Raw genomic sequence first — 72,089 nt, 5'->3', positions numbered from 1 at the left:
CCTTTTCCAGCACACCACAAATTGTCTCAGACACAATAGGCCCACTTGAAAAATTCTGAGCCTTGGAAGTGGGCTGTAATTTTGTGTCTGTTTTCAGGTGACCACACTCTTTCCTCTGGACAGAAACAGCCAGCAGTAGCAGCAGCGGTTTTCCTGTAAGTACAATACAACAATCCTGCAACACACAGCCACTACTATCATTGTTCTTGTGGTCTGGCCAGTGTTCAGATAAAGCAGACGTGGTTGTGTCAGTAGGAAAATCCACACGATAGAGTCGGGTTGACCAACACACATATACACACGCTCTTTTTCTGTCACCGTTATCAGATTGGCAACCTTTTCACCTCAGTGGCTCCATGTACTGAGGTTACTGTCACACCACAGCCAAGGAAAAATTCACCTCACCTAGCAGCTGCACTTAAAACAAAAGAGCTTAGGCAGCAACTTGAGGTATAAGTTGAGCCATAACGGTAATGCATTTTAATGAGGCTGGACCACGGTCCTGGAAATAGACGCAGTGTGGTCCATTTCCTCTGCAGATTTTTAGGACAGGGCCAGCGTGCATGAAAATGGGCTGCTGCTGGAGGAAATGGGCTTTTATGTAGAAGACATTATGCTGGAATATATAGTCCTGAATGGATCGCTGTGGACTGCTCTGCCTACTCCCACTCAGAATTTAATCTTAGCACACTGAAAGCACATTTAAGGGAAACCTTCCTCTGCTAATCTATTATGGCTGAGGGCTGGTCTGCTCTGCCGCCTGAAAGAGACACATAAATGTTGCACATTCAATGTAAGATATCAGTGGCTTTGAATACCAACCGTGGATTTCTTAATCTTGCATTTAGAGAGAAAACGCTTTCTTGTTCAACAAGTAAAATTTCAACACCCGTCTGAAACATTTAAAGCACTTCAAGTTCTGATCTTTTAAAGGCGTTTGACAGAGAACAGCTTGAGAGAGCAGCTTTTACAAAGATGAGACATAGCTCCGTTATCTGTGTCAACAAAGGCCAACACATCACTGACAGTGTTGGTATTGTGCATGCAGCAGCTGATTATGTTGTAAGACCCTTTTTTTACAATGTGGTAACACTCTCTTTCTTTCCTCTGTATCCCTCATCCACTGATGCGACCAGATACCGAACTGAACCGGAAAGATGGGTTTTTCAAGCCAAAGACAAAGGAACGGTAAGTTTGGTTCTGATATTTATTCTGTGTATTTACGTAATGAATATAGTACGTCAAACACTGCATTCCTCCTTTGGTTTTTAAGTTATTTCTGACCTTTTTAAAGATTCAGTGTGTAGGATTTAGGGGGACATATTGGCAGAAATGGAATATAATATAATTATGTATTCTTTAGTGTAGGGATGTCAGTTTCAGTTATTTTTGCATTTTTTAGGCTGACACCCATTAACAGTAAGTGCAGCAAAATTAACCTTTAAACTGACATGTGTAATCAGTCAGATATTTTCTCCATACCGTACATTACCCAGTGTATCATTACCCAAAAAATAAGAATTGTGTTTGTTACCTTAGAATGAGCTGTTTACAATCTATATAGGAGCCTCCACATCCACAGAGTCCACAGTGTTGCCCTGCTACGTCTCTACAGTGGCCCAGATTGAACAAACCAAACACTGGCTCTACGTAGGGCCATTCACATTTTTGCACCTGCCACCAGTTAGCTGCTCCTCCACCAAAAGAGCGTCCCAAAAACAGTGATTTTTTTTTAACATGCAGCTGCTTTATTCCGTATTTTTCCTGGTTTAAATCGACGGTTTAAGAGACCTCATCTTATAAATTGGCCTCTGGTTAAAACCTTATGAATGTCTGGCTCTTAAGTTATCAGCAAAAAAAGGGGAGCAGAATTTAGCAGATGTTAGGTTAGCGGTCCATCTGTGACGAAGCACAGTAGGAAGAACACTGATTTTTAATGTGAAACTGCTTTATTCTGTGTTTTTATCGATATTATTCACCTGGTCTGTTTGTTTTGGAGAGAAAGAGACCTGCTAAAAACCTCCTCAACAACCAACACTGAAGGAATTCTAACCAGGAGAGGTTTAAGCTGGTAGGAATCTGCAGTCCTCACAGCTTGATGCCTCTATTTCCTCTTAGATCTTATGTACTGCTCCTTTAAATCATTAGAGCAATATAAATATTTGATGCCAAGAAACTATTCTTAATGTTTTTTGGGGAGAGGACGACATTATGATCTAAACAACTTGATCACTTGGCCATATTCATCTGAGAAACCTCATATTTCAGCTTGGACCTCATGATGAAATTCCAGCGAAAAAAGGAGAAATGAATAAATGAAAAACTCCAGTGTCTGCACTTGAGCAGATCTGGGTGCTTTAGTCTAATTTCCTGAAATATCTAAATCATCCTGGTGTCAGGAGAGGTGGTGGTGGGTGGGAGCGCTCTGTAAGGAAATTCCTCGCAGCGAGAAAGCTGGCAGTCACTCTGTTTGGATAAGCACACTGGGATCTGGCAACAGAGAAAGAGGTGGTTGGCTCCAAAAGCGAGAGTGAACTTCATTAGATCTGATGAGTAAATGTAGTGTTGATGCCTTTGAGCAAATGGAAAAATCATTTTATCTGGAAGCAGTGTATTCAACACAGACATCAGTATTCAGCCTTGACATCTGTGAATGTGTGCAGCTTGTGTTGAGTGGAGGATATTTTATGATATTCCACCGGCAGCTTGTTTTGAGCCTCATTAGCTGCACTATATGGAACTGCAATACAGTGGATGTTCTGAATAAAGCCTACAATGGCTCTATTAGAGGCGAGATGTAATTTTCTTGTCATTTTGCATGCTGTGTTCATGCGCAGGCTACGAGGGAACATACAGAGATCCAATCTCGCTTTATGTCATGCACAGTTTGTTTAAAAGGAAGAAATTGCAAGCAGGTTTTCCATGATCAAAGTCATCCACGAGAGCTGAGCTTCGCCTCACTTTCCATGGAGTGGCTGAGAATAAATGCATGTTCACAGTCACGGTAAATTTACAAACCGGCGAGGGAAAATGACTGCTCCGGCCGAGGAAAAGCTTATGGAATGAGGCGTTAAATTAAATCCATTTGGACTATTGACGTCACAGCATTGCATTTCAACTGCATCTAAAAATGTTTGACATATTTCTCGCTGGACTGAAAGAGTGAACATCTTGGCTGAGTGCTTAGTTTTTGTTTGTGATATTAAACACATTGGGAGGACATTCACATGCATTGTGCATAAACACTGGAGTGTTAGGGACTTCAGCAACACTTCATTTTAACTCCCACTATATTCAAATTGATGCTTTACACTGTAATGTTGTAAGCAGGACATTTTTCAGTGTAGTTTGTTGCATTTGTCAATAACTCCTGCTTTCAACATTTACAATAAAACACAGTTGTAATGAATATTCAAATAAGTGCTTTTTATGGTTATCTTTTTTAATTAAGTATTTATTAAGTACTTCTTCACTCTATAAGAACTGAGTCAACCTCATTAGCTGATTAAATCCACAACGTGCGGCTGAAAGCTCTGTAAGAAGTCTAAGAAGTTCAGTTATTTTATTATTTCCAGTTAACCCAAAGGCTCAGTTTTTGTGGGTTTTAACACACGAATACTTTTTTTCAACCTGCATGTGATTGATTTGTCTATGTTACATTAAGGCAAAGGGCAGTCCATTCACTTTTAAACTTCGTTTTTGGGACAGGTTAAACAAACAAGATGAAACGGACTTTAGAGGTGCATGTAGGCATTTCTTTGGCAGATGCTATCAGCACCCTGGAGTATTTTCCCAGGCGTCCTAGCCATGTATGCTTAAAAAGATCTAGATACAGCATAGGAGGCGGGGTCACGTTTATTCCTTTGAAAGTTGCTCAGTGGTACATGAAGACAAAATGGTTCAATTGCAGTGTATAAAATCACCCAGCTGATTGGCGATGCTTCCACACTTTGCGGCCAATAGAGCAGTCACACTTGAGAAATACGCCTGCCGAGCCAGCTACTTGCGGTTTAGTGCTCTGTTAACTTGAATGGGGAAAAATGATTCAATCCTTCTAGACTCCAAGTGTTATTGAAAAGAATGGATTAAATCTCGATAATGAAACGAGTCATTGCTGGGGCGTTGTGACTCTGATTTCCAGACATCTCTTTCACTGTGTAAATAAGCAAGAGATAACATACGTAGTGTAAGGCTGCCTTCTATCAGCCTTAACTTTAAAGGTTAAATTACTCAAGGGCTGTGGGTAAGGAAAGCACAGGGACAATGTCTTCTCGGTTTATCTGTCTCTTTTTAATGTCCACTTCCTTGGAAGGACAACTCAAGTCAACTGAACACATGAGAAGCATCTGTCATATCACTCTGCTATTCAAACAATCCTTGCCCTTAAAGGGAAGGTGCACCACATTAAGTAGTTTCTTATTTTAACTTAAAGCAAAAGCAACTTAAAACAATATAGTATATGAATTTAGCATTAATGAAATTAACTTATTCTAAATAAATCAGAGAACAGAATTAAGTTATCTAACAAATAAAATAAAACTTCTCAAAAAAGATGTCTTTTTACAACAGGACTTTTTTGTGTTTTTTCTCATAAATTTACCACTTTAATCTCAGAAAATGTCTGATATTGGCTAGTTGTGGCCCTAACCATGATCTCTTTGCCCTAATCCTAACCACTCTCAACCTTTATGTGTCAAACTGATGAGCACTAGCCAAACCCAGCATGCAGTAGGATCCATAACGGATGGGTGTAAATAACCAAATAGTTGCAGGGTGACTATTCTCACCCAGATGCAAATAGACACTAATTAATAGATGCTGACTGCCTGCTGGCTTTAGCTTCATATTCACAGTACAGATAGGACAATGGTAACAATCTTCTTAGACAAATAAAAACAAAAGACAAATAAGCAGATTTCCTAAAATGTCAAAGTATTCCTTTAGTATTTTTAAAGTCCTTATGCGTACAGCATTATAGTGTATTATCAGTTTTTTAATGGTTCAAGATGAGGTGGAGTTGAAGTTAAGTGTAAGCAGGATTTCCACATTGAATGCATACTTTAACCTTGCATTTAAAGAAAAGAACTCATTTCTATTTCCCATCTCGGCCAATCTCTCCCTCTCCCTCTCTCTCTCTCTCATTCTTTCTCCCACACGTATATATAAATACAGAGTATATGGTTCCTCTATTGTCTGGCAGTGTTTACCACGTGGCCGAGGTTCAGCTCCTCGCCCTTATCAGTGTTGGGTCATGGTGGTATTTCCTGCCGGCAACAAGAGCAGAAGGTGGCACAGGATGAGTGCTGCTTCCTATGCTGGCACACCCAGCATGTACCCACTGGCCTCAACCACTGTGCTCTGCAGTCAGAGGAAGTGTCACAAGGGGGCTTGTAAAGTTGCCCCCTCGTATACGGTTCATGCTTTCAGCTAATAATTCACTGTACATCTGTTTCCCTTAGATCAAAGATAGCTGCATGATGCTGACAAGTGCTTAGCTGAGAGCTGTTCATTTGATCTTTACTGGGTTAACAGGTTATTTTAAAGGTGTGATGGACGATATGCAGTGCTGTGGGTTTGAGATAGACTATTTGCTTATTTGTTGTCTCTGGTGTGCTACTTGCTCCTGTCTGCTGTTGTTTTGTAGATGTTTGTGTGGTCTGTAGACTTTTGAAATTGAATTGCCCTTTGGGATAAATGAAGTTCTTATTTGAACTGTATTGAAACCCACAACAGTGTTGGAAAATGACACTCAAACGGAGGGAGTCTTTAGGCTGCCTCAGTCATTACAGGATGAGTTATATGATTTTTATGTTTATGGGCTGTCCGGCTATCCGTCGCATTCTTTCAACTACACTATTTTTCAGGAATGCCGTGATGGAATTTCTCAAAACTTGGCACAAATGTCTACTTGGATAAAATTGTGAAGTAATGACATGTTGGTGGTCATAGGTCAAAGGTCAGGGTCACTGTGACCTAGTTTGAGTCCTTCTTGTGGACGCAATATCTCAAAAACAACTGGAGGTCAACAGTCAACTTCACTGTGACATCACAATAGTGTGAAAAACACTTTTCTCGCCATTACACAATATCATACCTAGGAACCAAGGGGAGTCATTTGGTCAGACACTGAATTGGTGACTCTAATTTTGGGTTTCCACCTTGAAACTTTGCTGATTGTATAGCTCTTCTGTGTGTGAAGCATCCATGTTTTCACAGACATGGATGTAAACTAGAAACTTGAGAAACTTGACTGGTTTGCAGAGGCATACAGCCACAAGGCAGGAATTCTAGTTGTAAAGAGTCAATGATTTCTGCTGATAATATATCAACAGAACATCTTTAGATCCCTTAAAAATTCCATTTTATCACTTGGAGGGTAAAAAAAAACTAGTCAAACAGCATCTTAGATGTTGGATCACAGGAAACTTTACTTGAATCTATAATGATTTGGACACTGCTGTAGTTATAAGATCAAAAGAGTGAAAGAAATAATCAGTAAAATATCAATAAAAGTAGTATCCATCCAAAATACAAATTACATTTAAGGGCCTTCAGGAAGCCAGTGCATTCATAAGTTATGTTATAAATCAAAGCGCATCATGGCCATGCTGTCAGAGGGGGAACCTAACCGGACAGTATATAATTTTGAATAAAAGGATAATTTTGAGCAAACAAATTCATTAGTCTAACTTTGCAGATGATCTTTTTAAATCATGTTTTAATATCCTCCAATTAAGTTCTTTCATCTTTCTGTTCCAGTCTCTCTTGAGACCCCCTGACTCCAAAAAGGCCCCTCTGGGTAGAGATCTGACATTAATATATTGTCTGCTGCCATTTTTACTGCGGGAACCATGTTTGGCTTAAATGTTGTTTCATCTCAATGTCGGCGCAGCCTTTCCCATGGGAAGTACACAGAAGAATCTTTGGTCTCATCAGGGGGAATCTGCAGATGTTTGTAAATACGCACGCGGCTGCTGAGACCAGGGAGGACTTGCCCTTCAAACACTCTTATGTTGAATGTTTATTACAAGTGGGTTTCTTGGGAAACCATGATCACTGGGCTCGCTCCCTGAACGTATTTGGAGTGCGGCCTGTTGCATGTCGTCGAGAATCGGGTTTTCTTTGCTTACGTCCGTCCCCTCCATCTCCAGTTTGCATCCCACAATGAGCCAACTGTAAGCAGTGGGTGGTGTTTGTGTATTACAACCTTCAGTGAGGCATTGACATTTTTAAGCGCTTGATATTGGCAGCCCTTGTATTTACTGAGTAGAGGGCAGTGGTAGCTTTAGAAGTGTAACTTTATTAGTTAACAACAGTTGTAATGTACTTACTTTAAAGTTTCAAGCGCAACACGTTATCTTATAGCAACCTAAACCCATCTTGCAGGCAACCTGGGAAAAGATCTTTTGACTTGTCATGCAGGAAAAACACTAGTTATATTAACATAACTCATTTCTATTCAAGTGTCCAAGCTAATCATGAAAGTGTAACAGGAGCCAAGATGAACAATACCAGGATCCTGGGACTAAGGAAGTTGAAAGAATTCAGCCATCACTTTGTTACGTACACGTTTGGTTTTCCTATTGTGACATCTCAAAGTGACTTTATTGTAAAAGGCCTCTTACAGCAACAGAGGAAATATTCAACTCTGTTTAGGAAATACCCGGCTCTTTACCAACTAAATGCTCCTCTGTGTTTGTCATATTTTTGGCTCACTGCTGTTTGGTGCTGAGCAGGTAGCATGCATGTGGTTTATCTGAGATTTTGCGATTTTTGGGGGGAAAACAGAACAGCTTGCTGCAGCTGGAAATGACACCACTGAGCGAGACAAACATTAAAGCACAGTAAAGATGCAGGACATAAAACAGAAACCATGAAAGACCCAAAAACACACCACAGTTGAGTGAAACTAAAGAGTGAGATGATAGTTGACCCCTTCACTCCCCTTGGCTACTTTTGCCAAGCTTATGCACCCGGCATGTTAACATGGCATTTTTTCAGTATCAGTAAGAGATGTCAAAGTAAAGAGAAAAGACATTAATATGCATCTGAGCTACATTCACAACATAATTTAGTGGAATATTGTGAATGAAGAGGAAATTAAAATCAAGGTGAAAGCTCACAGGTTCCAATGCAAGCTTCAGGCACCCCAAGTCTTGACAATTAATAAGGATAAACATATACAGGAACAGCAATTTTCATGCACAGTAGTAGGGAAATTCAATGTATGGGTATGTAATTTCACAACCTTGATTTACATTTTGATTGAAGAATATTGAGGTCAAGGTGGCATTCAATTATTGTGAAGCCCTTTCCGCTTATTTTCTGAAACCTGATTTTAAACGTTTGCGTTTTCAGGCCCCCAAAATGCTATTGCCGTGTGAATGAAAGGCCAAACCACAACAAAAGTTTCATGCAAGAATTGTTGCCCTGTAAATGGCCCCTTAATTTACCACTTTTCCAAGCAGTACTTTGAATTGGTACAAATTGTACTGAAGTGGTCTTTCCTGCAAGCTATAGTCTCACAGCAATAACGGGCTAAAAGTTGACTTTGGGAATATGTTTTGCCTTTTGCTTGCAAATACATATATTTATTTATTATGCTTTTCCATTTATTTAAAGCACAAAAAGATTCAAATGGTATACAGCTATCTTACTTAAAGTTTACACATTTATCATTTACCTTTAATCAATTTTCAACCATCTTTTTTTGCTAACTTGCTCGTTCACACGGAGCAAACAAAGGCATGTTTGTTGATCTTTGATGGATTCATTTCGGATTGAGGTCTTTCACATTGTTGAATCCAAATTGGACATCTTCTTGCGCTTTTGGCTTCAGAAAAGCAAAAAATACCATATCTCCCTCTATATCTACCGTTGGACTTGCAGGTAACGATATATGTAGACACAACTTTGACATTACTCCTTGTTCTGGAAGCTTGACAACCTTCATGTCGTCATTTTAAATAATAATTTTTACTAATGCAGAAACATTTAAGCAGAGTTTTAGTGCTACAGGTGGAATTAACTTTAACCTTAATATACAGTAAAGGGTTGTCTAAACCAAAAATAACCACATCAAGACATTTTGTAAGCTTTGTTTTATGCTTCCTGAAATTTTTTTTCACAAAAGTTTAATATTTTTTACCCAAATGTAGTGAGGTAGTACAATAAGCATCAACGTATAATGCTTAAGTAAAGTACAGTATATACATATGTACTTAAGTTCTAGTTATTTGGCCAACTGTATGACTGTCAAAAATACTGTGATAAGATGCAGCTTGTTTCTATGCCGAACAGATCTGCAAAATAACAGTATTACAATTCACATGGCTTTCATTAATGCAGCAATTCCATGCAGTGCATATGTTTCCTTTTTAGTATGCATGAAATTCTTTGATATACTGCATTCACTCCCTCATACCAGAAGACACTTAGATTGTGTGTAACTGTATCTTCAGCCACATTAGGGACTTCATATTGAAACATTTAATCGGGGACAGGGCAACTTAATCTTCCCTCTCTTTGCTGAAATAGTCCGTTCCCTGTAATCAGGGTTTGGTGAAAGGCATGACCATCATCTTCATCATCTTCCCTCTGCTCTCACCACAGAAGTAGTTACAGGCTGGGGACTGATGGCAGGACTCAGGCTTCAGGCTTGTTCAACCCTACATGCAAAGATCACAGCATGATCCTCCTTGTAGCAATAAAATACTTTGGATGTGTTTATTGTAAAAGCCAGTGAAGTTGTTTATGTGTGGCATTGTGCTCTAAGGAGAGAGATGGTTTAACAGGGGAAGAAGAAAGCTTTTTTGCTAGCCTATTTGTTTCCTTTCCTCTTTTTCCTGCTTTGTAGTCTTAAAATTAGCAAAAGGGGGGACTTTCAGGTTCACAATGATGCCAACTATTAGCACTGCCTTGAATGTTTTACAGATAATAAGATATATTCTCAATCAGCTTCACAGATTGCCAAAATATTACATTTTAGGCAAGAGTTTGGTTTTTGAAAGACAGCATTTTATACAGTAACAGCATGGTCAGTATAAGGGATGTCCTTTTTTGCTAGTTTTGCTTTTGAAAACCTATTAAGACCATTAAGCAGTAACAAACTGAATTTTTAAGGGAAAAACACGCATAATGACTTCAAACACAAGGCCTGTCTTTTTAGTCCGTCACTGCATTGACTCATTGCGCTTTAGTGCCAAATTTCAAAGTGGAATTCATTTAGAGGTGGTGAAATTTTTAATGTTATGTGATTTAAATGTTCTGCCTTTAGTTTATTTTCTGTTGGCAGACAGCTAACATTAGCCTTAGCCAGCTGACTTGGTTGGTTCGGAGCTAGCTAGTCTTGGCTATTTCCGCTGGTTACAGGGAGGGCATGGTAACCAACAGGTTGCTAGGTTTAACTTTGAGCCGCAAACCCATTTATCTTTGTTAGCTATGTTAGCATCACTAACTTTGTTGACACTGCTAATGATGCTAATAGTGATAACATAAGTTAGTGATGCTAAAGTGGATTTTAAGCTCAAAATTGAGCTGCTTACTCACCTGGCAACCTGTGGGGGGCACTGGAGTATGGACACAGTGTTTCTACAGCAACACTGTTGGGTCAGGACTGTGTTACTAGAGGTAATCCTGATTGAGCGGAGCAGTGGATTCTTCCATTTAGTAAACTGAAGACTTGCAAAATGGTAAGGTAAAAATATTTTTAGCGGCTCATTGTTGAAATCCCTAGTTAATATGCAAAGCTTTAGTGCTGCCTCAAATACAAATACCTCCATTGTCACTATAAACGAGATTCAGCCATGATACAGGAATTTTTAGTTTTATACAATGCCTTGAAGAATATCTATTCAATATCATTTTCGATACCACAGGGAAAAATTGATTAAGGACATTTACGAAAAGATAAATAGAACAACAACTTGTATTGGACTGTGGCAAAGAACATATGAATGACTATTAAACATTAAATATAATACAAAATAAGAAAGAAAGGACAGCTGGTACTGGTGTAGCATACCGCAGAAAATGAGTATTGATACCTTTTCAAATATTTAGAATTGATATGTATTAATAAATCAAAAATTTTGACAGCATTACAAAGCTTATACAAGCCAAGCAGGTATCGTGTGTGCAGAGTACAAGAGTGGTCTTCTGACCTTACCTCGGTCACTTCATTTCAATACATAAACCAAACCAAGAAACAGGATGTTGTCTGTCACACACAGATAGTCACACGCTGCAGCATTTGCTCACATGCTTGCTTCCCTGCTGCAAAGAGTTCTCTTTCTAAAACCAGATTTGGCACAGTTTTGGCCACATATTGATGTTCTACCAGAGAACAATAGCCCTAAAAGTGTTGTGATACCAAAGGTTGTAACCTTTGGAGCTTTTAACATAAACTTTCCCTTCCTTCAAAGCATTTGACTAATGTTGAGAGACAAAGCCGGTTCACAGCGGTGGGAGAAGACAGAGAGAGGCTGTTGTTGTCAGAATGGGCCATTGCGACTTCCTTAGGTTTACCAATGGCACAGAGAAAACTGTGCCAATTCATTGTGTTGGAGTGTGCGTGTTATTGTGTGTGACTCTGTATGAGTGTGTACACAAACCCACATGTAAGCAGTGTTGAGTCGGATTTCCTGAGTTCCTTGCTCTTTGACAGAATTTGTGGCAAAGTGCGTGCACTGAACTTAAAAGCAAGAGGTTGTGTTCAATAGTACTATCTTTCCTGTAGGCGACATGGAGTGGGTTCCTGCATGTGTGTGTGTGTGGGTTTTTATGCATGCTATATTAGTCATATTCCTTTTATGAGTTGCCATTGTAAGATGAATGCTTGTGATAATTAAAAATTATGCTGACAGTGTGGCTCTAGGGTTGGCAGCATCAGTTGTTCCACCAATATGGTCCAGACCAAAATGTTTCAACAATTACTCCACTGGATGGATTTAATTTTTTACAGACATTTATGGTGTCCAGAGAATGAATCCTAATGACTTTGGTGATGCCCTGACTGTCGTCTAGCAACATAATTTGGTCAAAATTTCAATTTTTCCGATATGTTGCTTGATGACCACACTCTGTAAAACTAGACATTCCCATCAGGCTCTTATGTACTCTCTGTTTAGTGTTAATTAGCAACTGTTACAATGCTAACATGGTTAACATTACACCTACATAACTTCATGGATGTATTAAGAGACCAGGATACAGCATTGGAGGCAAAACCCATTTATTCCTTTGACAGTTGTTCAGTGGCGCCAGAACCAGAAAACATGCAATTTCTGTAGTATGAAATTAACCACATGATTGGTGCTTCTGCATCATTGGGCCCATAGAGCAAGTGCACTAGAGACTTCTGCCAAGGTGGCTATCTTCCGGTTTAGCGATTTGCTAACTGAAATGGGAATAAAATGATTTAATCATGCAGCTCTCCTAGATTTTCCAAGGGATATTGGACCAAATGGACTGAATTCTGTTCGCAAAACGAATCGTTTGGCTTGTAAAAAAAAGTCCACTGATATTCAGACTTTAAAAAAAAAGGGAAAAAAATGAATCACATAATAAATGTTAGACATTTCAACAAAATCCACAAGCAAGATTGCATAATTTACATCACTTCAATTCATTTACTGTTTGCTCATACAGTAAATTACATTGAGTACTATGATTTCTTGAAAGTGCGTACTGTTTTTCCAAAATCTTTCGCAAAAGTTCTTTTTTTTAGCGTTCTAAAGACAAATTCTGTACAGCAAAAACAAAATGGGGGGAAAAGTTCACAAACACATTGAAGACCACCGAGGTTCTCATAGGAATGACTGGACTTTTAGTTGGCTCGTATACATACGCAGAGCTAAGGTGAAACAAGGCATTAGCATTGTTTTTGTGAGCATGTTAGCATGCTAATGTTTAGCTGAAAGCGCTGATGTGTCTACGTACAGAGCTGATACTGTAGACAGACAGGCAGACATACAGATGCACAGTTCTGTCTTTACCTTCTCTTACTATCTTAATTTCACCTTTCACTTTCCACACTGCACACCCCATCTTTTTATGATGGATGTGCATTCATCTTAAATCCTTAGAAGACACTTGAAAGCTGCACCACACTGTATTTTGTGCAGCGTTACTGTAATACTGTCAGAGATGATGTGAACTCTCTCAGGCGAAAGTGGATTGAAGAGGCACATCCTGAGGCACATTCACCTGACAGATTGACATCCAAAAGAAGCACTGTAGGCTAGAAAAGCTCAAATTCCAGCAGGCTTTTAATCATGTGCAATGTAACTGAGGAAGGCTCTGATTTAAAATTACCTGATTGTTTTGTGCCACTATTCTCACAAGCAATTTGCAAGTTGTATTTCACTGCAGTCCGCTGTGTAAATACACATGCCCGAGCTTGTGGGACTGAAGAGCAGTGTTTAAGATGTTTTTCCTTTGGAGTGAGCTGTATTTGTGCATGTTATCCTGTAACAGAGTTTACAAAGACTGAAAGTTAAGTGGCTGGCTGGCAGTGGATGCAGTTATCCACTGCCAGCTTACTATTTAACAGTGTTACAGTTTTTAAGTTACATAACATAGGCTTAACAGTATTATTGATCTTGAAACCTCTTTTTGTTATACTATACTGGAGAAGAGTTCACATAATGACAAATCTGCTACATTAAACCTTTAATAATCTGGGCTGCTTGAGATGAAATGAGATGAAAGTGATGTGACATAGCATAAATAGTGACATTGTTTGTATAATGTTACAATTATCTAAGAAGCCCAAATAGAGTGGCCGGAAGGGGTGTTAGATGGATCAAACAAGTACAGGACTTTCATACAGTAGACCAGGTGTTCATGTCCTGATGTTAACGTTAAATTATTTCAGAAACAAAGTAGCCTAGTATGCTGGTATGTGTAGCATGCTATGCTAGTGTCATATATGATGTGCCGTATGTGACGTAACATCACATTGGTCATAAAAGTACTTGTTTAATGCCGAACCATGACGTGTTTTGTAAACCTAACTTTGTGGTTTTGTCGCAGAAATTGCACCAGGTCATTTTTGGTGAAACTGTGACTGATGTTAAGGACGTTTTTAAAGCTGTGACTGTTAGAAGAGTAATATGTGTTGTTTTACGACCAGTCAGTTGTTTTGGAAGTCAGTGGAAATCTACCCATTCTGTTGTTTTGGTATGAGAGAGCATTGTCTTCTTGTAAATCAAGGATTCCCAACTAAAGTACTACTACTACTACTACTACCACATACTACTAAACTAAAGCCAACTAAATGCGGTCTTCAATTATGTGAATTAAATATTAGGCCAACAGAAGAACATTTACTGAATTGTATTAGATTTCTTTATGGAAAAGCAGATTTAGGGCTTTTTAGAAAACATTCTGGGCTGGAGCCCCAAACGCCAACCCGCTGCTCCGCCCCTGTAGTGGCATCCCTTCTGTAGTGTACTGACCTCTGTAATTTTAGGTATAAAGAACATAATGTGCAGTGTATGAACTTGGGAAACTAAACCTCAGAAAGTAGGAAGACTGTAGTCATATGCAACTTCAAACAAAAACAATGAACTATTTAATCAGAAAAACTAAGATACAAAATCTTAATTATACAGAAACACTTTCAAAGGGGTGAAATCTAACAAGGTCAAGTTATTGTCCAGGAAATAATCATTCAAAATCAGAGTCTAGCCTTAACTTAACTGTCAAACATCATTGTTACAGTAGCTGTCACAAATTCAGGTCCTAGCAGCAATTCAGCATATTTCTAACTTTGCAACACTTGCCATGCCTCAGCTTAGTACTTACTGATAATTCAATATTCCTGCATGCCCCCTCTCCTTTTGTGGCACACCTCCAGTTGGCACTCAGTGCGGGGGAGAGATCTTATAAGAAATGTGCATACAATATGCATATAACCCTGTGTGTGGGAGAGACGTTGCAGTTGTGTTACCACTTTTCTTCCAACAGAGACGTGGAGAAAGGTGTTAAGAGACTGACACCCCCTTTGTAAGGTGCTGCACACAGCGCTTGTTTGCCATCGGTGTTATCTCGAGGCATGCGTCCAGAGATTTGTCATCAGGTCGCTGTGTTTACCTTTCCACTCGACCCGAGCAGTTTACAGGAATGCCAAGCACCTGCTATTGAGCATAATACCACTCAGGATGTTTGCCTAGCGCTTGTTTATCTGTGTTTGTGCGATGAGGTGGGGGGGAGAAATCGTTCAAAGGCAAAGGAACACTTAGAAACTTGTGCAGAGGGAAAAGTAACAGTAAAAGAGGCACATGAAGTAGCACGAAAAAAGATCATGTTAAAATAAGCCTGGGAGCACTGGAGTGTGTTTCCTGTTGGAAAAAAGCAGATAGAGTCAAGTTATAAAAGAGTTTGTTTGGGTGTTGTGGTCAGTGAGCAGGATGTTGTGACCCTCTGGGCGCCCACATGTGCTGAGGTCAGTGGGGAATGGCTGTTTTGGGCTCACAGCGCTGTCGGATCTCCACCTTGTGGCTTGGACCCCATCTTGCAGTGCTGCCTGGCATGCAGGCTTGAACAAACAAAGACGCACCCACACACAGTCAGAAGTAAAATAGGGTCAGTGAAATGGATTGGACAAACTCTCCCAAACATGTAGACAAGGGGTTATTCAAAGGGATTTCTTAGCCTATATTTGTTTACATTTTGGCAAATTGGCACCATTAAAAGTATACTAAATTAGCTATTACCATGTTTAAAATGTACCCATGGATACAATCACTAGATGACTTTGACACTTGGGATGTCAATTTTGGTTAATGATAGCCCGACACCTGTTAAGCAGTAACTAACCAGATAATTTAAAAAAAAAAAGAAGTGAGGAAGTAAAAAAAAAAAGCACCAAACTATGACAAACACAAGAGGCCTTTTTTTAGTCCGGTGTTCCATTGACTCAATGATCTTTGGTACCCCATTTCAAAGTGCTAGAAAGGTGGTGAAATTTTACTATTTTTTAGTGTAAATATCTTGACCTTTATTTCAGTTTTTGTTGGCTTAATCGACAGATGGGAAACTAGCCGCATTAACCCTTTGAACCCTATTCAAATTGATGTGGTTACTTTCAGAAACATGGGGGAAAGACAAAGAGCAGTTTGGTAAGAAATGATCCGCAAACTGCAAGAAATTACTTTTTTTTTTAAAGCTAGGGAAAAATCCTAATTACATACTTGAAATGATGTTATAAAATTATTATAATCTTTAGGCAGCATTTCCAGGTTGTTGTTTTTTTTTTTTTTTTTACTTTTTCAGAGTTTTTTTCTTTTAGTTTTTTTGTAACCAAATTTTTCACTGAATTTTTTTGTAGTTTTTACTTTTTTTTTTGCTAATTTTTGGGTTATTTCTACTGTCCTTGCTCATTGCCCTCTTTACATGTTTTTTCAAAGAAATTAAGACAGTTCCTTCAGGTTTCACAGGGTTAACATGCAACAAATTGCTGCAAATACTAGGATAGCAAAGGAATGACCCGCCCTACTCTCCCTTTGATTGACCAGTAATTGTTTCGTTCGTTGGGTAAGAATGTCAGGGAAAGCCAGTCAGAGGTAGAGTATGGCTGATTTCTGGTTTAGCAATTTGCTAACTTCAATGGGAATAAAATGATTTAATCTTGTGGCTCTTCTAGACTTTTGAAATGTTATTAGACCAAATGGATAAAAATACTGATAGTTAAATGAATAATTTCACAGGGGTTTTGAAGCTAAAAAATGACTGTTGTGACAGACGACACGTTTCTATGTACCCCAACTTTACAATAATAAAGCCAAAATACTGCCGTCTTGCATTGGTTAAGTAATTTGGAGTTATTGCCCTTAATGCAGTCCGATTAATCGCAAGCAGCCCCATTGATTGCAAGCACACTGATTGGCACACACAGCTGTCAATCATGTGGCCGAATCACCTTTTTTTTAATAATATTAAATAACTAAGTAATACCAAACTTATCATAAAAACAGACTCTTGAACAAACATCAGGGTAATGAGAAATAGTGAAGAAGTGACAGAAACCATCTTTTGAAGAAACGATTTTGACATGAGATTTTAGTTTGACATGTGTCCCATTCACTAACACAGAGGGGTGGGGTTAATGTCTTGTACTGTAGCCAGCCACCAGAGGGCGATTGAGATTTTTTTTGGGAAGCTGTATACTTGTCCCTCTTTATATACAGTCTATGACAATAAACTGAAGAATAGCCAAATTAACTTCTAGGTCAACATGTGCATGCGTTCAAAAAATATTCTCAGCGGTTCACTGATTAACACTCAACTGCTGACATCACTATTTGATAGTGAAGACAACTCCAAAACATGATTGTGAGGCAAGCTCTGGAGATATAAGGAGTGTCTGTTTCTACCCTCCACCTACGCTAAACCAGTCTCACCCAAAAGCACCACGAGGACTGTTAATAAAGCTCAGTGAGCCGCTGGTGTAAGGAGGAGTGGGCGTCCTGTGTGGAGAGAGTTATAAGCGCCGGGGTCGCAGGGTCAGGACTGAAACCTGACATCATGGCTCGAGAATGCAGAGCAAAAACACATGTCTGCACTGCCCCGGCAATAGTGGTGTAATTTATGGGTGTTACAGCGGACCTAGCCTCTTTGTGTCTTCAATAAAAACCAACGGGAGAGATATGGAGCAACTCTCGCCACTTCTGATGTCATCTTTGATTAACTGTGAGCCTGGAAGCTCTTCACGAAAAAAAAAAAAACAGGAGAAATGTAATATCGTAACTTGGAGTGAACATTGAAATGAGAATAAAAATTAAAATTAAATATTCTTTTGAGAGCTCTAAATAAGACCTGAAAGGTGCTTTGAAGTAAATTGGGGAGTTTAGTATATATGCTTGTATAGGTGAAGCTGTCTGGTGAAGCTATTTCAGAGCATGTCATTTCAAGTCTCTGCTGTGTTTCAGTCTCTTAATGACATGGTGCTAGACTTTGTGAGCCACATGAGCATGACTGAGAAGAAGAAAAAAAAATCTGTCCAACCCCTCAGAAGATTTCCTGTTTCATGAAAAGTGCACATACTGTGTGAGTCATATAGGGCAAGTCCTGCCTGGTGTGTTTACTCTGCCTCTTGTACCCGGAGCTGTGAAGGCGTTTGGAGAGGAGCAACAGGCGGACCGAAGGAAAGTCGGCGGACATTCTGGATATTAAAACCCGGCTGTCACGGCGTCGGCTAATTAATGAGAAAGAGGGGAGTGTTTAGTCCGTTTCTGAATGGAGCTACTTCGGTTTTCCGCTTTTTGGTGTGGAGCGATACTGTTTGGTTGTATTCAGCTCGAGGAGGCGGGTGAGTTGAACTCTGTACTTCGAGAAAAGTTGTGAAAGTTTCGGCCGCGTTTCGTCGCAGCTGCCGGGTGATTTCAGGAGCATCTATGAAGCGCTTCTGATCGCCACAAAGTCACTAATTAGCTCTTTTAGGAAAATGCGATCAACTTTGTTTACGCAGGTGTTCAATGCGGGCCTGTAGTACATTATTACATCGTGTTTTATCACAAAAAGTCAAACTAGTGACTAACTCCACAAGTGCGCAGGTTATTATAAACGCCTCATTTATTTAACAAGCTTTTGTCTTTGTTGGTAACACTATTACTCTTTCTGAAATGTAATGCAATTTGTCTTTCTAGAGTAGCTGTTCATCAGCTTTTAGGATATCACATGCAGTGACTGCCCAAAAGGTGGCTAAGGGGGGCCATAACCCTCTAAATACAATCGCTTGCCCCCCACCAGGCATAAGTAATTGTCCAGTATTACTGTTTTCAAGAGGCTGTGGCAGACTAAATTTTCAAGCACGAAACCGTGTTGGGGAGTCCCTTTAACTCTCACCACAAGATATCAATCCCAATGAAACCAAGAGTCTCGTCCAAACTTAAGAAGGCTTGTTAATGGTAATTGTTTTGTTCCTTAAAATCAATGTAGTCCTTCGAACTGAAGCTGTATTTTTGTCATTTTATCCCATTGTAATCTGTGCAAATTGGCTATATTTCTTTCAAAAACATGGAAAGAAGGTAATGAGCAACTTAAGAAGAAATGACCCCAAAATTAGAAAGAAATTAAATAAAAGCACAAGAAAATGTTCTGAAAATTAGCACCAAAATAATAAAAAATAAAATAATAAGTGGAACAACCTGGGAAAAAAAATGCTTGAAAATTATAATAATTCTGTAAAATAATATAAAATATATGATTATTATATATATATAGTTCTCTGGACATTTTCCCCAGCTTTAAAAAAAAATAATTTTCTAAATCTATTTATTTTTTGCAATTTGTAGGACATTTCTTGCCAAGTTGCGTACTGCCTTTTTTCCCACACTTTGAAAAAATCAAACCAATTTGCTCAAGGTTAAAAGGTTTTAACACTTTTGAAAGACATCTGAATGCAGCACAAAAAAGTGATGTTGATCCAGTTTTCAAAGCATTGAATAAAAGAACGACCAGCCTAATTGAACAAAAATGAATTGCCTAACATTTATAGAAACAAAACAGATTAGGACAGGATAGTTGTAATGTACTGGTATTAGTCTATGCACATCAACAGCACAATAATCAAATCCCTAAAAAATCAGTAATGGCTTTCAGCTTTGTTTTGCCACCCCAAGATTTTCTTTTCTCCCATCAGGCCACCCCTTATGAAAAATTTCTCTGGGCGCCACTGATCACATGTTGTAAGTCACAGCCTTTAAAGCCCCCCTCAGATGGGTTATCTCCATCTTTGATGTGCAGCCACATCGCTAACAGGTCTAGCAGCCCCCCTGAGGAAGACAGTGTTTTACCTTCATCTGTCTCCGACTCAGTCCCAGCGGCACCAAGTGGCTTTGGCTGCTCCTAATCCTCTTTCCCCCTCTCTGCAATTATATGTAGCCCTGGGTGACAATTACTAGCATTCATCCCTTCCATAGCCCGCCTCCTGGGTTTAAATGACATGCTCTTTCAGAGGAGTTGCTCTAATGATATAATTACTCCGGCTCAACCACCTTCCCACCACCAGCACTCAGGCATGGACTATCCCCTCAGTGCTGATTTACTTCAAAACACCTCACCAGCCCGCCAGGCAGAGTTTTAAATTGCTCTGTCAAGTACTTTAGTCTGGAGTTCAAGTGTAATATTTTTTATGTTTTTATTTGTGTGGGAGTCTCTCAGTTAGGATAAGGCCAGAAAGCAATACCCATCCGCAATATCCTGCTAGCTTCCTGTGAAAGCATCTCAATTTGGCACAGGAACAGGATGCCATCGACATATACTGCACAGAATTCGCTGCTCTCTGACGCTGCGAGCTGCATGTCTAACCCCGCCCAGCAGATCGGGTGAAATGGCACAGTGGGCTTTTTGTGCGAGGTTCAGAGCACACACTCGCACAGCACCTTTTCCTCAAGTCAGTGTGAAGTCAGAGGCCAACGGAGACTGAACAGACTTCTTCACTGTGTCCTGCTGAGAATTCTGCTTTCACTTACACTTCCCTGCCGAAAAGATCTCACGTTGTGGTCATGTGATTGAAGTCTTGTCAGTGCAAACCTCAGACAAGTAGTCAATGCTTCAGATATATCACACGTTTGTTTACAGCGCTTCTCAAAATACTGTATAAAGATAGAAATTAACCCACTTTCACTCTTGGTTTGGCCACAAGCTGCATATTCTGATGCACAAAACAGGTTCATCTTCCTGTGCGCGTGGACTCAGCATGCAGTCGCAGTGTGGTTATGTGGTTTTGCTGTAGCAGCACATGCTTTTTGTCCTGTTTTTGTTAGGTGTCTCTTTTGAATTCATCTGTCTGTCTGTATTATTTTGCAACATATCCTCTTAAAATCTGGAAGGACAGTCTCTTTCTCCCTCTCTGTTTACGCAACAGGCTCACAGCGAAATGTTGATGATTACAAAGGTGCTAAATCTGAATACATCATTTTCTGTAAAAGGGCTTATACTTAGAATATAACATTCATTCTGTTATTTTGCATCTTTTTGCCTGTTGGGGACATCTTCTTTTGGAATACTTTTGGACTTTTCACCCTTATTACCCATTTTAAAACTTTTTAAAAAGACATTAATAAATTACACTGAAACAAATTGCTGTAAATGTACAGTCAAATTCTAACAGTAGTGTGTAGCTTTGATACAGCTACACACTACAGATTTACATAAATGTAAATCTTGATACTTTTCGTAAACTACATTACACTGTCAACTTCATAATCTGCTGTTCAATACTGTAATATATTTAATGATAATATAATGTGGAAGTAATTTATGGTACTGACACTGTAAAATGACAGCAGGATGCTGGCAGCTACATGTCATTCAGCAGAAAAATGTAATAAGTAACTTTGTGTTGAAGAAATAACTAAAATAGCTACATTACTTATTACATTTTAAAAGTGTGTTTTAAAGTTTCAAAAGTAACCATCCCACGCTTGCACGAAGGCAGTGGTATCTTTTAAAACTAGACAACCCACAGCATCTATGAGTATCAACTGTTTCGACCATGTTTGTTAGGAAGAGGGCTAAATAACGCTTGTTTTGTCAGTGGCAACTTCAGAAAACTACCTACCATTTCAGGTACATGACAAGTTTGTTCAAAGCGCGTTTTAAACTACAGTATATAGGTTGAAGTTAACCCAGTTTTTCTCTTGGTTTGGTCACAAGCTGCAGATTCTGATACAAGAAACAGGTTCAACTTCCTGTGCACAGAGTCAGCATACAGTCAAAGTGTGGTTGTGGTTTTACTGTAGCAGCACTGTCACATGCTTTTTCTCCCTCTGTTTTTGCAATTTGTCTCTTTTTAGTTCATGTTTCAGTTTGTATTATTTCTCAACACATCCTTCTAAATTCTGGAAATACAGACTCTTTCTCCCTTTCTGTTTACTCGACAGGCTCACAGTGAGCGGTCTGACTTTCCCTTCACTTGACTGCACTGTGTACACTTGTGCACACTCATCATGTACTAACAAAACCATGTGGGATTGTCTGTGAGACACATTTTTTCCTGATGATGCTGTAACCACTGGTGCGAGATTGTGCGTGGGAAATTTGGAATTTCCTCTGTTCGGAACATTTCCAGCTCTTAAAGCCGCAAAATCCACCGTCCACTCGTACTTTTATGTGGTGAGGAGTACTCTCCTTTTACGAAAAAGGAAAATCCGAAAAGACAGAAGAGATTGTTCACCTTCCTTGTTGCTCCATTTCTCCTTCCTGTGCCAAACAGAGGCATGCTGCCCACCTGATTTTTATCATTAATAGTCCCACGCAAGGACAAACTGCAGAATTTCTGTACTAATACAAACACACACTTTTTTTCCTCTCTCTCCAAACATTCATAGACACTAATACATAATGTCCCCCTGTTTTTTGATATTCATTAGCAGAGTTGGCACAACACCTTTCTAGGTGGGGAGCCGACTCATCGGCTTGACAAATTAGAGACTCCTCAGCGAGGAGATGCATCCGTGTTTCCTTTGTTTGTTGTTCTTGCCTGTCTGGCAGTTGTCTCCTCAGATGATTATCAAACCCACAGGCACTCATCACACAATCCTGTCTGTCTCACTGATATGGGTCTGCCTGCCGGCAAAGTCAAGTCTGAACAAGACCAAAGGAGGTGGATGCCACTGCGTGCTGCTCTTATTGTTCAGACTTCACAGAGAAAAAATCTGTCCAGCCCCCTAGAAAGAAAAAGTTTCTTGTGGTCGTGTTAAATATCTGCTTCTACGGCATAAAGACTCCCATCCTTTAATTAAATTTTTAAGTTTTTATTGCTTTTCATGCTAATAGATATCGTGAATACTGGTGCTGTTGATCATCATGGGAGTGTTTTGCATTTCTGTGAAGTCTGCTCTTTTATTTTAAAGTCAAACGCTGTTTAGTCAAGCCCAGTTGAATATAAGAAAGCAGTCTAGTTTTTTTATATATGTTTTTTGTATACTCAACTCACTGTCTCTTTTCATTTTATCACAGAGGCCTCTATAATGAAAGTGAGAAGGCTGTGCAAGTTCTGTGATGTGCGGGCCACCAGCTGCACAGGTAAAGGGACCTGCACGGTGGAGTGTGACATCACATCCATCTGCCCCAGTGATGACGATGTGTGCGTCAGTATCTGGTAAGTGCCCACTCATATAAACACAATGGCCACATTTCTATATGAATATAAGCCAGGGTTATGATGCAGAATGGTGGTAGTTATGTTAAGGGGATAGTTCACCCCAAAATCAAAAATACATATTTTCTCTCTTAGGGCTTATTTATACTCCCTTTATGTGTAAAATAGTTATGTCTATTTCAAAAGAAAATATCACTGTCCTCATACTTCTTGCTTCTCTGCAGTGATACAGGATCTCTGTAGACACAGTTTCACCCACATAGGTGTGGTTTTGCAGGAAGTAGCCATGCACACTTTTGCAAGCTCTGTGACCATGCCGTCTCAGGCAGCCCGTGCTCTGAGCACACGTTCATGCTTTACATAAGAACCTGAGTGCAACTTTGTAAGAATGTGGGACACAAATCCTGAAATATTATGGCTCTTTGAAAATATATAGTTGGGCTGAATGGCAAAGTATGAGCAAGTTTTATTTTTAAAGCTTGCAAATTTAGTCAAGGAGACTGAATATTACGAGCAACAAGTATGAAGACATACAGAATATACTGTTCATGTTTTCATATAATTTGTATATTTGGTCTCACATTTGTGTGCACGGAAACTGATAATATGCCTAAGACATTACATTGATATCAGAAATTTGTTATTGTTGGACATAATTTAAACCATGTAAATGTCAATATATTTTAGTACTTTAGTACTAGTTGTACCAGTTGTATATTTTTAAATACAACTTTATGATAATAAGTTTGAAAATTTGTAAGCAATGAGGTAAAAGTCATCTGAAAATCTGCAGGAAAGTCTTAACTGCAGCTGCAGCCATGCCAGCAGCACAACAAGTACAAAATCTAAGAGCATGTTAGGTATGAGGTCTCCTGTTGGATTCATTTTGGGGGTTAGGTAAAGTTTAGGTTAATAATCAACTTTTTAGGTGACAGTTTTGCTTGCTTATCCAACTATTGACAAAACGACCGAATGTGAGCAGATGAGAATGCACTCTGTGTGACGCAGGGTGTAATGTACTACCTTTTAGTGGATTAGTGGATGTTAATCATTAGAAATCAAGTAGTTCCTGCACATAAAGGTCTGTGGATTATCGTGAATAACCGGGTCATTATTTCTGGAAAGAGACATTGCTGTTTAATTTTTTTTCCCTTTTTTTGGCACATTGAGCACAAGCTGAGTGCCATTTAGTCATATTTTATTGGAGAGAAGGCAGATGTCTCTACAGCCAACACTCTGCATCTCATGGCCAAAAAAATCTAGATTGATAAGTAGCACTACAGCTGAAAGGAAAAAAATCAGTTTTTGATTTGGGTGAACTGTCCCTTTTAAAGTGAAACGAGCTTTTCTCATACTGCATGAACAGAGAAGGAAGTAGGGAAATGAGGGCACTTTGGATACTCTTTTATTAATCAGATGGGGCACCATTTCCTGCAAGCGGCCCTGAAATGTCTTCCTTGAAGTGACCTTTCCCTTTGAACACTTTATCAGTCAGCATTTTTGGAGACAGTTAGCTGCATTATGATGACATGTGAGTGCCCAAACGCTCATCAGCATTGAATCTGACTCTGAATGTGAGAAGCAGCAGGAAGCAGATGTGTATTGGTGTTAAAAGCTTAAGGCTGCGCTGCTGTTTCTCATTATATTAGCGATGTTGCAAGCATGTTCTGAGCTGAGGTCAGCAGAAAGCTAATGACACATGGACAGCAGCACCTCTTTAAAATGTTCCCCACAACTCTGCAGCCGGCGCTGCCCAGCAGGAAGCCACATTTGAATATGTATATTTGTGCAGGTTCAGGGTTTTCCTTGTTTCCTGTTTGTTATGGTGTTTGAAAATCTCGCTGTTTGTGAATGTGACCTCTGTATTGCAGTCATTTACATAATGCTGAGACTGTGGAGTGCCGAAAGAGACAAATATGCCGTTTACAGTTACCACTTTATCACTGTACGGCTTTAAAAAAATTGCATTATTTGCACAACTGCAGAGCTGCCATCATTGCCTTGTTGCATGATAATACAGATCTACAAAAAATTCGCTGCCAAAAGTGTGAGCAAAGACTACAAATCAAACTTAATCCAGTAAATGGCAGTATTTTCTGTGTGTCTGTTTCTTTCCAAGGAGGGCGAAAGACGACAATATCACCTTTGATACAGTCTGCCACAACCGCTCTCAGAAGCTGTACGGCCTCGTCCTGGAGGATTACAACAACAGCAAGTGTGAGATGAAAGAAAGAAAGGGCATGGGCTCACAGTTCTTTATCTGCTCCTGCTCTGAGGATGAGTGCAACGAGCACATCTTCTTTAACTCCGGTAAGTTAAGACGCAATTATTTTGCCTACTAATCCTCTGTTTTCACCCACTCTTAAAGCTTAGTGAGTCTCTTTTTATTTTCTAACAATTTATTTATTGAGTATTTCTTCCACTCAAAGCAGTCAACAGGAGAAAGTATAGATTTTGCATTTTCCAAGAATAAATAAAATTCATTAAAATACTAATAATCCCACAAGACCAGTCCAACCCATCCTCAGTCCCAAACAAGGGCCATAATCAAAGCTTTGGTGTCTACACCAGACGAATATATATGTCAGACATATCTAACTCAAAACAGCTTGATTTAAAATACAGTTGAAACCATAATGATTATTATAACCAAATTTTCTTAATTAGTCATGCAGATTACCATTTAATTGACATTTGTATATTTGTTATATGACTATCAAGTAATGACATGAAAAGCTTCACTATTTACTGAATTTTATTGACTGTTTCAAGAGAAAGTACAGCTGTTTCATTTCCTGGCTATTATGTAAACGAGCTTTATTAATCCACTTGACGAGGACGGCTTCAAACACAGGTGCTTTCCCCACACACATCTGTTTCCTGTCTCCATCCCCAGCAGGTCTTACTGTTTCTCGTTGTTTGAGTAGAATTCAAAACGCAACCGAGAAACACCAAGTTTCACTGCTGTGTCTCGTTGGCTTGTCTTTGGCAGTTTGTCGTTAGCATTTAGAAGACCTCGCTTTTTATTGAGAGAAAATGACTTTCTTATAAACAACAGCCTCAAGTAGCCAGCCTGAAGCCGACAGATTATCATGAGTCAAAGTATCATTGAAGTTAGGTTAAAAGAAAATAGAATTACAATCATATTAATTTTTTTCCATATATTTTCATTTATGAAAAGATCCCAGATGAACATTATAAGCAGAGTACTTAATTATGAGCAAATAATTTAAACAACATTAATATAGAAGTGATTCTGTCCAAAGTTTTTTGGTCCATATGAGCAGTTGATGCAATTTAAGCAGTTTCCTCTGTAATATAATAGTGATCTGGTGGGATGCATGATGCATCCACCTTGTACTGGTAAAACCATATTAAAGGAATACTTCACCTGCATTATGACCATTTGTACATCACCACATATTTAGTGAATTCATGAAGAAAACGTCATCGTGAATGGAGAATCAAAAAAAGTTGGACGTTCTTGATGAATTATAGTGTTGGACAACAGCAAAAATTTATTCACAAACTCTCATACAACTCGCACAGGAAAGTCCCAGTCTCATTTATTCAGTTGTATGCTCGGTCCTTCCCAAACTTAATAAAATGTAAGAATCAATCTTTCTAAAAAACAATCTTTTGTCCAGGAGTAGTGCAACTTGAGCTTGTGTGGGCAAACACGTGCATATGAGCTTCTCTTAAGCAGTAGTTCACTCAAACTCACCTGCCCAGGGACACCATTTGACCCTGCATGAGACTGTTTTGAAATGATGACGTTTTAGTGAATATGTATGTTTGGGAAGTATTGAGTGAGATAAATGATGACTTGGATTTTATTTTGTAAATGGGTGTTTTGATCTAGTTTTGTTGTTGTTAATCACAGGTCCATGAGTGTTCACCTTCTTTTTTGGATCCTCCATTTACTGTGAAGTCATACAAAAATTTTCTTGACAAATTCAAGGTAGCACGTAGTGAATAACTGATACACAAGTGGTCATTTTGTGGGTGAAGTAGTCCTTCAGTGTTTCGTAAAAATGCAACGGCACAACAACACTGGTCTTCCTAAAATTAAAGGGATTCTTACAGTTTTGATAAATGTGCTTTCCCGCAGAGCATCAGATGAGATGTTACAGAGTCAGACTCGCTGTTTTCCCTCGTCTTCATGCTAGGCTAAAACAAAGGGCAGCTGGCCGGTCTTACACTAAACAGACTGACAAGAGAGTGGTGTCGATCTTTTCATCTAACATTCAGCACAACAGAAAACTGTATTTCCCCACATTTTTGACCTGCTCCTTTAAGTTGCAGAAAGTTACATAAGTTCGTTATTAGCCAATCTCTCTCTTGCATTCTTTCACAGTGCAGCAATAATGCTTTAACACTGTTTTATGCTTGTAAATAATGGCACTCTTAGTTCTTACATCTGTGCAACATGACATGGTAACGTCATACCCCTGCTCGGCCTAATATTATTATGCCAGTTTCTATCAGCTTGTCATGTAAGGCGTCATGCATGAATGCTAACACGTGTGCTCTGTAATGCTCTCCAGATACGTGATTGCAAACAGGTCTTGCAGACATTAGCTTGTAGAGTCCAGTTACAGCATGGGCCCTGGAATCAGATGTATTTTGACTACAGCATCCAGGCAATAATAACACAGAGGTACATTTCTGAGACCTGGCTCTGCACACAGAGCCAAATTGAAAGCATCTGCACAGTGCGAAACACGTAATGGAAATACATTTGCTTGCTGTGGAGAATGTCTGCGCACTGTCTGTAACTTCTCAGTGACTAACACGAGGCAGTGTTGTAATGAAGGAGCTCAAGGCAACAATTCCAGTTAATTTGGTAGAATCTCTCTTCCTTTCCTTGGTAGTGACCGTTGTTGGCTGTGCAAAACATTTTTTTCTGATTTAACTGTCACTTATGGTGTTATTTTCCACATAACTCAAGATGAACCAGAAAACTGCACAGAAACATCCCAGAGCCGTTACTTGGATGCAGGAAATACTGAGTTGTTTGTCACATACCAACTGAAATACCTCATAGTTGCCACGGTAACGGTAAACCCTCTTTCCACACCATTGTACTGCCGCCCATACAAGTAGGCTAATGGTGTTTTTAACTAATTTATCAAAAAATACATTTACAAAATCTATTAGCAATGGGAAGAAGGATGCAAAAGGAGACCTAATTTCAGAACAAGTAGATTGTGATGTTTGAAAAGAGCTGTTTTATTTAATATATGAATTAATCTTCCAGTCCAGGTGGTTCAAAGGTTTGATTAAGCTTCAGTCATGCTTTTTTTTTCTTTTTTTTTTTCTTTTTTTTTTTGATGAGATTAAAGACACCACTCTCGTTTTTGTCCTTCAAATATGAAGCTGGAGCTAGAAAAACAAAAAAACAAGCCTAACTGTCCACCTATCAGTATCTCTAAACTTATATCTGTTAAATCTGTACAAAAATCAAAGTGCAAAACCATCTTTACTTTCTTTGCATATGGCGTTATGCGTCGGTGCGCTGTCCATAAGAAGGGCAGGCAAAGACTACCAACACTGCACAAATACCTCTGATTTGCGGTGTTTGGAGCTGTTCCCTTTGATAAGATTGCAAAATAAGGGAAACTTTAAGTCCAGAAAACAGTAGCATGTAAAGTGGAGACATTTAAAAATAATAATAATTACGAAACAGTGGCAGATGTTGGATTTAAAACCTTCAGTCTGGAGGAGTGGAATCAACTTGCGTCATATGTTAAAGTGTTGTGTTAAACATGCTTCGAGTTGGTTGCGATTACAATGTGCTATAATAACTTTTCCATGTTTTTAGCTATGACTCAGATTTTTGTCATCGTTTCAGCAAAACTTTAGGAACAGCTGGACGAGTAGGCAAAAAAAAGTAGCTAAAGTAATGTTACACTTAGTGGTGCGTCCATGTACAGAGTTGAAATCTAAAAGATAGTTATGTTCACTAACACTAGATGGCAGTCGTTTCAGTTAGTACACTTAGACTCTTGTACGCTTTCATTGGCTCGCTGTGTAATGTTTATAGCGTTAGGTAATTTGTAATGGCGATTATGTTTAAAAGAAAAAGTCAAGTTATGGGAATAAGTAACTTTTCTTTGATTTATTAATCACATCCAATATGACTTTCAATTTTCTGATGATACCCACTGCCTGCAGGTTCATCCAACATTCGTATGTAGTCACTTCCTTCTATTAACAATTCATGCAGTATTTGGATTTATCACTTCCTGCTCTCCATGTGAATTTTGCGAGTCATTAAAGTCACATTGTTAACAAGCCATTAATGGCTTCTCCAGGGGGCTGGATTAGATTAGATCTGATAGACTTTATTGTCCACCTCAGTGGAAATTTGTCTTTGGCTTTTCTCAAACACAGCAAAGGTACATGCAGACATGTAACAAATGCAATTAAAAGTGCTCAAATGTACAATATCAAAGATATAATAGGGCACACAATAAAATAATAGAAATAATTAAAGAGAGCACATCTTATGAAGCATGCATGTGCCAGTATATTTGTTGGCTGGGAGCGGTGATTTTATAGAGGGTCTGCTGGATGCCCGAACACTTCACAATGATGACTAGACTTTGGGAAAACTCTGAGCTCTTTCTTTCTCAGCGCAGTGTTTCTTGGATGCCTGCTGCTAACAGTCTGGCACCTGGTCACTATCCTTTTCTAAAACTCCGACCTCACCTGAGCGCTGTGGGGACGCACGCCCATAAACATGAGCACAGACCGAGCACAAAAAATAAGAAAATGAGAAAATGCAGGCAGAGGGCAGAGTTTCTGCAGAAAATACACCTCCACACACTTCTAGTGCGTCACAAATGAGGATTTAGAGGGATTACTTATTTATGAGTCTGTATTGCTTTTTAGGAAAATCCTGCATTGTCTAACAAACGATGCTTCAAAGCAAAAACTTTCAAATTAAACAGCTTCTTAAATTAACAAGGTTTAACCAACATCCTAAATGCACCAAATTAAACAGTAAGACTGACTATGATTCACATTTTTTTCCACTCACAAAACCTCCTCTCTGAACATTCAATATTTCATACTTTAAGTGAAGGGTTTTTGGCCAAAGCTGAGTGAATCCCAGAGGCACAGTGACAGGTTTGTTGTGAGAAAAAGCTTCTCACCCTGTGAAAATAAAAACAAACTGTCTGGGGCCATGTTGAGGATTTCAGACATGTGGTTTCCTGTTTAGAAAAAAAAATTAGAGAGAACCAGAGGGCTTGACTGGGTAGTCTTTCCTCTTTCGTCTTCCTCCCTCGTCTCAACCTCGCTCCTCCCTTCCACACCTGCCTCTAGAATGAGTTTCTCATCAGTTCTCAGTCAAATCGAGGATAATTTGAGCATACTTTTTCTTCAAAGCTAATGCAACCTCACATTTTGCAACCATTTTCATCTTGAGTAATAGCTGCTATAATGGCTGCTAATTTTAAAATGCTTTGGAAAGTTGTGCGGCAGTTTAGCAGCGAGACAAACGACATATAAATGAGTAAATTTAGAACTCATCAAACTGTGGACCAGCTGGGGTTTTCTTGTTTAGTATGTTGTGTCTGCTGATATAGTTTTAATAGGCCTGTTTACGAGTACAGCTTCAAAAAGTGGACCATAAACACAGTACAAGCATAAACTTTCACTGTTTGCCAAAACCGTAGCAGCTCCAGACACACCACCACCTAAATTATAAGAACACTATAAAGAGACACAATATGCGGTCGGCTGGGTCAGGGTTTGGAGCAGTTTGCATTTGCGGCTCAGACGCTAACTTTAGCTTTCTGATGCTTATAGACATTCCACAGAGACGGGTCGGGTTCCTTTGCTGCTCTGAGAATATTACTTTACTCTTACGCTACACACTGATACGGTCTGCTGAGACGCAATCTGATCTTTATTTCCTTTGGATTTTGGAAGACAGATTTTTATATGTTAACTCTTTAAAAAATTGGGTCGACATCACTTTTTTTGTCCTGCTTTCAAATTGCCTTTCAGAAGTATTTGAACCTGATCAAATGAGTTTGATTTCTTACGGAAATGAGGAATAAGGCAATGAGCAACTTTGCGAGACGTTTTCTGCAAATTACAAGAAATTTGTAGTTTTAGAATTTGTTCAGAAAACTATAATTATAAATCAATTATTAATTGCTTTGACTTTTCTCGGGTCATTTCCTTCTTTTTTTGTTTTGTTTAGATTTTATTTTAAGTATTTTTTTCTCTTTATATTTTGTTTCTGCTCAATGTCAGATAATTTCCTTGCAGTTTTATTAATTTCTTGCTGATTTTTTGAATAATTTATTTTGAAGTGCTCATCGCCTTCATCCCATGTTTTTAAAGGAATCAAACCAATTTCAACCAGTCTCAGCTTTTAAAGGGTTAATGCTCTCTCCATAAAATGCACAAGTATTAAAACATTCATTTACATTTCCCAGACACATGCATTTTGCTAAAACCTTACTATTTAAAACACTTCCACATAGACAGTCATGAACGGGTGAGCAACACGTCTGGACAAGTGCATGTGTGAACTTTGCTTGTGTTTTTCCAAGCACGTTACTCATTCCCGTGTGAGACTATTTCTGTGTTCCAAGGAATATTTAATGCCCCAAACCATTTGTGTATCAGTTACTCACTGCATGATATGTTGAATTTATGAAGAAAACTATCTTGCATGCCTCCACGGTGAACTAAAAATCAAAAAATGGAGAAAATTCCTGATGAATTGAAGTCAAAGTGAAACTTATATATGTGCTCTTCAAAACCAGAGTCCACTGACATCCTGCCTCTCAGCTCTGTCATTGGCCAGGAGTTCTCCTGCCACTCACTCATGCATGTATTTGGAAAGTACTGAGCATAGGACTAGATAAATGAGACCTCGATTATACCGCACAAGTTCTGCGAGTGTTTGCTAACTGATGTTTTGATATAGTTCGCTTAAACTCGGCCCCCATTTACTTAAAGTCACTAACGTTTTCTTAGTTTTTGGATCCTTCGTTCACCATGGAAGCATGTGAGAATCATGAATTCAACTAAACATGGGTTGAGTAATCAGTATACAAGTGGTTATTTTAGGGTTGAAGTATTCCTTTAACCCTTTGAAACCTGAGTAAATTGGTTTGATTTCTTTCAAAAACATTGGAAGAAGGCAAAGAGCTCCAAAAAAAAAGAAATTACCCAGATATTTGTAAGAAATCAGTAGTACAAGAAGTATCAAAGTACAAGAGTACAAGAAAATCCCCTGGAAATTAGTTTAATATTTACTTTATTTTTTTTTTTAAAAAAAAAGGAAATGACCTGGAAAAAGTAATTAAAAATGATAAAAAATTCTATAACATATTTTTAAATAAAAAAATATATCTTGCAATTTGTGGAACACTTTTTACCAAGTTGTTGCCTTTTTTCCCTTTTTTTGCAAGTTTTTTAAAAGTGATGCTTTTTAAGGTTTCATAGGGTTAAACTCAATCATATAAATTTGGGCATCTTCATCTTCCTTAATCCTTTTTTTTTTTTTTTTTGTTCCCTCAGACATAGGCTCCCAGGTGGTGGCGGTCATCCTCGTGAGTCTGGTGCCTCTGCTGGTCATGGCTGTCGTCGTCATCACTTCCTTCTACTGTTATCGGGTCTACCGGCAGCGGCAAGTCAACTCCAAGCGCAAGAAGGCTCCACTGGACTTCAGTGACGCTCACGCCATCATGATAGACGACGAGGGTTCGGACAGTAGCTCCACGCACGCCAACAACCTCAACCACAACACCGAGCTGCTGCCCATCGAACTAGACGTTCAGGTCGGAAAAGGACGCTTTGCAGAAGTTTACAAAGCTAAGCTGAAGCAGGGCTCCTCGGTCAGCGAGGAGCAGGGCTTCGAGACAGTGGCCGTTAAGATTTTCCAGTACGAAGAGTACGCCTCCTGGAAGAACGAGAAGGAAATCTTCTCAGACGCAGACTTGAAACATGAGAATGTGCTTCACTTCCTCACAGCAGAGGACAGGAAGGCGCAGAGACAGTGCTGGCTGATCACAGCCTATCAGCCGAGAGGGAACCTCCAGGAGTTCTTGATTCACCACGTCGTCAGCTGGCACGACCTGTGGCTGCTGGGGGGTTCACTAGCACGCGGAGTGGCGCACCTTCACAGTGACCACACCCCCTGCGGTCGCTACAAGGTGCCTATCGCACACAGGGACATTAAGAGCTCCAACATACTGGTGAAAAGCGACCTGACCTGCTGCCTGTGTGACTTTGGCCTCGCCCTCCGCCTGGACAACACTCTGTCTGTGGATGAGCTGGCCAACAGCGGGCAGGTAAAACATAATCCTAAATTTCGTATTTTTTATTTGGTTTTATTTGGCTTTCGGTCCTCTCTGAGATAAAAAAAAAAAAAATCTCTCCTGGCGCCCCAGAGTAAAAGCTGACATTATTTGGGAATCCTGTGGGATTATCACGGGATGGGAGTCTGTTTCACTTCTCATCATGAGACTGGAACGGGACAGGAAAAAAAGTCATCGGGACTGGATCAAGGCCATAATTATGATATTGATTATAATATCTGTTTTCATGGAGCAAAAGAAATGTGTGCTTGTAAGAATAAGCACACGTAGCTTTATGTAAAGCATGTCAAGTAAAATGGATCAGCTTTAAAATCAAATTATCGCAATGCTAATTTCCTCTAGCACATTAATGGTAATTTTCCATTAAGTGTTAGCATTGAGCTAATGGAGTAAACATTAGTTATTGGTAGCGGCTAAAATCAGAATCAGGTTTATTACTAAGTAGGTTTTCACTTATGTGGAATTCACCTCTGTGTTTACTGCATACAGTAAGCAAATTAAGAGGAAGAAGGCCTACTGCAACAATCAACACGAGATAGAGATTAGAAAAATTACAAAAAATTAGAGGTCAACTGATGTTGGTTTTTCAGAGCCGATATCAATTACTAGTAGTTAATGAAACCAATGACCAATATTTGGAACTGATATGCTTTTATTTAAAAAAATATTAAAATTTGGAATATAACGAACTCCAACACAAAACTTTGTTTAAAGGCCTTTAGCAAATGTTTAATCAAAACTGAAACTTTCAACATCATACACGGCATGTTCCCAGTAACTGTTTTTATAAAGTCAAGTGAAAAATTAACTTAAAAAATAAATGAATAAAAATAGCTCCCTGAGGTTTTACAAAATAAAAGTTCCTCCCATGCTGACACTTTCTTTGCATTTTTTTATTCCTTAATTTTGACTGCAATCATTAAAATGAAATACAGATAATCATCAAAATGCCAAATATCGGCCCTGATAATTGGCCAGGCCGATAATCTGTCGACTCCCACAAAAAATACACAAAAAAAATTCTATAAAAATACCAAAACAAAACAAAAATACGTACAATATAGTTGTACAAGCTGTTATGCGAGGAGTTATTTCAGCATTGTGCTATACTGATTCTTAGTTTTAATATATGATTATGCACTTCTAATATGAATTAGCACTTCTTTCAGGTATGAGACAAGAGGGCTTGGGATGGGATAGGAATTTGTCTTTTGCTCAGTCATGGAATTAGGACAGACAGGACTTTTTTGCAGGAGTGGGATGGGGCAGGAGTGAAAATACACTCCTGTGTCACTCTCTACCCCAGACGCAGGCCATTCCAAGCCCTGCAGTATATTTCTTTGAAGATATTTATCAGACCTTGAACAGTCGTGCTATCAATCAGGCTTTTCATTTCTGATCCCGGTCATGCAGGAACACCGTCTCTAAATATCTGGCACCCTCTATCTCTTGGCCTCAGATGGGTAATGCTGATAGAAAAAGTGCTGTAAGTGTTCTGAGGTGGTCGTTTTATTATAGTCACAAGAAAAACAGGCTTGATTGATTCTTAATGGACTCATTACGCTGATGTAATAGGCCAGAATCACATAAGACTCCGTTATGAAAATGACTCATTATAAAAAGGCCTCACCCTTTGCTGCGGAGCACACCTAATGCATTATAATGCCCTTAATGCATTTTAAGGAAGTGCGAGGGAACACATTTTCCAGGGCTGTAATTATGTGAAGACAAGCAACGTGTTGTTGAGCTCAGAGCTAACTTTTGTTTTTCCAATTATTTTATACATCAAACATGTTTTGATTCAGATAAACGTGAAGCGACAGCTTACCACAGCACAAAATTACCACCTGTCACTTGATTAATGCAGGTAAATAACTCTTACTGCTGAGATGGTCTACTTAGCTTTAAGCTGTTTAAACAAAACAACTCCTCTGTGGTGTCGTGGACTTAAATGACATGGGAATGTTTTTCATCCTGTTTTTTTTTTTTTCCTCAGGTGGGAACAGCCAGGTACATGGCCCCGGAGGTTTTGGAGTCCAGAATCAACCTAGAAAACATCGAGTCTTTCAAACAGGCCGACGTTTACTCTATGGCTCTTGTGCTGTGGGAGATCATCTCAAGGTGTAACGCAATTGGAGGTAAGATCTGATCAGACACACACGATTGTAAGATGCTTTTGTTGTCTCCTTTATTTCTCAGCATGAAAGCCAATACGGACGTTTCCAAAAATATCAAACTGTTCCTTTCATTTTATTCCTCCTTACTGCCAATCCTAGAGTTTTTTTTGTGTTTTCATCAGGATCGATTGTGTTTTGTGGACACTTGCTTTAAAGTTGTACTACTAGTCTTTAAAGTTGTACGCTCAAAAAAAATTGAATTTTTACATCAATTATTGGCCTTGTGGTACCTTGAATTTATGATGAAAACTTTATTTTTCTTCAAATTCTTGATGAATTGAAGTAAAGTCGGATGTGTTTTAAGGACCAGCAAAACTATGTTAAAACACGAGTTAACAAACACTGACACGACTTTGTGCAGTATAATCCAAGTCTTATTTGTCTAGTCGTATGCTGAGTACTTCACAAATACATGTGTTTTCACTAAAACCTTAGTATTTAAAACACTTACACATACGGGTAATGTGCCTGAAAATGTGAGTGCATTTGGACTTCGCAACTTATCTGTGCTCTCTTACCTCACTGAACACAGGAGATGCTCTACCACCACATCAGTCAGTTAATGTGTGTAATTGTTTGACGCTTCAAAACACCAAAGTCACAAAATAACATATACAAACTAATTGACGGAGGAGGTGATAAACCAGCAGCTCCAGTTTTCAATGTCAATGGAGTTTGGCTTCAACGTGAGCACAAATAAGTTTCATTTTTAGTTCAGTTCCTAACGGGGAAAGGGCTGTCCGTTTGAGAAGTTCTGAGCATACGACTGGATAAATGAGGCTGATATTATACTGCACAGGTTGTTTTAGAGTTTGTAAACAGATGTTTTGGTATATGGCTTTCCTGTTATTAAATGCAGCCCCCATTTACTTAAATTCATCATTTTTGCTGTTTTTGCATTCTTTGTTGAAGAGGCATGCCAGAAACACAAATTCAGCATAACACAGGGTGAGTAATTGCTATATACATCGTGTAGGTGAAGTTTTCTTTTAAACATGATACAATTGTGTGGTGCTTTCACTTTACACACAGTTAACACCACATGTGACCTTTAGTTAATAATAGACATAGGCACATTTTCTGTGGTAAATTAGAGATTAGCCTGGGCCGCTGAGAGTAAAGGAAATCAATAGAAGCACTGATTGATGAAATTCTCTTTGGGGTTTGAGCGAATATCCTCAGAAATACTGTAAAAGGAAAAACTGCCTCCACCACTAAGTTGACCTCTAAGGAATACGAGCACATTGACGACTTTACTAATTAGGAGCGCGTTGATCAACTCCACCTTGACTTCACTCACAAGGTGTGTGACACAGTGCGACAGGACTCACGCACGCGTCTTCCACGACCCATTAATCACTGTGGGAACAAAATCTAAAAGTTTCAAACACACAATCCATCTTGTGGAAGTCTCAAGGATCAGCCTTCACTTTCCTAATGTACCGTTACTTGTGTTTGTCATTCTGTTGCAAAAACAAGGCCAGGATATGTGCATATAATAGAAATGGGTGATTATCTGCAGGCGAACCACGGCGCAGTATTTCACGTCGACACTCCGTTGTTTGTTTTCACTTCCCTTTAGTGTCTCTGTAGTCCAGTTTGTTTCTGCGACTGCTCCTGTCTCCATTGTGTCAGAGCAGTGATTGAAAGCCGGGTTTGGGGCTCGAACGCTTCTACTCTGCCGTTTTCCTGTTTTCCCCCCACGATCACCCCTGGGGGCCCTCCCTGAAGTGTACCGCTGTTACACTGCATGTTTTTTCTTCAGAGGACTCTTAGGCAGAGTGACCCACAATCCCACATGCTTTTCTTTCCCAACAGCAGGAATATGTTGCCCTGTCGGTACACCTTTGAAAAGAAAATAGACCATTTCCTGTTTTGCACAGAACGCAGTCCCCAAGACGCGCTGTGTTCTTAGACTGAAGTTTGGATGTCTCCGTTATTTGAGGATGTTTTGCGGCGAATGTCTCTTGAGAGCGGAGCAGACAGGAAGTGTGTTGGTAGGGATGGACTAAACGAATCCAGGCTAAGTTAGTGTGGCTTTGCTTGGTTTACTCTTGAGGGATTTTAGGGACAACAGCTTTATTCATCCCACTCATCCTCCTCCATCCATTCATTCATTTCTGTCTTTTATTCCCCGACTTTGCATTTATTTAGATCTCGACGAACAGAAACACTGCACACGGCAGCAGACATTATTTTAGACCCAGTTAAAAACATTTTAAAAACACCACTCCACAGAATAGTAAAGGGCAAAAATAAGCAAACAAATCTTTTTGAACGACTGTTTATAGTCTCTGGTATGTACAAATCAGCGTGTTGCAAGTCCCAGTGCTCATGAATCTGTCACGTGTCGTAACATAGAGGCACTGAATGGACTCGGGTCGAGACCTTCGCCAGCCAAGGCCAGCGGTGCATTTAAGTGCTCCACAGATGCTCGTTCTTCCAACTTAGAAGAAAAGAAGAATATAATCTTTATTGTCATTGCATAAAAACAAAACAGCGGAGCATCTCTCCAAGCATGCAGTAAGATTAAAAGACAAGTAAAGTGCTAAAATACCACTGTCATTTTCACAGTAAAAGAAATAAAAAAGACATTTGTAAAGAAAGTGAAAATCAGTAAGTGCAACTTCTTTGTGTAAATGAGCTTTAAGTCGTAATGTGGAATGAACATGGCAGCTACGAAGCAAATGTGTTGTATTTTATTGCTCAGATCGTTAGAAGGTGGAGATTCATGTCATGAATCAACGCTTATTAGAGATTTTACGTCGTCAGCTACAGAACGTTATGTTATTTTGCATATCGTGAACGGTTATTCATGGAAGATTACTGTCACAATTTCACTACACAGGACAAAATTCCCTATGATTTTTTCAGGCCTTGAAAAGGGATTTTGAAATTGCATACTTAACCCTGTAAATCTCCTGGCGTGGGCACACATAACATGTTGTCAAAACGTGAGACCTGCCCCGCCCATGATCCCGTCTCTTTTACATTGGCCTTGTTTTGAGCTGTTACTACGTCTGTTTCCGGCTCGAGACAACGCTGTACATCACTTCCACGATCGTACCTTATATTCAGAGTGGCCGAGTTAAAGGGGCAGCCTTACTATTGTTACTGAAAGGGCTGCCGATGCATATTTTTCATGTGACACTAGAGGACAATTCTTGTTTTACACAACACTCCCATCATGTGTCTTTTGACTCCACAAAACCAGAATGTAGTCTATAATTACACACTGGAACAGGATGTTGCCACTGTTTTTTGGTTCTTTTTAACAAAATGCAAAATAGGCATAAAGAAGGACTTAGTAGCAGCCCTGTAGCACGATCTCTGTGTAAAGAGGGGTTCTGACACCATATTTTGCACAAAAAAAATCAAAACTCAAAATGTTCAATTTATTTACATGTATCAAAGGAACCGTTAAAGTGAAAAGAATTGGTCCAGCCATCACAAGCACAGAGACGTTTAAACTTTAGTCTCAGCCTCTCAACATTTTTCTGTCTCTGTCGTCCTGCCCCTAGGCAGGTGAGGTAGCAGTTAATTACTCTCCCACTGCACTGAAATACTGCAGACAGCCATCCAGCTTTACTCACGCCGGCACAGACAGACAGACAGACAGACAGACAGACAGGGAGGACAGGCGAGTGTATTTTTACTGGAGGGAGGCGAAGCAGAGGGGTTCCCGTCCCACCCCTGGACCAGAATAGAGACAAAACGATATAAGCGGCTGGAATGTGTTTTTCTGTATATCTCTATCCACTTTTTCCAGACTTGGCATCTCTCCGAGACGAGCGTAGGGGTGAAATCTGTAGTTCATTAAGGCCAAAACCCAAGGAGACATTCTCATGCTGAAAGGTTAAAACGCTGTGCAAACACAGGCAGCCTCGTACCTCAATAGACCCCGAGGAAGGAGGAAAGAATAAACTGCGTAAATGAGATGTAGTAATTTGGTTTTGCTTCACTGGCAGCTAAAGAATCTCCTGGTGGATTGTAGGCTGGCAGAGATCTGGTATTGATTCTGGAATCAGTGCGTCCTGAGAGGAAAACTGATGTGTTTACAGAGTGTACTTAAAGAGTTTCATGCTTTCACGCTGCTGGCCTCGTTTCTCCTGAAGTTGCCAAGTTGTCTCTGGAGGTCGGTGAGTCACTGATGACACGCTGAAGACTCACCTCCTGTGAGACAAAACGCGAACACGTGCTCACACTCACAAAAATTCAGAGTGACACATCCCAGGGCATCATTATAATGGCTGAGGTGAAGCCCTGGCTTCTTCTCGTCTCTGATGCCACCTGCCTGAGTGTGTCTGCAGAAGACAGATGTCTGATCAGCGCTCTGCGTCTCAGTGGCAGGCAGCCACGTAGCCGCTCTGTCACAGTTCCTGGGGCCGCGGTCTGATCTGAGATCTGCCAGGCGAGAAGAACACAGCCGTCTGTCGACAGCGCCAGTCAGCCCGCCACGAGCCATCACTTTGCTTTCTTTATCTTCCAAGACTGTGAAGACAGAGGAAGAGTCAGAGTGAGGGGAAAAAAGAGAGATCAACACACCTCAGAGAGGAGGAAAAGCTGGATTCAAGGCTCTGCCTTTTTTTTTTTTTATCTCTGCCTCTGTTCCCTAAAATGTCTCTCCTGTATAATTTAGCTGGTCCAGATTTAGGGCTTGGAAAGACTATGAGGGCGTTCCTCGGGCGGGTGGGGCTTTGTCCGGGGATAATAGTGGAGTGGTGGAGCTGCAGACGGAGAGAAATGCCTTCAGTCCCTAGAGGGAGAGGTTGGGCTAGACTATAGGGGAGGAGAGGGCAGGGCAGCTGCTCTCCAGATGTCAGAACATCAAGTCCTCCAGGACTGGAGGGCCTGATGGTCCTGTGCGTGCGTGCACGTGTGCGTACGTGCGTGCGTGCATGCGCGTGTGCGTGCATGCTCTGCCATAATCTACATTTGGGGAAAAAAAAAAATTCAGACCACTTGATTGTGGGTGAATTAGGGACAAAATGTGTGCGCCCAATTTGGTTTCACTGAAGTTGGTTTCCAGCGCGAGCTAAAATAGTTTTACTCTTTAATGGGGTTGAGTGAAGGTTAGGGCATGTACCAGCGATAGTTAATGGCTGGGTAAGCCTCCAGGGTAAGTCAGTGCCATATGTACAAAAGTAAGCTCTGCTAACGTGTAACGCACATGCATACATCTGCACTAAATGACTTTAACAACCTGTGAGGAACACAAAACAAGTGTCACAGCCACCGCAGCCTAATGAAAGCCAGCAGAGGCGGCTGGAACTGGATTAGTCAAGCTGCTGTTGTAGACTCAGACAGACTTCCGCAAACAGACAGTGTTATTGTGATCACATTACTAATTTATTTCCGAGCATATGTTGAATCTCTGTGTGGATCAGGTTTTTTTTCCCTACATTTTTTAGTTGTTAAGGGGAATTAATTTCTTTTCTCTCTTTTTTAAAAATATGCTTATTGGAGCGTAATTAGACAAAAATGTAACTTGGAAGCGCAGCTGAACAATAATATCAAACATAATATCAGATGCTGGTGTGGATTATGCTCGCTCTCAAATCATTAGGATGATTTGTGTTTGTCTTTCTTTTTGTTTTGGTCCCGTTTGGCTCACTTGTGCAGTTTCACCATTGATTTCTAAACATAAACATCTGTGTTCTGCTCAGCAGAGGAGAGGATTCAAGTAACACGAGTAACTTTAGTCAGACTTGAGTCATAAATTTGATGATTTTAGGGCCCTGATGCACCAAGGAGACATCTGAGAACTGGTGGAGCCAAAGGCGGATGGTTGTGTAACCTTACGGTGCCTGTGTCCCAGCCGAAAAGTTTAACTTGTACACATCGCAAAGATTACAGCCAATGGCCAATTAGCACATATGTTCTGCACATTCCCATGAGATTTAAAATCTCTTTAGCAAGGGAGTCTGAGCCAAGACAGCAGCATTAAAAGTTTCACATAAAAGAACAAAAACTAAAACCACAACAACAAACAGAAAACAACCAACAACAAAAAACAACCACCAAATAAAACACAACCAACCACAAAACAACAATCAACAACAAATAAAAAAACAACCAACAATCACCTTACAAAAAAGCAAGCAGTGAACAACAATCAACAACAAAACACAACCAACAACCAAAAAACCACCAACAAACAACCAGCAACGACAAATAACATCAACAAAAAACAAACATACGACCAGCAAAGACAAATAACCAACAAACAATCACCATACAAAAAAGCAAACAATAAAAAACAACTTCCAACAAAAGAAAACCACCAAACAAAAAACCTTCATGATTCAGTTCAGTTTAACTTGTTTCAACAAATGAAAACATATTTAAAAAATCCAGATTTTTGTGAATATTTAATGGCATTTTGGCGAGGAGTGACTTGTTAGGAAGCAAAAATTTAGCGCGTAGGACTTGTCATTCTTGACTCGATACTTGACTCGGGACTTGCCTGTCTTGACTTGGGACTTACATGCAAAGACTTGAGATCCACCTGTGACTTGCTAAGCAATAACTTGGTCCCGCCTCTGCTGCTCGCGCCATAATCAGAACAGCATCACGATGTGGTCGTTTCTTGAGAGACGCCGAAGAGGCCGTAGAGTCATTAGCGTTGGAATCGTGTCAGTGCTGTCGTGGATGTGTGTCACCGAACTCCCGAAGGGTGACACTTGTTCAGAGGTTCACCCAGCCGGCCGTTATGACTAAATTTAACAGAATTTCTCCTGGCTGCAGATTCACAGACAGTTTCTACAGACGTTGCTGACAACTGGCTGGAAAGTAGACGTTAAGGATGAAATATGTGCTTGCAGTGCAAAATTCACATCACAACATGTCAGCTGTTGTAGGAGACGTTGTGTAAGTTCCTCATTGTTACCGCGCTGAACTTGTTATATTGCTTTGCAGAAATCTTGTCAATATGCAGTGTGTGACTTTTGCAAACCGCAGCATTCCTCGCTCGCCCTGTGTTGTGTTTTTCAATAGCTTCTGCTAGTTCAGAGTTTAATTTAAGGTTTGCCTGGAAAAACCATCTTTCCTTTTTAGGGCAGGGTTGGCCAATCTTTCCATCCTGGAATACACACTTTTATTTACACTGCTGCAAAGTGCTCAGTAGTGTGATTCATATGTTTTTGACTCATTGTTTGGAGAAAAACACAAAAACATGTTTGCCCAACAGTTTAAATAGTGGATTTATGGCCCAGAATGTGGTTATATAGTCCCCTTGAAGCTGTCAAAACAAAAAGAAACATCTGTCTCCTTTTTCTTAAATATTGACTGATGTTTGGGTGTGGCCGTGTTGTAGCTTTAATACCAAACCAGAGCCCAAAAAAAAAGACGTTTCAGTCTGTGAAAAGAGTCCTCTGTTGCTCTCGTCTGTGTCCCAGAAGTCCGATTCCCGTCTGTGGGCTTCACGACTTTCTGTGAGCTTCTTTTTGACATGTTTTTGAAAAGTGAAATGTAGCAGTGATCTGGTCCTACACACTGTAAACTAAGTGGAAAGTCTGTTCCTGTAGTTTACAACAATCATCATTTTTAGTTTTTTTCATTCATTAAATTTTGGCATTTTCAGTATATTATAGTCTGTATCAGAGATGAGTCAATGCTCTGCAGAGACAACATGTTGGTCTCGTTACTCCAGAGCGCGCTGACTCCGGCTGATTTGTTCCAGTCATGTAAACACTGGTTACCAGTCTGCAGTTTCTGACCAGTTCTAGCAATCGCCAAAACTTCACAGGAGGGTGGCGAGGCCGTCTTGATTTTGAGGATTGTAAAAAAAACTTCTAAAAAAATACATACAAAAGATCAATAACTCATTATTTCATTCATTTCTACGAATAAACAAATTTGTTATTTTTTATAGTTTGCTATCATCTGAGAAATGTTTACCTGAAAGTGAGTTATACTTCAACCTGCAGGACTTTCTATAATGTTTTCTGTGGGCGTTCTTACCGAGCTTCCCCTGAAAATACATCAATCGAGAAAGTGAAAGCAATGTCATGACCATGTGAAGGGCATTGAGCGGATACTTGGCGCTCCATCTCTGGTGTGACTGAGTAATAGAACAAGTTTTATGTTTTATCTTTTATCACAATATTTTAAAAATCTCATATTATTTGGCAGTGGACACTTTGGAAAGTGTCAGTTTCTGTCAGTATTTTGGTCGTGTCTTTTTGATAAACTTGTGAAGATATTAATCTAAACGCGATATATTTATCAAAGCCTCAAGTAGCTATTTAGGGAAGGCATTTTTGCGTTGCGTTAATTTTTAACAGCCTGTTCCCTCCTCGATAAGTTTTCTGTTTAAGACGGCTCTTGTGTTAGCAAAGTACTTAATCTAGTTTTTCTGGAGTGTTTAGGAAAGCGCACAGACATCGCCCCCTTCGTTAGAGAAATGTGAAAACACCTCTTCAGTGACAAACTGAACAGATACAAGATTGTGAATTTTATTGTGATTTTAGGGGAAATGAGACATTTTTGAGCGGGGAGGGGGGCTTTAAATCCACTTTATTTGTTCACGTCAACATTCCTCACACAGTAATGTGTCTCGTCAGGCTTTTCTTATCTGGATGAATTTTCTGAAACTGGTGTTTTCTCTAACGCAGGCCTTCCACGCTTCAAAGCAAATTTGATTTGTTGTTTCACTCCATGGATGCATTAATTCATGTAAAAATAAATAGTCTTTGGAAACTCTTGACCCACAGTTTGCAGGCTGCATCCTCCACGCCAGAGCTTTGAAAGCTCGCCCTGAGTAAACTCAACTGGTAAATTGGCTTTGACAAGCACTCCGGATTTTGTTGTGCGAGAGAGCTGACACAAAGCCAGCGCTGCGTTGGTGAGATACTTTAAGCCCATCGACGCTGAGGGTAAAATTGTGATAATAATGAGTGTGTCTCTTCAGCAAGTCTCCCCCTCTGTCCCTCTATCAGCAGCACAGGGTTCTTTAGTTGTTTGTGCTGCTTCAGTGCTATTTAAAGTTTGCAACCTGCAGTTTTAATTTAGCGCGCACAGTGAATCCTTTGAGAGGTGTTGTTGGTGTGTGCGCTGTGGGGCACTGCCATCTGATCTCGCCTCTCTCTTCAACAGAGCCGAGTCTTTCGCTAGATGTGGGTCTGTTTCAAACTGCATTTCTTGTATAAATAAAATTACCCCAATCTCACCTGTTTGATGAGGTCACGGGCTAATTTTTCTGTGTTTTTTTTCTCGTTTGCGTGTTTGTGTGCAGAGGTGAAAGAGTACGAGCCGCCCTTTGGGAACCTGAGGGAACATCCGTGTGTAGAGAGCATGAAGGACAGCGTTCTCCGAGACAGAGGGAGACCTGAGATCCCCAACAGCTGGATCAACCACACAGTAAGAGGCACCACACACACACACACACGCACGTACACACACACACACACACGCGCACACACACACACACACACACACACACACACACACACACTGACGCTCTCTCACACTCTTCGAGCTGATTGCTGGGGTGGAGACAAACTGCTGCTGTGTAGCTTCAGATTTCATGTTTTCATCTTCATGATTTCATGCAGGCTGAGGCGACTCTATGTCCACTCCAGATCTCAAAGCCCTTTGAAATTTTTCAAGTTTTAACTTTGATGTTTAACCCTTTAAAACCTGGATCGATGCCAGTTTTCTTGTGCTGGAAAGTATTTAAATAATTGAACTGTATACAAATTGTATGATTTCCTTTAAAAACACGGGGGAAAAAGGCATGAGCTGCTTGGCAAGAAATGTAAACTGAATGAAATAAGTAGATAATAAAAAAAAAAGAAAAAAGGCAGTGAAAAACATTCAACTATAATAATGCTTATAATTATTTTTTTCTAATTAATTTACAGAATTATTATTATTATATCTTAAGCACTTTTTTCAGGTTATTTCCTTGGCTTTTGTGGGGTTTTTTTTTTTACTTTCCTTGTTTTCTGCTATTTTTTAGGAAATGTTCTTAGCTTTTTTGATGTAAACCACAAAGGTAATACCATTCTGCAGTGGTTATGTTATAATCCCACAAACATTATAAATTTCCCACAAACATAATAGCAGTTGCCTTCTACATATATTTATCTACATATTGTGCACAATGTCCCCTCTCTCTTACCTTGCACACTGAAACTGTCTTATCAAAAAAAAAGGCAAAAAAGCCCCCCAAAAAATAACCCTTAAAAAAATCTTTAAAAATCCCTGCAAATGTATTAGCTAGGGTTGGAGGTTTGGCAAGCTCACCTTCAGGCATATTTCATAAGCATGCGTTAACAGTGTTTGTGTAGCTACTCTCACTGCCAGAAGGGGGCGATAAAAGTTCTGCACTCCAGTTTTAAATGAAACTACACAAGCTGAAGGCGTCTACACTCAACCTGTCAGCAAGGGGTTTGGACATTTACCTGTGTCGTGTCATCATGGCATTAATGAAAGATGGAAAGTTATTTTGGCAGTACTCACATTAACATGTGCCTGAAGCTTCTGCTTGCATTTGCTGTGGTAAAACCCAAAAACCGAAGCATTAATTCATAATAAATGGATAGCAGGAATTTTAGCAGCTGGAGATCATAAACAGATAAGTGGTAATTATTGCAATATTAATTTAAGAAACAGTATGCATTTTGACAATTTTGTTAGAGCTGCGCCTATTTTCTATTACATTAAGAGTACCCTGTGGAGTTTTTCCCCCTCTAGTCGGGCTATAGAGCTCTTTTTTTTTTTCTTGGTCTCTGTTTTGTTTGTCTCATGCACGCTCGAGAGGGTGCACAAATACGCAGGTGATAACAATACAGATTCTTACAAATGGTTTCACACAGCCGGAAAGAAAAAGACTGCAAGCTAGTAAACATAGCATTGTACAGTTTTAAACACTCACAGAATCGACTTTGTAAATCTTTTATGAGGAGGGAGATGCACTCAACACATTTGCTAGACCTCAAGGACACACAATGCATTTTGCTGTTTACACTAAATGTAAACATAACTTTTGTTTGTTTACAAGAAAACTCCACAGGGCACCTTTAAGCTTTCTTACATGCTATTTATGTTTTGTATTGACTCCTAATTATTCCCATTTAACCAAATCTAATAAAAAAAGGCATTAGAACTTTGATGAAAGGAGGATTTCATTCAATTCAGTTTCATTTTATTTTCATTTGTCTATACATTTACATGCAGAGCAGAATGAGGTGCAAGATTTAAAAATAGAACATTAAACACAGAAAAAATCTTCACCATCAATAAATCAACCCTTAAAACAAACACAGTCCCCAAAAGTAATATGAAATAAAATAGTTACACAGATTTTAAAAAGTGGCAAATGACCTGCCATTCTTATTTGTTGCAGAGTTTTTGTATGAGACCACACAAGTTTGACAAAGTGCAGGTACACAGATTGACAAACACACAGATGGAAACACATAAACACACATGAATACTCAGAGTCTGAGCTCGAGGTGATTATATTCTGTCTCAGTCAGACTCTCCCCGAGTCTGTTTTACTGACTGATTATATCTGTGCTCCGCTGCTCCCCGCGCAGGGCATCCAGATGGTGTGCGCCTCCATAGACGAGTGCTGGGACCACGACCCGGAGGCCCGTCTGACAGCCCAGTGTGTTGCCGAGCGCTTCGACGACATGGAGTACCTGGACAAGCTGTCAGAGCGCTCTGACTCAGAGGAGAAGATCCCTGAGGAAATCCTAATGGTGGATGAGAAGTAACAGAAACACTGCCCCCAGCAGGGCGGCAGAGGAATTACAACCAAGCAGCTGGGAGAGGAAGAAACTCCAGTGGATGGCTTGTTTGCTTGTTTGGGTTAGTCAGAGATGTGTGGCAGAGGAGGAAACTGGAAAAGCATGTAGATGAAACAGAACTGATAAAAGAGATGGACTCTGATGAATCAGGACCAGACATAAATATAAACACCAGTGACTTGGTTTATTTTGCTTCTACATGCTTCAAAGACTGGATCAGGTCATAAACAAACAGCAAAATTACATTATAAAGCTTTTTTAACCAAATACTATTTGCACTTTATCAATATCTATGCACACCAAATGATATATATTCAGTGTCTTTTTATTCTGAAATTTCAGGTATAGGAAATAAAGGGACAGAACGTATGTAGAAAAGAGGGTAAAAGGGTGCAATGTAATATATAAAGACGGTTAATAACACTAATATTCCCCTTACAGTTTATTCTACTGCAGTCGTTTTCCGAGGTGGCCTTGGATATATGTCTGCAGGATTCAAAGTGCAAGTATAATTTCTCGTGGCATGAAATGAAAATCACCCACAGCAAAGAAACAGAAAAGCCATCCGAGGCAGTAATCTGCAGGGGAAGCTGATATCATATCTCAAGGACTCTGAATTGTAAAATAAAGACGGCAAATTCAGCCTGAAAAGGGGACAGATATATTTACTGTGTGTGTGTGACTGTGTGTGTGTGTGTGTGTGCGTGTGTGTCTGTACACATGTATTACTCAGAGGACTTGAGGGGACAGAGATATGTATAAAGGACTTTAAACAGGAAGTTCCAGCCGTTGCCTTCAGTATGTATATGCTATGAAAGCTGAACTTCTTTGTACACGTTTTATTACAGCAAAGGGAAGTCTGATCCAGCCATCAGGAAAGAAAATCTTTATTAAACTCATTTTTGTATAAAAGTGTAAAGCCATAATTAAACTGTTACAGGTCTCAGTGTGTCGATTTTGGTGTTTTTGTCGCTGTCACGTTTCATTCTTTGACGTTTGGTGCCACTTCAGTGTTCGAGGGATGGCGGGTTTTTTTTGCACATGGATCTGAAAGTCGGTTTCGCCCTGGGCCCCTCGCCAAAAAGCCTATGGGATTTTTCCTTGGATTTTGGATCGTTGCAGAAAATAAGCTCTGTGGTAAACTAACGTTTGTGATACTTTTGTTTTGTTCAGCGAGATAATCTTCGCAAGCCTAGATGCAATCGCCATAAGTAAAAAGCTAATTTTAGGCTATAAACAAACTAGACTATGATCGCATTTATTAACGTCGCCACCACAACAAGGCTGTAAAGATGATATTAGCAACCGTCTATTTCAAGACACATAGAGGCGTAAAAGTTCATGAGTGGGGTATTTACGGACGTATTTTATGTCGTAGAACAAAACATGAAAGTGTCTCCTGTTGTTGACCACAGACCTTATTTTGGGCTTCTAACCAAAACATTTGAAAAAACCCCAGTGATTTTGAAATGGGGGAACCAGGAGGTGCTGAAATGTGGAATGAAAACGGATTTCTGTGTTTCGGACTAGCTAGCTAATTCTTGTTTTATTTGTGGTCAGATAAATAGAAAATCCAGCAAACTGAAACAAAACCTTTGTCCTTTTGCTCAGTTGACTGCGGTGGAAAAAAAGTATCCAAATCCTTTATATTGTACTTCAACAAAACTAATACAGCAACGTTAAAGTGTAAATAAAAGTTCACCTCATAGATAACCCAGCAACATAATACCTGAACAACACTAGGCCAATAAAAGAAATAATACTAAAAAATATAATAAAATAAAAAAGGTAAGGATTAACTACTAACAGTAAAAATAAAAGCAAATAAGATAAATCATAAAAGTATCAGCATGACAAGTGGCATCAATTTTTTTTGTCTTATTTTTTGATGGAGAATTTCTTTTTAAACAACAATGAAAAAAATATTGCAAGTACAATGTGATACTTCACAAAAGTACACACTTCTATACACTCTGTACAGTGAAAATATGCTTTTAGTGTGGAGCGATCTAATCTAATTTATCACCGCAGAGCTCGGCTCCTGCAGGATGACAAGCTCACTAAAATCATAACGGTGATAGCCCGTCAGTTGCTCTCAGGCTGGAACAGGGAGTTTATGTTCCAGTCCTGGCACACTGCGACACAAACTTAAATCACACCGGTGCGAGTCATGCATGCGTGCACCGGTCTGCATCATTCTGGCATAAAAACCTGCATATTCTATCATGCATGATATACACACAATACGTTTGCATGTTCATGTTGGCAAACTCAGATTTACTCACTCACAAACTACTAAATGCTGTTTCAGATGCTTCCAATTTTTGTTGTTATTCAAAATATGACAAATTTCTAACACATCCTAATGGTGGCAGTTCTTTGATCGACAGACGGTGGCGAGTGTTTTTACACGGAGTGAGAGAGTGTGTTTGTGCTGGAAGGGGCTCAGGTGAGAGGTTCAGCAGGTCCACGCAGTGTTTTGGCATGCAGAGTTGTCTGCAGTGTATGATGCCGACAGACCTTTCATCCTGAGCCCGCAGCTGACTCACACTGGAATATGTGTCCGTCTGTGGCTCTCTGCCTACCTGTCTGTGCCACTATTTGCCGGTGCCTCTGCCCGTCTGTCTGTGTCTTGCAGGCAGCTGCTTTTATTCATCCACTGGCTCCCAGAATTTGTTTTGCAGTGCTTTTAGAAAAGACTCCTCTGAGCAAAACTGCCTACTTAAACTAAACTATAAATCTATGCTTACAGTTTGAAGAGAATATGGTTATATATACGTCATGTCTGCATTCATGTTACATGTTATTTAGCACTTCTGTAAAACCATTTGCTTTGTGTTTCCTCCAACACTTATTCTGTCCAAAACTGCCTTTCTTTCATTTAAAATACTTCAAAAGAAAAAGTTCAACCCAGAAACCTAAATATTGCTCAAAAGGAAGCATGCATCTTCTGCTGGCTCACTCAGCACCTTTGAGCTGGCAAAATGTACAGCTGAGGAGGACGCCATTAATGTTTACTTCTCACGCCATCAGGAACACGAGCCTCTCGTCCATGAGTAGATGCACGCCTCTGCCTGCACGGTGATTCGGTTAGTGGGTGTAGCACTTGTTTGAAACTGCTCACAACAAGGTCTGTGAATCATCTTGAGTGACCGAGTCTTGATTTCTGCAAAGAAATGAAAGTGTTGAGTTTTTGCCGCTTTGAGCACCACAAACTGAGTGCCATCTAGATCCATTACTGTATTGTAGAGAAGGCAGACATCTCTACACTCAGCAACTCACAGCAAAACCATCTAGACTGATAAATAGCACTACAGGTAAGAGGGAAGATATTTTGTATTTGGGGTGAACTGTACCTTAAACCTCTGCTGCACTTGTGAAGCAGCACTGCTGAAAATGTATGAACTGTTAGATGCACTTGGGAAGAGTAGGACAGTGATTTATAAGCTACAGTGGGCTGAGCTGTCGTCTCAGGGAAGATTTCCGTTGCCCTTCCTACAGTTTACATGCTCTATTTACATAAACTATGCCACAGGCGCGCTTGGTGTGGGCTGCGCTGCAGATAAATTGGACACCGCCGCGGGATATACATGCTGATGATGAATGATTTATAATTTTACATTATAAATGGATTACCACAGGGGTGTCAGAAGTAACAAAAGTAACATTTCTCTTCATTTTTTACAATCAAATAATGAGATGCCAGTTGTCCTGCAGCAGTTCTCAAAAAGGAGATACTGTACATATTTAAGAAAGTGAGCGTGTCTGAATGCCTCCTGAAGCTGATGCAACATTTGTTAGTGTCAGTAAAGGAATATATTCTGTCAATAGCAATTTTTAAAGGTCCAGTGTGTAAAACCTAGAGGGATATGTTGCCAGGAAATGAATATAATATAATAAATATGTGTTATAATCACCTTAAAAAATAATTGTTGTTTTCATTACAATAGAACGAGCTGTTTATATTTGTACATCGTCTACGTGGAACGCCATGTTGCACCGCCATGTTTCTACAGTAGCCCAGAACAGAAAAACCAAACACTGGCTCTACATAGGGCCAAGTTTTCTCATTGGCCAGGTAGTGTAGCTCCATGGTGAGCAGTGTTGGAAAAACTTTTTTTTTAAAACATGAAACTGTTTTATTTAATGCCTTTTACAGTTTGTTTTGGAGAGGTAGAGACTTCTTTTTCTGTACATGTTTTTAGCAAGTACATCAGAACAAAACACTTTTAACACATAATCAAGACAAATGTTCACTGCCCCATAACTTTTCCAAACAAAAAGCACAACTACAGTAAAGACAGAAAATACAACAACAGAAAAACACACAAGTACCTTCACGGTGTCCGTTATTTCAGAATCTACCAAATCTACCAATTCATCAAAGTAGGTGCCATTATCGCATTAGTCAGGCATTCCCAACTTTCCCTATATCAAGGCCAAAAAGCGGCCACAGATTTAATCGAAAATATCTGCTATCCCCATAGCATTTGCAGATAATTCAGCTCCTAAAAGCAGTTACTTTGCTAGCCGCCCGTCTCCAACTTGCCAAACAGCATTAAGGAAACACTAATTTATAATGTCAAACTGTTTTATTCTGTGTTTTTACAGGTTTAAATAGCGGGTCTGTTTGTTTTCAAGAGGAAGAGGCCTCCCCGGATAATACGGCTCATGGTGCAAACTTCCTGAACGTTTGGATCAGAAATAAGGTTAGCACACATAAGCACACGCTGGGCAACTGGCCCATCTGAAAGGGTGCCAAACGGGGCAAAAGAAACACTGATTTGTAACATGAAAATCTGTTAACAGATTTAAATCACCTGATTTGTTTGTGAGGAAGAGACCTCTGGTGACTTCTGGTAAAAACTTCTGGATTTTAAGTCATCAAGGAAAAAAGGTGAGCACGCATTAGCAGGTGCTGCGCCAGCTGTCCGTCTCAGACATGCCGAACAGCATTGGAAAAACACTAATTCTTAACTTGAAACTGTTTTTTCTGTGTTTTTACAGGTTTAAATTGCCTTGTCCGTTTTTTTTTTTTTTTAGAGAAGGAGATCTTTGCAGATGATTCGGCTCGTGGTGCAAACTTCCTGAACATCTGGATCAGAGATAAGGTGAGCACACATTAGCAGGTGCAGGGCGAGCGTCCCACCTCAGAGGAGCCAAACAGTGCATTCATTTTAACATGGAACTGCTTTTTCGGTGTTTCTGTTGGTTTCAATCACCTGGTCCAATTGGCTCCTGGTAAAAACCTCCTAAACAATGAACACTGAGGGAATTTTAACCAGGAGAGGTTTCAACTGGTTGAAATTAGCAATCCTCACTACTAGATACCACTAAATCCCCCTAAATCTTACACACTGGACCTTTAAATAAGCTTTTACCATTCTACTGGAGGAGCCACAGCGCAGAGATCCCCTTAAAAAGGTCTACACAGTCAGGTGCAGCTTGGTTAACAATGAGAGACAAGTGTAAAGCAATTAAATGGGAATCACGCAGCACATAGAGTCAGTCAACAATAATCCTGTTTTGTTTAATCCTGTTATGCTGGTTCACCTTGCAAATTAATCAGCCAAATTTGGGGTTGAGCAACTGAGGTCATAGTAAGAAGAAAAAAATAAGATGCATTGTATGTTTTTAATTTTCAGTGTGTGTTTTTAAACTGTATATCCTCAGTCAGTTGGTGCAGTGATCCCAGTTTGTGGTTTAATTAAGGCATCATGGGAGCTTGTGCACACTTATTTACTTCATTGCCAAAAACACTTGCCCTGACTGTGCCTGCATTTTGTCTTTTCCCCAGTAGAGGGCGTACTGGTTCTACTGGTTGCTGCATACAAAGACATCACTTGTGCCTTCTGGAGCCAACTGGAGTGCAGGATCCGGTGAGTTTGTGCTTTGGGGGTAAAAAATGGAAGCAGCGCAGTGTGAAAATGAAGAGGCTGAGCTTCAAGATGTGACAGGTCTTTCCATTACTGAGAGTCACACTCAGTGGCGCTAACCAGTCACCAAACACTGGAGTCATTTCGTATCTTGGTGGGACCTAATTGCATTTAAACCGCTGCTGTTGGCGAGCACAACTTCACAAATTTCTCTCCGTGTGACTCTCTGTTGAGTCTCTTCATTTCTCGCAGCGCTTTCCTGCACTCGCCTGTCACAATGCATCAACACAGCAGTCCTCCACAGTACCAGTTAAACTCCATACCTGCGGCATCACATGTGTTCTCGTCAGCTGCTCAGTCATGATACTTCTTAACCCGATTAACCCTTTGAGTGGGAGGCAGGCAGGCAGGCAGGCAGGGGGTGTTCAGCCGAGAACAGCTCGTCGTCGTTGCATGCACACAAAGAGGCAAACGCTCACACACAACCCCGAGGTGCTCTTAATAATCCAGAAGGAGATACTCTCGGTGCCAAACTCACTTCATCATCCTCATATGCCGGTTGCCATGGCGACAGCTCATATATCAATCAAAGTTACTGAGGAGTGCGTTGGTTGGCGAGAGCTATAAACAGTATTTTTTTGAGCTATAGGAGGATGACAAGGAAGACAAATTGCTAGTGTCTCATTTCTCTCCGGGTCCAGTCAGTGTCAGAGGTCATAGCGCCCACCCAGTTTGGTTTTATCCCAAATAGGGGAGACCGGGGTTGGTTGGCGCACAGATATAGTGCCGCAGGAATGAGTCCTAAAACCTGGAAATGAGTTAAGCAATATTTCATGAGACGCTTTACTTCATTTTTGGCATGACAATAGGTGGGTTTCCAGCACAGATTTGCACAAAACTGAAGCGACTGGCCTAGTGATTCCATCAGGACCGAGGTGCGTGCACCCTCTCGTGTAATATTGGGATTATACATCTTTTTCCAACAAAATAAAATATATAATCGAAATGTCATTTTTTTTACAGGAAATTAGCTCTCAAAGTAAAAAGCTTTTTGCGACCGTTATTGCCATTTCAATGGAAATACACAGCATTTGACAAAAAACTGGAATACAATCAGTCACGTCAATTGACTCATAAACGTGGTGAAACCTGGTTTACTCCCCCAGCAAGTGGTAACAACCTTAGTAACAACCTAGCAACGAACATGTTTTCTAGTCCCTGTTGAGTCCGCTGACCAACTTATGCTTATGCTTTGTAGAGATAATGGGGTTTCCCAAACTGAATAAATACACCAGATATACACAAAAATGTTTAGCTTGTTCAGTCTTGTTACAACTAAAATCTCTGCTGACAAAAAATAATTTTCCATATACAGATTTAGCTATTACATCCGCAAACACACATACATTATATTATATCATATAAGGCTGAGGCGTTAACCATTCATTTGCTGCTGGTTAGAATATTCTAACATAAATTATGCCATAGAAATGCAGCAGAGAGTAAAAAGCAACCAACCCTGGTCTCCTGTGTGATTTAGATGGTCACTTGGCATATTACAAAGCAGCACATTGGGGTGTGCAGCTTTGCTGTTGGCAGCAATAGTCGCAACAGCAGGAGTCACGTTCTCGCAGAAACTTTTAAGGCCCCGAGCCACAATTGCATGCAGCAATTGTCCAGGGGATGATGCGCCTGTTAAGATAAGAGCAGCAGGCGGCCCGGGCCTGGAGACGGAGAGATGAGACTACTGGTGAATTAGGAGCCATTACCCCCGCTGTCCTCTCAGACATTTTTGTCTGATGGCTGTGGACTCGATGGTTCCGATATGACTTTAATTTCCTTATGCCTGAATGAGCTATTGTGTCATTACATTCTCAGCTAGTGAGCCACTCAGAGTGCTTAATACGAGAAAAAGGGACAAACACAGCTGTGTCACGAATGGCAGCATGTTTGATGTGAAGGTGTTTGTTTTGGGAGGATACATTCAGAGTTGTTTGCTTACATTTAACAAGAGCAGAGCTTGGCAGTTTTATTGCGGTTTTCCCCTCCAACAACAAGCGGGAATGATTTGATCATTTGAGCCAACAAGGGCGATGCCATTCTGCTTAATTCCCCACATCAATCATCGCCTGGTTGCACGCAGGGTGCGATGATGATTTGGGACTAATTTGGCGCAGTATATCCTTTAATCTGCGTTCCATATTAATTTGTCTGTTTAGAAATAATTTACTGATTGCTGTCCTGTTCCAGTTAATGTTCACGAGAGACTGCAGAGAGCCTGATGTGATGATGTTAATCTCTGCTGCTGCTGCAATGTTACTGTAAACCCTCTTTGGACTTCATAGACAGCTCATCATTAACTAATATACACAAATGTTTTCTCAAAGGTCGATCAAAGTTGATGTAGGACATGTAACAAAAACGCATCTCCCTCATTTTCAACAGCAAAATGTTGCATGTGGGATCAATCATAATGTGAAAATTACAAAATAATGATAATGATAATAATAATTTAGGTGAGCCAGATCCAGAGCTTTGCTGTTGTGTATGCACTCACTGACATTGTGTTGGGGAGGAGTGAACTACATGATGGGGTACTTTTTTATAGTGAATTACATACAGTAGATGTCAGTCAATGTGCCCCCAGTTTGGAGAAATAATCTGGAGTCTGGCGTGGGAGCTTGTGCAGCTGTGGACAGGTTTTGTGGAAAAATGATTGAATATGAAAGTATTTGAATTCATAATATTAGTAACAGTATGAATGTATGATTCATTCATGGTCATGATTCACTGTGTCCTTCACAGTGTAGATGCAGGCAGATGAAGAGGCTCCAGGGTGTCCAAGGTTAAGATACTGTGAGATGAAGCCTTTTCAGATGTTACGACTCCAGTGTTTGACATGATGTGTGAATTACACTTTATAAGGATAAATCAGTTCTCCGTTTCTTTAAGTTTTTGATGTGTCTTTGTCCTTGTTCGTGTTGTACCAAGAGCTTCTCTGATCTGATTTGTGTTGTCATCAAACCTTTATATACATCAGCTGTGAGTTGATGAGTTCATTTTATTATTTATCAAAATGAAGCTTAACGTTAAACAACTTTATGCCATTTTTGTGTAGTTAAATACTTAAACTATAAGCAATTTTTGTCCGCAAAAGGAAAGGAATGATTTTATATTTTGATTTTACTATTGCCTCTCCACTGTAATCGATCCTCCTCATTATCTGACCCGCCCCCGCCCCCTTTTTCTTTAATCCTGACCACTAAAGGCGTAGCCACAATGTGACTTTTCACCTTTGTGCAAAAGGACAAGTGTTACTTTATGCTCACACAGCAACAGCGTGTGACGGATAAACCCTTCAAGTCAGAGCCTGAGGAAGGACCACCGTGGGCTTACTTTAGCAAATACATGACAGTAGTTTTAAGTTTTTAGTAGGTTTTACTTGGGAGCTACACAAGCTGAAAGTAAATACACTCTCAACTGCAAAGACATCAATCACAAATCTAAGAACACATATAAAGGTGAGCTCATTTGCTCGCCATTTAAGCAAAGTTTAGAGAAGCTAGCCACATCCTAATGTTACATACAGAATGGAAATTGTATACAATCAAGGATTTTTGGCTCATTATTTGTATTATTATCATTATTTTTATCATTTTGGTCTATGAGTGACCTGTGAACAATTGTGCACTTTTTGCAAAAACTCAACTCAGCTCACTTTTTTTTGGGCTGGCATGCGACTTTTTTGTGTTTTACACTGTTCCAAAGGTGATCTGGCGTTTTTACTCTGGTCTCATGCGGCAAAGTCCTGTGAGGTTTTAACCCTCGACCTGCCCAACCTGCATCCTAATGCAGACTTCTGCTTTTTATCGTGCTTCCTTCTTTAATCACGTCAGCATGGTGGTCACATGAGCGCAGGCTTCCTGATAACGTGGGTTGCGTACGAATACTGGTACATAGTAATAATATATGATAGTATGGTTATGATCATAACAACATTAATAATAATTATAATAAATATAGAATACAATAGAAAGATCACTAATAAAACAGAAGCAGATGCAGCCAGTCAGTCAAACCTCTTTATCAGGCTAAATTCTGCATGTTGACTGACAACATTGTCTCATTACACAATCATTTAAAGAAAAAGCAAAGATCGGTGTGTTTAGTGTGTGCACTGTGTGCTTCTGGTGGCGTCACGGTCAGCAATGACATCACTGTACAGTCTACAGAGGGCTGGCAGTCTCTCCCTCCCTGTCTCCCTTTTTCCCATCTTGCCTCCCTCCCTCCCTCCTTCCTCCACCTCATCTCATCTCCCCCATATTCATTGGAGAGTCCTGCTAAGTTTAACTTTATTTCGGAGGCGTGAATTGTGTTCTGTCAGATGACCGATCGAGGGCAACCAGGAGGAGAATCGATTGGACACGGGGCTGAGCACAGAGATGCATAGTCCTGACTGAGGGGCCACTTGTTATTGAACCGCCTTTACAGAGTGCTTTTTGGTTAGAAAATAGACCAGCGTTGGCCTTTAATTTAATACATTTGTTTGCATGTTATACAAAAGGGCATTTAAACAAAAAAATAGCGTAATAATGATAACTTTATGATAAAGCACCTTTTACAAAGTGCTTTGACAAAAAAAAAACAAAAGCAGAAACGGGATCCGTAGAAGGCAATACAACAACAGAAAGCCAATCAGATCTGTGAGCAAGACAAAACTAGGGTAGAATTTGGATAAAATTAAAATGAGAGGACAAATAATTCAAGATACAGGATGCAAAAAGTCAATATAAAATAATGCAAACAAATAGACTAAATTCAACAAAAGCAATAAAACCCAAATAAAAGGAAATAAAATAAATAAAATATAAATAAAATAGACAAAAATAAGTACAAATAAATTAAAAAGAGTCTTAATTTGGTCTCCATAATACAGAAAACCTTTACAAAAAACTTTTTATATATTTTTATACAAAAAACAGATGAGACAAATGCAGTTTGAAGCTGTCTTGGAATTCAGTCAAAAAATCCATCGTTTGTTCGAAACAACGCAGGCGTCTCTATAAATGCATGATCTCCACGTTAGGTTTTTTTTTGGATGTTGCTGCCGTAACTTTGCCTCAGAGGTTTCAGGGCTGTCATTGAAGCAATATCACATAAATCTATTGTCTTCTGAATTGAGACAGCTCGTGTTGGCTACTCAGGAAAGTGGAAGAAGGGTCATTTGTCAAGCTGAGGCAGCTGGGAAATTGGGAGGCGTACTTCAATTTTCAACACGTGAGTCATATTTTTTCTCTCCCGCAGGGATAATGTCAGAGCAAGTTCAACTGTTTTCGACGCGCCGCATTCCTCACATCTGAATGGCAAGCCCCCTCAAAAGACATCACGGCGAGGCTGTTCGCACCGTAAAGCCAGGGAAAATGTTGATAAGGCAGCTGTTAGTCTGAAGAGGTATAAATGCATGCCAACTTTTCAGAACCTGACATTCTGCCTGCAGACAGTTGATATCTCTGTTGAGCTCAGGTTAGCACCACACTCCTCCTTATTCCCCCCATCTCTCTCTCCGGCTCTGTCAATTCGAACTTTCTTACAAACTTTTTATGCAGCATGCCAATAGGATTTGAAGCATCACTGGCGGCGCTTTCTGCTGTGTCGACAGGTCAGAATCAATCTTGATGAATGTAGCAAACTGTGGATGTTTACAGGCAATTTTCTATGCTGATATGTTTTTGAGAGTCAGACAAAAGTTTTCTCTCCCTATTTATGGCTCGCTGTATGCGTTCGGATCCAACATGACTCTTTTTTTAATTCCAAAATTGCATAATTATTGTATAATTTCATGGCATAATTATTATGATTAAAAGCCTGATTAAGAATCCGAAGGATAGATTCTGTGACTGTCATCTGAAATTATGATTTTGGGCGAGATAAAGACACAACGATCTGACTTTTCTCAAAAACAATGATGCGTTCACTCCGTGCATCAACTGTCAGAAGTTGAAACTTGCATTGACAACATTATCGCGCTGATTGCTTTGTTCCCTTTTTGGAGAAGTGGAAGATGAAAGTATTTTTGTAATCAAATGAGAAATGAAAAGAAAATTTCAATCGAAGCTGTCGTTGTCTCTGCAGCTCACAGCCTCTCAGTGAGAAATAACTTTTCATCTGCTTTGGAAAATGACAGATGAATGCAATGAATGCAAGAGCATCCTGAGGCAGATGCAGCCTTATAAATTGAGCAAAAGCTCTCTGATCTCCGGGATGATAGATCACGCCTTATTCTCTTTCAAAATATAGGAACTTATCATGCTGTTTCATATTCTATCACAACAAGCAGTTTTCTTTAAAGAGGGAGCTTGGATGCACATATGAATCGCTAAGTACTGCAGTGCTATAGATAATCACTGCACTGTAAAATCTGACAAGTTGATCTTACTCAAAATAATCTTGGAAACTGATTGCTTAATTTATGTTTCCTTTATATAAATGTGTTAAAGTGTTTTTAAGATTTATTTATGGCATCTTTATTAGATAGGACAGAGTGATAGTGTGAAAGGGGGAGAGAGAGAAGGGATGACATGCAGCAAAGGGCCATGAGCCGGAGTCGAACCCACGGCCGCTGCAGCAAAGACACTGCCTTCATACATGCGGTGCCCATTTTATCCACTGAGCCATGGGACGCCCCAAAAGTGTTATGTTTACTTGAAATTTAGTTACATTTATTTAATTTTGTGAAGTTTTTGCTGAAAATTCACAGTGAAATTTAGTTGTTCTTTTTTAAGTTTTAGTAACTTTATTAAAATAAGTTAATCTGACTTAAAGGTCGTGACACACCAATCCAACATCCGAGAATTAGTGGCAATGAAAGCCCCCTGCTGCACTGCCTCATGTCATCGTGTCTCAGCCAAAGAGTTGCACAGGAACAGTTTCATTTTATTTATTTATTAAGGGACAGTGTGCAATGACATTAATCATTTATACACAGAAAAATGAGAAGATGGTTGCACCAGGTTCAGCGAGTTGCTAATTTCCATCTGTAGTCCCACACAAAACAGACGCAAGACCCACAACGAAACACCAAGACATGAAGGACACAACTGACAATACAAGGAACATGAGCTACACTGTAAAATGCAATATTCACTAAAAAACACACTAAACTAACGCTAAACCAGCACTCTGCATGTGCATGAGAGGAGATTTCCCGCCACACCAGCAGACGGCCATCAGTCTCTAACAATCAGGGCCGCGGGTGCTGTTGACGTGTGTCAAGACTTAACTTGTTCACTGATGACGTTTGGAGATCTGCCAGTTCTGCTTTGTGAACATGTTGCAGAAAATACAAAAATGATTGACTACTTTGCAACCTGCACAATACAGATATAAACTTGGTTCATTGACATCCATTCAAACCAAATTTTAAGTAAACGTAACAATTAAATATAAAGTAAACATATATTAAGATTAATAGTTAAATTTACTTATAATTTTCAAGGTAATCAGTTTCCTAAATTTTTTTTAAAAAGCCAAATCAACTTGTCAGATGTAGCACGATAAACTTGGTTTCCTGAAGTTGCTAAAACTTATAAAAATTGATTTAATTAAACTTGTCATTTTTTAGATGGCAACAACTTTACAAAAACAAGTAAACTACTAAATCTCAAGTAAACTTAATTAGATATTAACTATTTTTTTTAACATATTAACACTTTTAATATGTACTAATATTAATAGTTCACTTACATTTTTTTACTTACTTTTTCAAGGCAATCGGTTTTCATATATATATTAAGTAAAATCAGCCTGTCAGATTTTACAGTGTGGATCATCCATGACGTTATCAAGATTAACAGTCCTGTCATACCAGGTGAACCCCACGGCCGATCCCGCGCCAGCACACCTTCCATCAAAGTCAAGATTAACATGTTACGCAGTATCATCCACACGTGTTGCCTGCGTCTGAGCGGGTCGTGTTCACATTACCGCCTCTCTGTGCCCCACTGACTGTTGGAGAAATGAGGCATGCTCAGTGTGAAATGGCGTGTCACTGATGAGGCCACGCAGGTAACCCTGCGCACCGCTAAAAGACCCCAAATCCTCAGGCAGAAGTTAACTCCGGTTATGCTTCATATTTTTTTTTACATTCTCTGACTCATCACTTAAGATGTGCACTCAAGATGCCATTAAAGTCTGTTGTCATAGAAACCTCTTCCACATATTTTTGGAAATTAAATAAGGAATTGCTTTTACGACACGTGGAGCCTGACCTTGACGATTATTGTGATGCTGAACAGCTTCTTAGAGAGTATTAATGCAGACTGTCTAACTCTCTGGTGGCTACAGGTAAATAAATAGTTCATAACAGTCGGACGCCGCAGCTCATTGGGATGCTAAGCGGTTTTCTTTAAGTGCTCTCATTTCTGTTAATGATTGTGTTGCAGATCGGTGTGCGCAGTGGCGATCCCCAGACGCTGGCTAATCATTCTGTTACGCTGGATCACACAGACAGACTCTACAGAGTCTTTAAAGCCTGCTGCGCTCACAACGAACAAACATCCTCTTCTATCAAGCTTTTTCAAAGAATATACAGAGTGGATCGCCGCTCTCTGTTAGGTGCTACATGTAAATGATGCACCAGGTAATTAGAGGGGAGTAATGCCAAGTGGAGTGAAAGACAATAATAACTTTAAAAAGTATTTCACCAACATAATGAGAGTCCTCACATAAAACTAGGCTGTCCGTAATTTTAAAAAGCAAATACTTTTCAAACTGGTGCTACATGACCAGACAAAACAGAGAAAAACAACACCTTTGCACAATATGTTAAAAACCAACTACTACCAGAGTGCAAGAAAACGAAACAGCATAGGAAAACAAACAAATACAGAAATTCACACCAGGGTCCTTACACATCTCAGGATGTTCAAATGAAGAAACTGGTGGTTGTTTAAGTTTACGCTGTTATCTGTTGATCTTATAATTAGACTTTAGCTTCTAACTTTATCTGCTTAACTTGTTTTTTCGCTGCTGAGTGAGTTTGACATCCTGTAAATATCCTTTAAACTCATACTGTAGACCCTTCTGTTTGCTTCTCTCCAAATGGCTTTTTAAATTTCTCCCCAAATTAGATATTTCTTCAGGGAGTACCGTTAGTTACAGTGCGTGCTTCATGCTCACTCCGACAGTTTGATGGGCTATCACAAAGGGGCGAGGCTTAGCAAGGGTTAAATTTATGTGGCTGTGTGAATGTAATAGAAAATACAGCACCTTTAAAAACAGATGTTTACAACCCTCTGTAACAGACAAAACAAAGCCAGGAACTAAGGGAATAATAAAATAAACACCAACAAACATGCCAAACAGCGAAGGCTCAGAGAAGTCAAACAAAAAAGGCAAGAACAAAATGTGCATACAAAAGGTCAACAAGAATAAAGCGAAAAACAGGAAGAAAAATGAAAAAAAAAAACAGGCAGAACTTGAAGGCAGTTTAAGTGCTAAATCAATAAAAAGTTGTTTTTTTTTAAATACAAGAATAAAAGCAATGCAAGATGATGAAAACAATATAATAATTAATATAAGAAGACAACATCACATCAGTGGGGATAAAACAAAGATAATAAGATGAAAACAGATGAAAAGGAGATAGATGTACCGACTTTTGAAAATAAAAAGTTGGTAAGAACAGATCATTAGAATAATAAAGAGAGTAAGAGCAACAAAACAAATAGAGGAAGACAGATAATAAATAAATAAAATAGATAAATAAATAAATAAAATGTGTGTGTGTCTCTGCGTGTTATCCCTGGAATGGATTGGCAATCAATGTAGTGTTTCCCTGCCCTCCACCCATTGCATGCTGGGAAAGGCTCCAGCCCCAGCTAATTCCCCTCAGTAGGAAAAAGTGAGTATAGATAAAACTCGAGTCGATAATTCACATTCACATTTCATTTGTCATTTTTTTTCTGCCTCCAGTGAGGTAGAGTATGTTGCAAGGATGTCAGGATTCTGGGAACATGATGTGCCTGCTTCGCTGACATCCTTCGCACTACAGTGTGCGCCTTATAAACAAATTACAACATCAGATTTCTTCCCGCTGTGCATCTCACGTACCATCTGCATTTTATGGGAGGCTTCTTTTAAAAGTATTCAGCAACTTTGCTTTCAGCTTTCATCAGTCTGCTCATTCAAGGAGGATTCTTTTGCTTTGTCCTGCATGCTTACATAACATCATGCACAGCTGACTGAAATATTTGAGGTTATTACGCATTTTTTGAGACAAATTACTAAAGCCAGTCAACACTGCAGCTTGATGATAGCTGTCTGCTTTAAGGATTCGCCGCTTGCACCATGTTCAGTGACATCAGCTCTGGAAAAGTGTGAAAAATAGGCAGAATGATTAGAATCTTCTTGACCAGTTGTGACACCTCTTTCTCTCTCTCGCGCTCTCCAACTCTCTCACACATGCAGTCAAAACAGAGCGAGATGACAGAGGTGCAAAGAGTGTTTCATACCAGGCATCTTAAGCTTTTTTGCACGATTGGCCTTTGGCGAAGTAAAGAAGTATAGACACCTAAGCATGCCAAGCATAAACTCTGCGAGTCTGTAAAGTTCTATGGAGGTAAAAAAAAAAAAAAAAAAAGCAGAGAAGAAAGACAAAGCAAACACAAACATTCAAGTCTGCCTCTGGAGACAGAGGAAAGCAAAGCTGCCCTGCCTGGCAACAGCGCTCATTTTGGCTGGCTTTCATCTGGGCCTGGCCTTTTGACAATAGATGCGATTGAAGCAATCTTCACAGCCTGCATTTCTATTTGTCTTAAAGGTCATTCATTCAGAATGTGGAGGTAGAGGGGAAAGGGTGAAGGGGTAGAGCGCTCATCATGGCATAAGCGGGCCTTGATGAATGATCGAGGAGCCGTGTGTGCATATGTGTGTGTGTGTGTGCTACATCAAGATCGGTATGCATGCTCATGTGTGTGTGGGATTACAGATGTATGCATGCATTGTATCTTCACACACTCAGTTGTCTGTGTGGGTGTGCATGAATTCCTCTTGACTTCCAGCTGCAGCATATGCCTGTAATAGTGTCTATGATACAAGGCTTTGGTCACAGTGATCTCTTCATGAACTCAAAACTCGTATCCACTTCTGCCACTCCATCTACTCTTCATGATGACCCCCATCAATTTCCATAATCATCCTTTTACTCTCCTTTATTATCTGCCTTCCATCTTTCCCCCGTCTCTTCTACACTATATTCTCATCTCCCCTCTTATCTCCTCGTCTCTCCAGAAGATAGCCCCGATGCTCGGCTGTGCTAAGCCGGCTCAAACTTCACTCCAATTCTTCTACATGAATATTTCATTTGCATTTTTTAAAACATGATCTTGTGGGTGACAGGGTAGCTGTAAACACTGTTGATGCAAAGTAAGGATGGGAATATGGGGCAATTAGCAAAGTTTTTTAAACCGGCAAATGGGCCATTCTCAAATCAAAGGTACTTAAAGTGGAGATAATTAACAACTTGTTTTTTTTTTTTTTTTTTAAATAAAAAGCATGCATTCTCTTTAAAACCAAACACACTGATAAGTAGTTATTGCCTGAGTGTGCAGCATTTGTTTTAACATTCAAACATAAATTACCCAAAGCAATACATAAGCACAATAAATTCATAATTTGAATTCATGGTAATGTTTTGGAGGTCACTGATTAAATTACACGGTTGCTTGTTTAGAAACAGGCTCCTCTGATAGTATAATGCTCCAAGGATAACTGCAGCATTAGGGACTGTTCTTTATTTATCAGAGTAGGGGATGGCTGGGGTTTGACTTTTTTATTTTTTTTAAATAATATTTTATTTATTTTGATCCTCTCCAAAGCTACAGATATTTGTCCTTTTCCTTTCCTGAGTGACTGACAGAAAATGCACGACCCTCCCTCCACCTTGAATTAGTTATCAGATTTTAAACACCCTTTAAAACTTGAATTGACATCAGTTTTCTTGTGCTGTGGTCAGATGCCTGTAACCCCGTAAAACCTTATGACATTTGTTTCATTTCTTTCAAAGACATGGGGGAAAAAGGCAACTAAAATGAACAAAAAAATTTTTTTAGCATTTTATTTTCGGCCAAATTTTAAATGAGACGTAGAATGACGTGATTTTGATGAAATGTTACCATTTAAGTTCAGATTTGGTTATGTTTTTTTCTGCTAGAAGTGTTTGTTGCAGATGATATGTTCAAAGACTGTGGCAAATTTGAAAATCCAATGATAACTCAGTTTTACAGTTTCTGCTTATAATAAATGGTGTAATTTTTGAGGTTTTCAATTCTTTAAAAAATGGTGGTTTAATAGATGCAAAATATACAAACCCCTCCCCTAAGCCAAAATATAATAATAACAATGCATTTTATTTATAGGTACCTTTCAGTGCACTCTAGGAAACCGTACAAGGCACAGAAAAGAAAAAACATATAAGCAGCAATGTATCTATAGATCATGAAGTCAAACAATTCAGTGATATGTAATGAAATAACCAGTCAAAAATCATGTAAAAACTAGGTATAAAATCATCATGATCAAAATAAAAGCTCCCTGACCAGTGCTAAAAAAAAATATTTGACATGCCTCCCCCTTTTTGCACCACCCACTCCCCTCTCATGAGTAGCAATCAGTCCCTGGGATGAAGCAATGTGTGCGGCAGGACAGGTTCACATAAAGCAGCAATAATATGCAACAAATGTCAGAGGAGATGAGAAAAGACTTCTTTGTCCACTCTGACTTCAAAACAAAGTTGTTTTTATCTGTGATATTACACAGAGGAGGACTGTTGGACGATTGTTTTCCTCCCTTTGGGACTGAATCACATCTCAGATAAATCAATAACACTTCCTGCCTCTGTCTCATTGTTATATGAAACAGTGCAAGCACAAAATGAATGTACACTATCAATCAAAAACTTGAGCATTTATTTGAAATGTTTAAAAAAAAGAAAGAAAAGGTGTCTCATTCCAATATAGGCTTTCAAGGCTTCGGGGGAAATTGTGAAAGTACATCCTGAGTTTAAGAGAATGATGAATGCTGCGTTCTTGTCTTTGCTGGGGGACATAATAATGATGAGACACATCAATCTTTATTACTTCTCCACCACCCAGTCCAGAACATCCAAGGGCAACAGAAATATTGCACTCTGAGAACATTTATCTGCACACACCAGGGGCGTGTCTAGGGAGTGGCGTGGGGTGGCACGGGCCTCCCCTGACATCTGATTGGCCACCCCAGGTGCCACCCCATTGTGATTGGCTATCTGCCCCGGTCATTTTGAACTTTTTGACAAGTAAACTGAATTTTCATTCACAGGTGCAATTCAGTCTTAAACCTGAGAGGCAGTAATGTGACAGTAAAGTGTCTATCCTGACTAATTTTATAAATAAACTGACACAACTGTTAAAAAGTTTATTCACACAGGCTTATTTATTTAATTTTTTGGCACTTTATATTTGCTATTATACTATTTACTATTATTGAGGGCTCTATTCATGTTTGTTTTCATTTTTCTTTTACCACTACAGCAGCATAGATGGATTACTCAAATTAGTGCAGTTTTGTTCCTTGTTATTGATGTTAATGGACAATTGTTGTAGCCTGTGATTCAGTGGGTGTTATCGTTGTACAGTCTGCAGACATCAAACTTGATGTTGTACCCAAGTTTATTCAGAGCCATGTCGCATAGCATAGCTGCACTAAACTTATAAGATTACTAAAATCCCCACAGTCTGTAGGAGTCTTTACAGGTTTTGTTCAGCAAGACTTTTAAGATTTTGCATTTTGCTAGGCTAAAATGAACTACACTATGGTCGTGTCACCACTGCTATGATGCTGTAATGGCGTGTTCAGGTTGATGTTCTGTTGTATAATTTATCCACTTGTGAGCACTTATCTTTTATAAGACACACCAAACCTTTGAAATTTGCAAAGGGGTATTTAATGACGTATTTTATGTCATAAAACAAAATGTGGAAGTGTTTTTAGCTTCCCATCTGAAAAAAAACCCAGCTGGTTTTAATTGTTTGTAGCTGGTCGAACAGGATCCTGACCCAGTTCTTGCTGGTCTTTCATGTTTTGACATACTGGTGTGACCAGCCTATCAAGCTGTGCACATTTATCTTTATGCATAACACATGACAGAAGTCTTAACTGATTTATGCCATTTGCTTTTCATGCTACCACCTCATGATACGGTTATTTCTCAGTACTCTAGTGCATTAATTTGGTTTCAGTTTTACAGGAACTTCAGTGGATAAAGCAGCTAGAGTGACCATCACAAGCTGATAGGACCAGCTAAACCATCAAAAATTATGCCAAAACACACCTTAAACTGGTCAAAAATCTGTTTTTTTTCAGCATGGTTGTGTTTACCAAAGGTCTTATTTAAGGCTTCTAACAAAAAAAGTTGACTTTGAGAGGAGGGAGCTGTAGGTAGTGATTTGTTAATTTGTTTCAGGGTTTTAGGACTCATTACTGGGGCTCTCTATTACCCATTTTACCTGATGTCCTACTTTACCTGACTTCACCCTAGTTTTTAACTGCAAGAAGACAATTTCCCTTTTATACTTAGGACTGTGAGCACTTTCACTATGAAAAGTGACTAATCCAGCTCTATAAAGCCAACTTTAAGCTGAGTAATAAGGGTTGTATTTATAGCGAGAATGACTCAATATTCATATATAACAGGGATAATCCTTATTTCAATCAGTCGCAGCTATAATATAGTGTGTTTCCATTGGTGGACTATCTTGTTTGTAAAGGCACTTCTGCTCTCTGATTGGCTTAGAGACATAACACCCCGCCTTTCTGTAGCTGTCGATCTGTGATTGGCCACGAGAGCTTCGGGACGCCCCGCCCACCGCATTCTCCCGCCCAGTTCCACCGGCGTTCAGTCGTGAAGCGGAGTGACTGTTGCGGGCTCGGTATGTGGCGCATGAGTGTGCGTTTCGGGATGTAACGGCTGCCTCTCGGTAGTAGCGATACTGAATCCAAAAACACACACACCCGGGGGACTCTGGAGGAAGAAAACGGACGAGGAGAGGGCTCAAACTAAGGGAGTGTACGCCAGCACGGAGCGGAGGGAGACACGGGGAGCGCGGCAGGAGGGACGCTCGAGCAAATCTAACCGACACCGCGCGCAGAAATGGCGGAGCACCACGCAGCCAGCGACGGCAAGCACAAAGCGTCCACCAACGCCGGGGGCTCGGTTCACGGGAACAACCGACCCGGCGCCGCGGGTGGAGGAGGGGGCAAAGGAGGCCTGTCTGGTGGACTGACACAGCCGGCAGGGTGGCAGTCGTTACTCTCGTTTAGCATTCTCTTCCTGGCCTGCCTGGCCGGATTCAGCTCCAGACTTTTCGCCGTGATCCGGTTCGAGAGCATCATCCACGAGTTTGATCCATGGTAAGCTAGCTAACGTTTGTCATCTAGGTAACAGTTGCTTGTGGAGACAGAGATCGATGTCCAAAACAGCTCCAGGGGTTGACATTTTTAAATGAAAGTCTGTTAATTTCAGTGTATTATTTCACTCTGTAAAAGTCAATGACAGTTTTGAACACAGCTGTATGAACCCTCTGTAGCCGTAAATGTGACAGCTTTCACTAAAAATCCACTTTTTTTTTTGCAGCAAATGACGCCTAAACTGTTAAAAACGAACGTTTTGCAGCAAATGACAGCTAATGTAAAAAAAATGCTCATTGCCCACATCAAAGTTAACTTCATAAAACCATGTTTTCCATCACGATAGTCCATTTTCAGACGTTTCTGGCATAGAAATGTGGTTTCAAGAGCTGTTTGAAAATATTACAGCTTTCACTAAAACGAACCGTAAATCTACTTTTTGCAGCAAATAACATGTAAAGTGATGAAAATCTGCTCATTACAGACAAGTTATGAAAGTTAACTGCATAGTTAACTACATGAAATCATGTTTTCCTTCATAGTAATCGATTTTTACACGTTTGCGGCATGGAAATGTGTTTTTTAAAAGCCTCTGGAAAATGACAGCTTTCATTAAAAATGTACCCAATACCCTTTTTTGCAGCAAAAGCCATGTAAAGTAAAAAAAACCTGTTCATTACAGACAAGTTGTCAGAGTTGACTACATGAAACCACGTTTTCCTTAACATAAATCCATTTTCACATCTGTGTCATAGGAATGTGTTTCTTAGAGCTTGTGGGCAAATAGGATAACTTAAACTAAAAATGTACTAATAATCCATTTTTTGCAGCAAATGACATGTAAAGTGGAATCTGCTTATTACAGAGACGTAATCAAAGTTAATTGCACGAAACAATCTTTTCTTCATATCAATCCAGTTGTTTCTGGCATAGAAATGTGTTTCTGTGGTATTCTGGGCAAATATGGCAGCTTTCACTTGAAAGGCACTCATGCAACTTACTCATGTAAGCGTTAGCTCCTCACATTCATGATTGTTTTCCCCAAAACGGCTGGTTGTCTCTGATGTCTAAGGGACAACCACTTGGAATATCAGGTCATTGGCCTGATGTGTGGTCCCTCTGAGGGACCTTGACATTTAAACGTAATGAACCGAGTGACACACAGCTAGCAGGTCTGATTTGACCACTCTGGTGTTGTTTAGGATTAACAATAAGGCTAAAATAATAGCTGCAGTGAGCCCTGTGAGGAGGTTTCAGCTGCAGATAGAGCTTGGTTTAAGGCGCTGGTTCCCAACTGGTCCCCGACTGGTCCAGGTCCAGATTTCTCCTTAGTCACTGGCTCAAGGTCTGTACATAAGAGGTGTTACCACATACTCAATTTTATTTTACAAACTGTAAATAACACGTAGGCTTAAAGCAAAATGAAATTAAACATATTGCAAGATTAAAGAGCAATTACTTAAAATCAGGGGCGTTTCTGGGATTTGAGGACTTTGGGGACTAAGCCTGGACCTCAGTAATAATTAAAATTGAAGGCATGTTTGCTTTAAAACATTTAGCTGATTTTGTTCGGGTTTTTTTCCCTGTAATTTTTTTTTACTTTTAAATTTTAGGTTATTTAAAAAAAACTTGCTGATTTGTTTCTGTAAAACTATAAAACAAACTAGACATGATCATCACCTGACTTGAGTTGATTCATGGCCCACTTTTGGACTGTGACCCACCCGTTGGGAACCACTTGTTTAGGGTATGTGGAAGAATGCATGATTTCTGTGTTTGAATTAATTCAGTGCGAGCCGGTGAGGTTGAAATGCTTATTAATATGATGAATGTTTTACTGTTGAAATTAAGTTTAACACAACTTGGTGAGTTAAGTTTTTTTTTTTTTAGCTAAAAAAAACGACTCCCCTCCTTTTTAAGATTTAGCTCATTTTTTTGTAACGTTTAACTGTTACCTGAGCTTGATATCTTTAAAAAACATGGGAAGAGGGCAAGGAGCAACAAAAGCAAAAATGACCGAAAAATTTGCAAGAAACAAGTAAAAAAAAGTATAAGAAAATCACCAGAAACTTTTAAAAATGAAAATTAAATAAAATCCTAACAATTTAATAAAAAACAACAATAAGAAAATGACCTGGAAAAATCAATTTAAAAAATAATAATAATTTTTAACATCATTTGAATAATGTAATTCTTCTCACTTTAAATATAGTTTTTCCCTAACTCTTTTTCTCTCTGAACTTTTTTTGCCCTTGCTGTTTAAAAATAATTTTCAAAATCTACTAATTTCCTTACAATTTGTGATGTTTTCTAAAGAAAGCACACTAATTTGCTCAGGGTTCAGAGGTTTAAATACTTGTGCAAGGCATCTCACACCAAAAGTGATGTCTCTCCAAGACCATATGCATAGTGGACTGTCATGTTTGTGCACAAATTACAGCTGCTGCACATCATAACAGCAGACCTCTTATAACCCGGAAGCCAACGATCTGGTGTGTCTGTCATCACAATGCAAGATTATTCCGCTTTGTAACGGTGTCACATGGGCTCACAGGAGTCCGCCTGGTTGCAAAGCATCCCCTCGCTGCTGCTGTCTGTGGCATTCAACCAGGCTGTCGGACTGATGCATTCATTTATTAATTTTCAAGGACAGGTGCTCCATCTTGTTCAGGGTGACACTTGCCTCTTCAATTATGTTGATAGCTTGATTGCATTTTATAGCCATGGGCCAAGGCTTAGGGCCACCAGAGGGTCTACATGGTTCATATGAGCTTGACCCTCAGCTTTAAGATTGGAAGCTGTAGCGCTGTGTTATTTCTTTACAGCAGGCATGATCTACTTGCTTTGCTTAGGGGCCAGATTTGCAAAATGACAGGAGGCCAGCGGCCAGTTGCATCTGCCCCGTACATGTTTCTAGGATTTTAGGGCATTTCTAGGATTTTTGCACATTTCTTGGATTTTAGGACTTTTCAGGGCCTTTAGGACATTTCTGAGATTTTTCCAGGGTTGTAGGATGTTTCTAGGATTGTTGGATGTTTCTTGGAATTTAGGACATTTGTAGGATTTTTGGACATTTCCTGAACTTTAGAACGTTTCAGATTTTAGGACATTTCTCAGACCTCTGTTGGGGATACCTTATCAGGGGACAGATTTGGTCTTCAGGCCGTAAGTTGGGTGTCAATGTTTTGCAGCCTGCATGTGTCCGTTTTGCGCCCGGGGTGGTCACACAGTTGGTACTTTACCTATGGTATATCTTTGTTGCACTTCTAAGTGAAATCAGGAGCTTCTTTGCCTCACTCTGAGGCCACGAAGTGCCATCAGTTGCTACTGTTGAATTTGCACAGTTCTTTGGAAACATGTCACAGAAAAGAAAGCAA

The 72,089-nt window shown here is 39.7% G+C and overlaps 2 protein-coding genes across 2 annotated transcripts in view; both read left to right on the top strand.

Annotated features, from left to right (window-relative positions):
- The first annotated feature begins 18,027 nt into the window (after window positions 1-18,027).
- LOC121957662 (TGF-beta receptor type-2-like) lies at window positions 18,028-48,335 on the top strand. Its single transcript, XM_042506382.1, has 7 exons — window positions 18,028-18,313; window positions 22,969-23,110; window positions 25,230-25,420; window positions 32,660-33,432; window positions 35,456-35,597; window positions 44,872-44,996; window positions 47,180-48,335. Exons 1-7 carry the CDS (start codon window positions 18,241-18,243, stop codon window positions 47,357-47,359), a joined length of 1,626 nt encoding a protein of 541 aa, XP_042362316.1. The 5' UTR covers window positions 18,028-18,240; the 3' UTR covers window positions 47,360-48,335.
- A 19,881-nt stretch (window positions 48,336-68,216) lies between these two features.
- The window catches only part of LOC121957621 (dolichyl-diphosphooligosaccharide--protein glycosyltransferase subunit STT3B), a 122,667-nt gene continuing 118,794 nt past the window's right edge, over window positions 68,217-72,089 (top strand). Inside the window, exon 1 of the mRNA XM_042506306.1 lies at window positions 68,217-68,715. Within this exon, the coding sequence (XP_042362240.1) occupies window positions 68,456-68,715 (260 nt within the window). The 5' untranslated portion in view covers window positions 68,217-68,455. The remainder of the gene's footprint in view (window positions 68,716-72,089) is intronic.

This window comes from Plectropomus leopardus, chromosome 18, assembly GCF_008729295.1.
Source record: "Plectropomus leopardus isolate mb chromosome 18, YSFRI_Pleo_2.0, whole genome shotgun sequence".
In the NCBI taxonomy this organism is placed as follows: Eukaryota; Metazoa; Chordata; class Actinopteri; order Perciformes; family Serranidae; genus Plectropomus; species Plectropomus leopardus.
This window is presented reverse-complemented; position numbering and strand designations above follow the sequence as displayed.

Coding starts and splice junctions, on each gene's coding strand:
- LOC121957662 (XM_042506382.1), top strand. CDS start 18,241: ATGGAGCTACTTCGGTTTTCCGCTTTTTGGTGTGGAGCGATACTGTTT. Junction 18,314..22,968: donor TATTCAGCTCGAGGAGGCGG/GTGAGTTGAACT, acceptor ATTTTATCACAG/AGGCCTCTATAATGAAAGTG. Junction 33,433..35,455: donor AGCTGGCCAACAGCGGGCAG/GTAAAACATAAT, acceptor TTTTTTCCTCAG/GTGGGAACAGCCAGGTACAT.